Here is a 54,825-nt window from a genome sequence, read left to right as displayed (position 1 = left end):
AATTACCAACATCGTTTTAGAAATCAAAATTTGTTTTTTCCCATGTAAAAATTGTCTTTTTAACACTTTTTTAAATATTCTTTGTCATAATTTTTGAACTAAGGGTGGACTAACAAAAAAAGAAGTGGTGGAATTTGTTGGAATGGTTAGTTGAGAAAGTTTTAAAAAGTAGATACTATTCGTGTATTGACAAAGAAATCACCTCATACTCATACACCATTTTATATTTGTTATACTAAGCATATAGCTTTTCTAGGTGCTCATATGACAAACCAAAAAAATCAATGATTTTTAACCTTGAAAAAATATTTGTATTTTGTGGTTTTTAAGGTGAAATAAAACAAATCAACTTGAGCTTCTTTACAGGAATGTTATATAGACTACTTAAACAAAGTAAGAATTCTAAGTCAAATAAACAACATTTGAGGTACAGTGCCCACACCAGCGGATTTACTTATCCGAAATTATAAATTAAAAGTTACACTGTGGTGTATGCGTACTATTTTTTTTTTTCTTCTAAAAAACTAATAAAACTAGTTGGCTTTTGTAACCAAACATAGTTGGAATAACGAGAATAAATAGTGTTTTAGCCAAGACTAACCTTGGGCAAACGAACTTCAGTGATAAATCAACGATTTTTACACTAAAAAAAAATATTTTTTGAGGTGAATAGAAGGTAATGCTTCTATAATTTTAAAACTCAGGCAAAAATAAAAATTGGGCTATTCTAAGTTAACGTTAGACAAACGAACCACAGTTCAAAACCAACAATTTTAACACTGAATAAAAAAAATAATTTTTTTCATGAATTTTTAGGTGAACCAAAATAATTCTGTTATAATTTTAGAACTAAGCGTGGACTAACAAAAACAAAATCATGGGCTATCTTAGGCAGGGCAGGTTCGATCATCAATACAAAATATTGAAATTTCATGTAGCACTACTTTCAAAAAAAATTTAAAAAAAATTCCCAAGTTTCTTCTTCACTTTAACCGGACGTGACTTAAGAGGCCTCCGGACAAAATTTTGAGAAAAATGAGAAATTTGGAAAATTTCTGCACAGTTTGTGAGGTCCACAGAACACTTATTGGAAAAAACTAATTTTCTAATGAAAGATTGACTTTAATCTAAAATATGGTTTAGCCACATTTGTATTTTTTTAATTTTGTTCATACCTTATTTTAATATTTCAGTAACAGTTTTTGTAAAATAGTCCAAAACAACTTTTTTCTTGCATAGTTTGTGAGAAACTGAAGTGGAAAATACATATGATATACATATATGTCAATTTAAAGGTAATGAATAAAAGCGAATTTTTCACTTTTGGCCCTATTTTTGAATAATCATTTCATGAAAAACATCAAAATTGCTCATTTTCAAATGCATTTTTCCATAAATGACAAAATACCTTCTTTAATTGTTCTAACAAAAAAAAATCAATCAAAATGCTACGTATTATTGCAAAATAAAACAACTTATAAAATTCTATTTTTTTATCAACAATTCGTTACTTATTGTTAACAACTGTCTTTAGTTCATCGATTTGCCACCAGGGTTTTTTTTTCGAAGAAACCTCAATGTTTCTATACAATACCAACGAAATTGAGGTTTTTCTTTAACAGTTAAAAAAAAAATGAAATAATTTTTTCGTGCACTACTTTTAGTAACCCAAAGCAAATCAAAATTTTTAAAATTTTGTGTCAACTTATTTCGTTTTACAGAATTTTTAAATAAAACACTTCAATACAAAACATTGAAAATTAAGCCGCGTCGGGTTAACGTAATGTTAGGACTTGAAACTTGTAGATTTTTTGACGTGATAACGTCTTATAAAAAAATTGGTATTTCAAAATGGTTTTTGACCGAATAACGGGAAAAACAAGTTTTTTTGTTCCAAGTTTTTTTTTACCTTTTTTAGCCGTTTTTTATTTGTATCTTTTTTCTTTAACAGATAAATAAATGAAATTTATATTGTAGATACATAATAGACAGGACTATATCTGTGCAATCTATTTTGTAGTCACAATTTTGAGATAACGGTAAAATAAAGTTTTATTATTCAACAGGTTCTATCTTTTGATCTAAAGCAAATACAAATTTGATTTAACTTTATTGAGCATCCTGATGATGTAACCTTTCATTTGGTATATCACACATAACTGTACATTCACTACAAGCTACACAATGTTAAATTAAAAAACTTGCGAAATACCTCAAAACACCTGTGGAGATCTGTTGATCATGAACAGCCACCAGTGTGGGAAGTACCGTAATCTCAGTTTGGAATTTCGACATGGTTGGCTTTAAAAAATTCTAACTTTTTTTCTAGGCATCGCAGAAATAAGATTGACACGTCATATGAAAGGTGAAATTATAAGCTTTTACATGATATAAAATTTTATATAGGTTGTCTGAAAAAAATTGATTCAATAGCGTGACAACATAAAATTATATGTTTTTTTTTTGCTTTTTTTGATGAAAATTGATCGAGTTCAAAAAATTCTAGCTCTTTTTGGAGACACCTTTTTTTACTTATTTATTAATTTAACTAAATATGAACTAAATTACTCAAGTAATGCTTTATTGAGAAAAGGTGCATTACATAATTTAGAATAAAAGTTTGAAAGTCTTAAACGTTTACCGTTTTTATAACTCACAAAAACAGATTCCCTAGCAGTCAACCTTATGGGAAAAATTATTTATTTCACCGCCCAAGAAATTCCATATCACAAACGGCCTTGAGGTTTTAATAATTGCAGGCTATCTATTATAATAGATCATATGAATTCATGACAAACGAATTCTCAACTGTTAGTATACCTATTATTATGAAAGCCTTCTAACAATCTTTTCAAAGACATGACACGCAGGTGTGCTCCAGATTTCATGTGAACTCTGAGAATTATTTTACTACCGATGGTGTGCTGATATGAATTTCCATTTTATTCAAACTTCACTACTTACTGCCTCTGACATTACATAGAGAACATGAATAAATCCATCAATAGTTTCTTCATAGATGGAATGGTGAAAAGGTCAACAAATACTGTATGTAGGAGCCTCAACATCAGAGGCTTTCAGCACCCTCAGTAGCATCTTCATGGTGAACAATTTGTGTGATTTATTCACGCATTGTTGGCGATGTCTTTCAGTAGTTTTTGTTAAAAATGGACTACAGACGTTGGACAACGAAAAATTAAAATGTAGCTATACGAAAAGTCATCGCGGATCATGAGATTAAGTGAGTAGGTAGATGGTGTGGAAACTATTTTATATAAAGTTTTTTTTTTGTGACTTTTGTTCAATACAAAAAAACTTTGGTCTTCGTGTTGAGATTAACCCAAATGTTAAAAAAAAAAACCTCTAAACCAGCCAACCAACACAACAGTAGCAAGCCTCTTTGAATGACATGGACATTAATTTGCTTGTACAGAAGTGTGCCTTTTGGACATGCAATATGGCCTTAAGGTCAGAGCACATGATTTTTTGATTTTATTTACGCGACTACTAAACAACGACGAAGACGACGCGATGCGATGTGTTTCTTCTTGTGAAGCGAGATACAGAAGCGATGTTCATACTGATTGCATCTTTATTATGTGGCTATCAATCTTGTTGGAGGCATGTTGTGTGTTTTGTGTAGGTACATCTAGTCATGTGGATCGATTTGTATGAGACTGGTTTTTTCAACCTTTGACTTTGAAGTTCAAATACCTATTGTTTTGTGTTTTTTTTTTTTATATACAAAAATTCAGATTTATCGAAAAGTATGGTTGAATTTTGCTTATCATCCGGTTAAAAATAAATGAAAATTCTTATTCAACCATCCGAATATATAATATCTTACTAGATAGGTCCTGTATAGATCAGTTCAAGTCTTTTTGAAAAAAAGTTATTTGCAGAATTTATATATAGTTTTAATTTCGATTATTTTTTTACATAACCTCAAAAATGTGAAGAAAAATGCCAAAAAGCAAAAAAAAAAAATACGGTCCGAATTTATATGATAAGAAATTTGGTAAAATTTGTACAGGGATAAGCAGTTCATGTGTTAAATTTCGACTGACCACCTTAATGGTTCAAATGCTTCAGCGGGTCTAATTTTTTTTTTTTTTTTTTGTTTTTAGAAAAATGAGAGAATTTTCTTAACCCACATGTCTCCACATGTGAACCATCAAAAGTTCAAAAATGGCTTAAATTCCTAATTTTTGTTTTTGTGATTTTATACTTCTTAAAATGTCCTTAAACAATTGCAAAAATTCTGTAACTCCGGCTGAATTGCGCCCCGAAACGGCTAACCATGTTTAGAAAAAAGGTTACACATACACCACAGTGTCCGTTTGATCTGCTTTTGTTATAACTCAAATAAATACTGGGATCTGATCTGTATCATGGTGAAAATAAAACACGGCTTATATAAACAAAAATTTTAATTATTAAAACTTTGGTTTTTTGAATATATACAATTTTTGTTTCAATTGTTTTTAAGTGGTCTGCCTTTGGCATTAAAACACCGTTTTCTTTTTATTCCCTATCCCTCCTCGCTTCCGGCCATCTTTTACCGTTTCAATCTATATAGTGGACAAAATTTAAGAATCGAAATGAAAAAATTTCTAATTTTCATGGAATATCAAATAGTAGAGTGGTTTTTATAAGATCTAAGACAAAACATTTTTCAAAGTGATGTTCATTGCGCAATCTTTATGATTACTAAAAATTTTTTGAAACTGACTTAACTTAATTGTCATATGGACAGGGTGAATTTCTGAGGTAGTTCTAACTTCAAAGTCGAAAAACTTATATAGGGGAAGTGGGGGCAAGACCGCCTATGGGGACAAGACGGGTTTCGTACTATGTTGTATGAAAAAAAGTAAAATTGGCAGCACTTGCAATATAAAATAGGTGCCCTTTGGTACGATCGATCACGTCTGTAAGTTTTAGCAATTTCGGTTAAGATCCCGAAGAGTTACGGTAAATTTTGTGATTTTTCATCAAATTGTTATCATTCATGTGAGAAGTCAGTTATATTCTTGACACTGAAATAATTACAATTTTTAACTTTTCCTTTTTTTATAATAGAAAGTGAATATTAAAAAGTATTTTCTGCGAAAGAAGGAGTCATAAAGATAAATAAAAAAAAAAAAATAATACAGATCATCAAATATGATATGACTGGGGCAAAACCGCCCATGGGCGAAATTGGAAGCTCTGGTAGCTTAAACGAAGTGAAAAAGAAGTTCACCGTTAAATCTTCCAAAAAGCTAAGCAACAGGCTGCAAACAATACTGTAATTGATGATTCTGATGAAGAGGACTTTGCAGATTGTATTTATACCTTCTATCTGCAACTGTTTTCTAGATCCAATCCAAAGTATTGTTGGATTAAGTGCAAAATGCGTACCAAATGGTACCAAAAAGCTTGTGCTGGAGTGAGAACTAATGAAAATATAGCATAAATGTGTTATTATTACAAATAGGCTGCATTTAAAACAATAGAAACGGTCTTTCTACCAACAAAATTTGATAGGGCGGTTTTACACCCATGTGGGGGCAAGACGGTTTTTTGTTTGATATTTTTTCAAAACGTACTATCTTTTGCTCAGTATTTTTTTTATTTTTTTTTTTAAATCACGAGAGTTTCTTGAAAAAAACATTAAATTTAATGAATAAAAACGTTATTCTATTTAAAAGATGTTTTTTATTGGTTTTTAAGACTGTCAAACACTAAGTGGGCCATCTTGCCCCCACTTCCCCTAATCATCGACCAAAAATTTTGCGTCTTAGAAAGGGTACAACAGCATCTAACTGATGAGCCCAACTGTTGTACCGGGACGAAATTCATTTTGGACTACAGGTAATTAAATAATGTTCAATTATTATTTTTCGAAAATATTTATCATTAAAAGCCTTTTCTCAATATTTTTAAATTTATTGATTTATCAAAAAAATATGAATATTACAAAAAATTGACAAAGTACTGTAAGTAATTAAACTCAAATAGGCAGCAAATTTTGCTAGAAGATGATTTTACAAAATTCTGCCCTTTTTTAATTTTTGGCAGAATTTTAAAAAGCAGAATTTAGAAAAGCAGAATTTTTAAAGCAGAATTTTTACAAAAGAATTTTGACCCCGGCAGAATTTTGACCCCAACCCTTATTTTGGACCTGGTTTTGGAGCTCCCAAAATCAGTGTCAAAACTCTATAATTTCTCTCAGCCTAAAAATGACCTTATTTGTATAAATCAACAACTTCTCTTAAAAATTAATTTTCTGTAAAAAGTAGGCTAAGTTTTAGTCACCTTCTGACAGAAATAACAACATTTTATTAAAATGTTGTTTTATTTACAAAATAAAACTTATTTTGCAACATTAACGCCATTTCTGTTTTAAGTCTGACTATAATAATCCAAATGATTAAATGATTTAATGAAGTTACCGTTTCCTTTAACATAGCTACACTAGTTGTTACACTTACTTTTACATGGAGTTATCAAGATGTATCATAATGATATCACGTGTATTAAGTCTCAAATAATATTGTTAACAAATACAAATAATTTAATTTTTTTTTCATCATGAAAATAGATAGAAATATAGTTTTTACCTTCATTTCCTTTTTCTTCGGCCTCACTAACTTACTAACATAACTATAGACCTTGTTCCCTCATCTAAACCATTATAACAACTATAATGTAAATTACTTATGTGCCGTTTATTTTTCAATTCAAGTCCATAATTTTTGTTTCAATTTCTTTTATTTTTCTTCCGCGTCTCTTTTGTATCTATTACCACTGCGTCATGGTCTAGACTTTATACAAAAAACTTGACAACAAAAGTTTTTTTCCACATCTCGGAAAACTTTGTTTACTATGAAGTCTCCCATTCCAATTAGCTCCCACTTTATTACAATACTGCCTTAACAAAAAATTATGAATCTCCTTCAATTTCATTGATTAAATCAAAATCAGTTTGAAAATAGACAAAAGATGAAGACGAGTAAACAAAGGAAATACCTTTGTCCAATCAAACAAGTTGCAAGTACTATCTATTTGCTGTGTTTCAATAACTCATTTCGATCTGGATTTGGATCTTCTTCTCTATAACCACTCTTACTTGCCTTTGGCTACTTGTACATAATTTCAATTTGATATCAATGCAAAAAGAGGAGAGGATTGTTTATCAATGGGCCAAGACATTTGCATTGTGGTTACATGAATAAGGTTTGATAAAATAATTATCATTACTTTTCTTACACAAGTTAAACAATAAGGGATTTGTCATTCGGTAAAGAATACTCTGCATAACAGATGCCTTCTGAGGAAACTCTATTAGAACTGTGTTTATGCTATAAGACGCAAAATAAAATTAATCAATTTTAGAAACTTTGGCAATAAGATAATGGGTTTTCTTCTGATTGATTTTAAATGAAATTCAAGGAGTGAACGACAGACGTAGGTAGTTGAGGTATCTGGTTTTGGTATTGTCCTGATTTACTTAAGAAAACGTAATGTTTTAATACCCATTTAGAATAAGATACAATTAGAATTTCGCGGGGTTTGGATGGAAGGAATAATATTTTGGATTGAAGTAAACATCTGGTGTTGATGACTCAAATTCAACCCATTCAACTCTTAAAAAATTATTATTATTCTTAAGAACTATGAATCCCGATCATATACCTAAAGTCATTAATTTAAATTAAAGGACGATTTCTAAAAAAAGTGGTTGTCTATATATGAAAAGCTTACAAAAAAAAATTATAACATTAAAAAGCTTAATATTTCTTCTAAGGAATAAATATTCATTTAAGTTTATACGTTACGTAAAAAGAATAAAAATTATTTATTGAAAACAATCACTTTTCATCAAAAACACCAGAAAACTCAAACTGCATTTTTCTTCCATCGCCCTTATGTCCATTTTTTTATATAACAACCTTGAATAAATTTTATATCATCTGAAAGCTTATTTTTTCAGCTTATGCCTTAATCATATCTGTACGACATCTACAAAATAGTTAAATTTTTTTTAAAGCCAACAATGTCGAAATTTCAAACTGAGACAAACTGGTGGTTGCTCGCATCGGCAACAGATCGTCTCAGGTATTTTGTGGTAATTTTGAAATTTTTCAATTTAAGATTGTGTAGCTTTTAGTACATGTACCGTTATGTGTGGTACATTAAATGAAAAGTTATATTATTTATACGCGAAATAAAGTTAAATAAAATTTGTATATGCTCTAGGTCAAAAGATAAAACGTTTTTAAAAAAACATTATGTTACCGTTATCTAAAGTTTGTTTTTCATATACATGATTGAAATTAATATATTTTTATACAGGGTGTCCTGGAATGAGATAAGAAAATTGTGAGGGATGATTATTGTGTACATTCTTAGAAAAAAAAAATTGTTCTACATTAACTCTCTATCTATAAAGTTGATACTCTTTAGCGATGATTCAAGAAAACGCCTACTTTGGTATGCCTTTACTCATGTTAATGTTAATAATTCCGTTAATACTTAAGATAAAAACATTTTTTAAATGCAGGTACAAAGAATAGCATTTCTTCTAAAAATCAAGACATTAATGAAGTTGTTATCATAAGTATTAAAGGAGTTATTAACATTAACATGAGTAAAGGCATATCAAAGTAAACGTTTTCTTAAATCATCGCTAAAGGATATCAACTTTGTAGATAGAGAGTTACTGTAGAACAATTTTTTTCTTAGAATACACCCAAGAATCATCCCTCAAAACCTTCTTATCTCATTCCGGGACATCCTGTATAGTCTTACCTATAAGACTTTATCACGTCAAAAAAAAAAAAAAAAACAATAATAAAATTTCATAAATACGGAAATAATAAAATGGCAATTAAGTTTTAGTTTTTTTCACCTCGCAATGCAAGAATTTATATTCCAACTAAAAAACCTCCAATTAGAGTGTCTTTAATTGCTCTTGTATCATGTCGATGGAATATTTTATAAAGTGATCTCAAGCAAGATTATTTTTTGTGATAAAATCAGAGCTCACAGTAATAACCGATATCTCCTGAAAGCTGATTAAAAATGTCCGTCTCTTTCTTGAAATTTTTCCAAGTACTGCTGACAGTGATGCATGTTCGATATCACAAACCCACTTTTTTTTGGTTTGCATCGAATTATTAATCATTGATTGTTTCATATTTTTGTCGTCTTGCTGTCTAGCGAGTGTCAGTCAGTCAATTTTTGCGCTTACGCAACCATCATCATTGTAGACAATTTTATATCAAAACAAAACGCACAACGCATTAACATTCATGTTATAGACAAGACAGGATAAAGCTGCTACCCCGGACGGTATTCATCACTTTCCAAGTTCCTTGTCCATTCGATATATGAAGAAATAAACATCAATAAATTGCAACCGATTGACTGTTTGTTACTAAAAGCTATGAAATATGAAAGTTGACACACAGCAGCTGTCACTGGGATTTTTAAGTCGTCCGATATCAATGAATAATTACTCACAATCACAACTCGTAGACTAAACAGCAAATAATGTATCCCTTTGCAAACAGGTGGTTAGCTTTTATTGGAAGCAGAGGAAATTCCAATTCGATGACCAAAAATGTCTTACGACATAATACCTACTCAAAGTGAAATAATTAGACAAATATACCATCTTACCGCTTCTGGAATGCCCATTAGAAGATTTTAAACTTTGGAATGTTATATTACAAATTTTGTAAGAAAAACCAATTTCTTTAGAGACAAGCAAATTGGCAAATCTTCAAAGTCTCAAATCAGTCGATCTCTCGCATCACTCTATAACGTCAATTTGTGACTTAAACGACTGGTTGTTTTGTCCAAATCAGGAATATGAATCTCAAGACATTATGGGTATTGGGAGCGAATTATGATCTCGATGCAATAATTTCGGACTTCAATTGGGCATATCATCGTTGTCTGGCAAATCGAATTGTGAAGTTGCATTCTTGCAAGTTGTATTTTTGCTACAAATTTGGAATTTTAATTGGGAAACTCTCTGTTTCTAAGTGAGTTATAGCATTGTGTCGGTAAAATTGTCAGTAGAGACACAGACTTTTTTAGTGTCAGGGTTGTATTATTTGGTGTAGGCAGGTACACAATTAATGGTTTTAGTTAGACCTTTTTGATATAATTTAAAAGCCCAAGAGAATACGTTAGATGGCAATAGTGGTAATTCAGACAACTTGGTGGATGGTTTCGCAAAGTCAGCATCTGCTAGGTATGTACATATTAGGGTGGGTCAAAAAAACAAAAAATTCCTTGGAATCAAAGTGATTACTTTAACCGTTTAGAAGATATTCGTATCCAAACCAATGCTCACTGATTTCAATAGTTTTTTTATGACCCGTATGCATTGCGATTTGGATACGAATATCTTCTAAATGGTTAAAGCAACCAATTTGATTCCAAGGAATTTTTTGTAGAACGTTTAAGCCCCTACAAGAATATATCTTGCTAATTTGAAAATAATGAAGTTTCAGTGAATTGGAAATTTTTTAAAAATATAAAATGTTTTTATAATTTTTTTTAACTTTGACCTCGAATATCTTTAGAATGGTTAGATTAATGAAAAAAGTTAATAAGACCTTTTTTGTGGAACAATTAATTTCCAATAAGAATATGTCTTGCGCGTTTGATTATTATAATTTTTCAATTTGTTACAAAATTAAGAACAAAAAACGAATTTTTAAAGATTTTCTCGATTTTTGGACCTCAAATATCTACTCAACGGTTAGATTAGCAAAAAAAGTGTATAAGGCTTTTTTTGTAGAGCGTTCAATTTCCTACAAGAATATGAAAAGAAATTTGCTAAAAAGTCAATTAATAAAAAATTTTTTTTTTAGTAGAAGCTTGATGTAAAAATGGAAAATTGCAAAGCGGAGGACCTTCCCATTAATATAAAGAGCTCATATTTGGTGTGTATATTATAGAGGGGTCTAGCAATCGATTTTTCGGAGTACCAAATCAAAAAAAAGAATTTCGATTTTTTTGGCCCACCCTAATACATATACAAGATTAGTGGTGAAAATTAAATCAAAAGTTGAACGTACTTAATGACTACAATAATAGAAAGCTTCTTATAAAATAAGTTTTACAAAATTTGAAAGAGCAACCCTTTATTGCACCAAGATTTTGTTCGATTCCATGAAAATGTAGGGAGTAGAGTTGTGAAAATCATTTTTTTAATGCATTTACTTTCCATTACAGATTATAAAAAAAAATATGTATGGAAAGTAAAATTTGTATTGCAAAAAAAAAAAATATTTTACTTAAAAATAAAAATGTTATTGCAAATTAAAAATTTTCTGCATTGAAAAAAAAAAAAAAATCAATACTAAATGTGTAGTTATGTTTTATGTGACCAATTTTTTAAATAAAATATAAATCTACAAAATGTGTGTATTAAATATTTTTGCATTACATATGTATAGCTTCAATATTTTTGTTGAAATAGCTATAAAATATTAAAAAAAAAAATATTAAATGCTGTTAAAAAACAACACTTTGTTCTTTTTGTACTTAGAATTAAATTTTGTTTATTCAAAAAAAAAAAAAAAACTAAGTAGCTTTGAATTTTCTTAGTAGCTTTGAATTTCGTTTTCAAATAAATTTCTACTCTTTTCCATATCGTTCAACTGAAAACACGTGTTTCTTTTATTTCAATTGATTTTATTATATCCATGTAATTACAACAGGTTATGGGCACAGTCCATGCTTAATATTTATTGGTTGTATAAAAGAATTCAAGTTAACGATTTTTGCATTAATTGGATATTGGAAATTAAAAAAATAATTTCAAAATGTCCCAGAACGTTCTCCCGTCCATTGAGAAACTTAAAGGCCGTGAAAATTGGGATTCCTGGAAGTTTGCGGTTAAGACGTACCTCGAACTGGAAGACCTTTGGGATTGCATTGAATATGAAGCTAATGTAGTACCGGATGCCAAAAAAGTGACGAAAGCCCGAGCAAAAATAATCTTATTGATTGAGCCGATCAATTTTGTACATGTGCAGTCTGCGAAAACTGCGAAAGAAGCATGGAACAATCTAGAACGAGCTTTTGAAGATTCTGGGCTAACGCGTCGAGTTGGACTTTTAAGAACTTTGATAAATACACGCTTGGAGGAGAGTGATTCCGTTGAGGCATACGTCACGAAGATAGTTAACACTGCCCACAAGCTGAGATCTGTAGGTATGGATGTTAGTGATGAATGGGTAGGCACTTTGCTGCTTGCTGGGTTATCTGACGAGTATCGCCCGATGATAATGGGGCTCGAAAGCTCAGGAACACCTATCACTGCAGATTCTATCAAGACAAAACTGCTCCAAGATGTGAAAGATGATCAAGCTGGATCTGCTGTGTTCTTTGGTAAGCGAAAACCGACAAAGAAATCGCGTGGTCCAAGATGCTATGAATGCAGAGATTTCGGCCATATTTCTAAGAACTGTCCAAAGAAAAACACAAAGAGCAATGAATTCAAATCCAAGACGCATGGATTATACACTGCCTTTACAACAAATGCTGGCAACGATGACTGGTATATTGATTCAGGTGCCTCCGCTCATATGTCTATGAAGCGTGACTGTCTCACGAGTCTGAATCAACCTGTTAAAAGCGAAATAGTCTGCGCCAACAATTCTCGTCTGTCTGTGAAGGGTATTGGTGATATGAAGTTGCAAGTAGCTGTTCAGAAGGATGTCAAAGATGTTTCCATCAACAATGTTCTGTACATTCCTGACTTGTGCGTCAATCTACTATCAGTCAGCCAAATAGTCAAGAAAGGGAACTCCGTTTACTTCGATTCAAAAGGTTGTCAAATTTTCAGCAACGATAAGCAATTGATTGCTACAGCCTCGCATGTTGGTGATATGTTTAAGCTGAATCGACCGAATGTAGACGTGAGTATGGTGGCGAACGTCAATGTCCAGAAATCCAAGGCAGAGGACAGCAACTTGTGGCATCGTCGCATGGGTCATCTTAATTTCGAAAGCCTGTTGAAATTAAGAGATTGTGTTAATGGATTTGATTTGAAGAAAACCAGTAAAGAGATCTGTGAAATTTGCGTTAAAGGCAAGCAAACCAGAATGCCATTCAAGGATAAAGGGACTCGAGCGACAGAAGTGCTTGAGATAATTCATGGTGATCTCTGTGGTCCTATTGACGTCGTTTCTCGTGGTGGTGCCCGGTATATAATGGTTCTTGTGGATGATTATAGCAGAAAAGTGTTTGTCTATTTCTTGAAAGCAAAGTCTGAAGCTTTTGAACGATTTGTCGAATTCAAGAATTTGACCGAAAGACAACTCAACAAGAAAATGAAGATCCTACGAACCGACAACGGCACTGAATTTTGTAACAGATCCTTTGACAAGTTGCTGAAGCAAAATGGAATTCGACATCAAACGACTACACCATATACGCCACAACAGAATGGTTTGGCAGAGAGAACCAATCGAACGCTTATCGAGAGAGCACGCTGCATGTTGTTTGACGCTGGACTTGACAAGAAATTTTGGGCGGAAGCTGTATCTACTGCTGTGTATGTCATCAACAGGTCACCCTGTCAATCAACATCTGGTTTGACTCCGGAACACACGTTTTCTGGAAAAGTTCCTGATCTGAGTCGCCTTCGTGTTTTTGGGTGCAAGGCAATGGTACACATCCCAAAGCATTGTCGCAAAAAGTTCGATCCGAAGTCAAAATGTTGCGTATTCTTGGGCTACTGCGAAGATACTAAAGGCTATCGTTTATATCAACCCGATAAAAATGAAATTATCATTAGTCGAGATGTGATATTTTTCGAAAATTGTCGACTGGACAAAAAGGTAATCGATGCAAATAATACTAATTATTTCTATATATTCCCAGATGAATCGAATTCAGTGGGGAATGTTCTTGAATTAGATGGAAATATTGGTGAAATCGATGTGAATGTTGGCGCCCTAGATGTTGCCGCTGGCGAATTAGTTGTTGATGATGGTATATTAGCTGTTGATGTTGGTGAAATAGATGCGAACGAAACTCATCTCGAAAATAACACTACCGTTGAAAATAACAACAGCGTCGAACAAACCATAGTAATCTCAAGTACCAATTCAGATGCCTGCGATACAACAACTGAAACATTTTACTCTGAAGAAGAAGAAATCGATGAAAGTTCAGGGAGTGATGTCAGTTACGTTCCATCGATACCAATTTCCGAAGTCAGTGTTGCTGAACCAAGACGCTCTCAACGTACACCAAAGCCTGTCCGAATGGATAATTTTGCTTGTCAAGCTAAGTCAACTGAGCTTTACGATCCATTAACAGTTCAAGAGGCGTTGAACCGAAGCGATGCGAAGTTTTGGAAAGCAGCCATGAAAGAAGAATATGATTCATTGATTGAAAATCAGACTTGGGTGTTGACCGACATTCCGCCCAAGAAGAGGCCAATCGATTGCAAGTGGGTTTTCAAAACCAAGAAGGACGCCACAGGAAAGATTTCCCGATTCAAAGCTCGACTTGTTATAAAAGGTTGTGCTCAAAAACATGGAATCGATTACGAGGAATCTTACTCCCCTGTAGTGCGATATACGTCCATCCGATTTTTACTTGCAATAGCCGCGAAATATAACCTGGATATCGATCAAATGGACGCAGTGAGTGCATTTCTGCAAGGCGAACTGAGCGAAGAGATTTTTATGTTGCAACCAGAGGGATTTTGTGACAATAGTTCAAAGGTATGCAAGCTTAAAAAATCCTTGTATGGTCTCAAGCAAGCTAGTCGCATCTGGAACAACAAATTGGATGCAGCACTACTAAAGTTCGGTCTGTCAAAATCGAAAGTTGATCCATGCGTATATTACAAAATATCTGGAGATAAAATGCTATACGTAGGAGTTTACGTAGATGATCTCCTAATTTTATCAAATGACGAAAAGCAAAAGTTGGAACTAAAGAACAACTTAAAGTCAAATTTCAAAATGAAGGACATCGGTGAAGCACGATTCGTTTTGGGCATTCAAATCAAGAGAGATCGCAAGAAAGGAATGATTTCATTAGACCAAGAACTATACATAAATGAAATTCTTAGTCGTTTCAATATGACGGATTGTAATCCAGTGAAGACGCCCTTAGATCCTAATCAAAAACTGACGAAAGAGATGTGTCCTCAAAGTGAAACTGAACGCGAAGAAATGACGGATGTGCCTTACCAACAAGCTGTTGGTAGTATATTGTTTGCGGCTCAAGTTTCACGTCCCGATATCAGCTTTGCTGTGAGTACGGTCAGCCGATACACTCAAAATCCTGGAAAACCACACTGGACAGCAATTAAACATATTCTACGGTACCTTAAGGGAACAGCCGATATGAAACTTGTTTATACCAGTGGTGATAACAATGTATCTGCTTTTTGCGATGCTGACTGGGCAAGTGATACTGATGAAAGACGTTCTGTTACCGGCTATACTTTCCTGCTTAACAATGGTGCTATTTCATGGAATTCGAAGAAACAACCAACGGTTGCTATCTCAACCACTGAAGCAGAATATATGGCGCTAGCAGCAGCAGCTCAAGAAGCAACTTGGTTGAAAATGTTGCAGAGAGAGCTCATTCCAAACTCACCAGACTCGACAACTATCCGATGTGACAATCAAAGTGCTATAAATTTGGCTCTTACCAGTTCTTATCATGGCAGAACCAAACACATTGATGTCAAACACCATTTTATAAGAGAAAAAATCGATGAAGGCAAAATAATTTTAAAAAACGTTAGTACCAAAGATATGGCAGCTGATGTGATGACCAAGGCTCTACCAGCCCCAAAACACAACGCTTGTGTTACTGCACTCGGATTACGCTTTGGCAAAATCTAATTCAGTGGGGATGTTAAAAAACAACACTTTGTTCTTTTTGTACTTAGAATTAAATTTTGTTTATTCAAAAAAAAAAAAAAAACTAAGTAGCTTTGAATTTTCTTAGTAGCTTTGAATTTCGTTTTCAAATAAATTTCTACTCTTTTCCATATCGTTCAACTGAAAACACGTGTTTCTTTTATTTCAATTGATTTTATTATATCCATGTAATTACAACAAACAAATGCAAACATTTTGAATTGACTTTTATTTCCAAGGAACATAAAATATATACATATCTATTTGCAATCAATATTTTGTTTTTTTTTTTTGCAATTTTATATGTTTGCAATAAATATTTTTTAATTTCAAATGCGTTTTTTTTATTTATACAACCCTTTTCACTAGAGGTGAGATTGAAATTTTTTTCCTAGGACCAAATTGAAAATTTCTTGCCAACGACCAAAATGAAACAGGTTGTTTTCACAAAAATGGCTCTAACGACAATGATTGAAAAAAAAAAAATAAGTGAACTGTGACATGTTTTTATAAAAATGTTTAAGTAACTTTAAAATTTGTTTTTTTATTGGAAAATCAATTTTTTTAACTTTATATTTAAAAAAAATTGTATATGTATCTTTTTCTTAAGACCTAGGTCTCGAAACTGGTTTTGGGTTGGAGATATGAGCTTGTAATGAACACGCGCATTCATTTAGGTACAAAAAGTAATTTTTTTTTTTGGTTGATATTTTCGGAAAAAAATCAAGGTTAACCCCTTGCCGAAAAAAATGCATTTTAAAATATTTCCCCCAAATCCATCAAGTGAGACATCAAAAGAAAGATCTCTTTAAACCCTATTAATAAATGAAAACTAAAAAATTCTTTGAGTTCTTGTTTCAGAGTTATTTGAATCCAAAGATTTTTAAAAAATTACAAAAAAATGTTAGTTTTTAACCCTCTGTAGGCACACCTCTTTTTTTCGAATTTGGTTTATACTTTTTCATGTCGCTAGAACTTTTTTCGGTCTCACTATTTTATAGAACAACAAATTACGCAAAAATATAAAATAATGTACATATTTAAGGAAAAAATAAAAACAAACTCAAAAATTATTTTTTTTTATTTATAACTTTAATTTTTAAGTGGGTTTTCATTAATTTTATATTTCACATTAATTTAAAACCCAATTCAGATGGTACGAATCCCTCACTGGTGCTAAAAAATTATCAAATTCATATACTTGATAAAATCGGAATAATTTACAACTTCCTTCATATCCCAGGATCTTACGTCTAATTTGTAAGGTTCTATACAACAAAAAGGACTTGCTTTACTATACTAATCCTATTTATATTCCATATTAAATGCATCTTAAAGTCTTTTAACTACATAGGTATCTTTATAACATAAGTCTGAAAATATTTCCCTCAATTGATGGTCACATGCAAGAAATGTGTCACGAATCCAACTTCATAATAATATTTATAATTTTTGTATTCTAAAAATATCCTATTAGCCTAATGGCAAAATTGTATGCCTGCATATCCAACGTGGTTTGTTAAATGTTTTCCACAAAAAAATTAAGAAAAGAAAAAAACACATCAAAATATTTTGGTCATATAAAACGTTCCGGCAAAAAATTTACCACCTCGTCTTGTTATGGTGAATAACAAATAAATAAATTAATTAAATTTTGTGTCTACCTGTCTTCAGGCGTCATAAAGATCTGCATAATCAAAAATCCAAAAATCAATACGCACATCAGCATCATCATCAGAATATACGACGTATAACATGTATTTGTGTTGGTGTTGATACAAAATTGCCTATATAATATTTTTGAAGGTATGTATGAGCTGGAGTGATGAAATTGCTGATTGTTTTAATTAATTGAAATGTTAAATATCAATTGGCATTGTATTTGCTTTGGATATTTGTCATGCAACAATGAGATTTTATACCTCTGTAAGATGATGGGGTTTCTGTTTGTACATAAATCGGATATAGATTTCAAATGGGTTTATGGTTTCTTTATCAGAAATCCCTTTACAATCTGTTAGAGGTATTATGAGATTTGTCTTTCAAATTCTACCTCATTAAATTGTCATTATAATGACAATACAACAATAACTCAAATTGTAACAGATGAATTTGCATGAAAAGTTTTATTTGTTCTACGGAAAAGGATTATTTTCAAGGAATTTGAAGATAAAACTCATCTTTAAAGAAAGTAGGTTTTAGGTCTTTAATTTAATTTATTAATTAATCCAAAGTTATGGCCCGGAATATTTTTATTTTTTAACTCAATATCAATAAGGATTTCAAGAGTAAGATGGTTGTTTGAAAATATTGATAAATGGCGCCGTTATAATGGTCGCCACGGAGGGCATACACACGAAACGGGTGGTCCTTGTCCCATCTGGTACTTGGTTATGGTAGGTGCATCTAAACAAACAAACAAACAAAAAAAAAAAAACAAAACCAAGTTATTTTTAAGTAGTGTGACGTTTTCTTTTTGGACCTTAAGTAAAATTATGTTATTTTGTTATTTTGTTTCATTTTATACCAACATTTTTTAAGCAAAAACATTAATAGAAACAAAACTAATCCAGCTATCAAAAAGACCATAGTGGGTCAATCTTCCTTTCGAAAAATTACCGTAACTTGCCCAATTTAGAATGTTTCGATACGCAATAGGTCTTAATTTGTTCATTTTGCAATTAAGGGATAGTTAAAAATAAATTTAAAAAGAAATGAACAAAAAATAAAGTTTTAGGGTCGCCAGACCTGACAAAAATATTTCATCCTTTCAAAAAGTACCTACTGCAGTTTTTATGTATTTTAATTAAAATTTAGAAAAATTAAAGAGAATGTGTTAAGTACAGGGCTGTAAAAATATCAATTAAAAAAAATCATTTAAAATTAAAAAAAAAATATTTAGGTATTGCAAATAAAAAAAATTTGGATCAAAAAAATATTTATTGCTACTGAAAAATATTTTGCATTCAAAAAAATGTTATTGCAAATAAAAATTTGTCTGCATTGAAAAAAAAAATCATGTCTGCAATTCACACGTGGTAGAAGTGAAACCTTAAAAAATCATTTTTCTTGCAAAAAAAAAAAAAAAAAAAAATAGAAAAAATCTACCTATTTTTATTCTATCACCTTCAAATCCATGTTTTTTATAAGACAACCTATATAAATTTTATATCATATATCATCATGAAAGCTTATTGTCTAAGCTCAAAATAAATATATATATATCGATCAAGTCTATGAGACATCTACAAAAAGAGCTAGAATTTTTTAAACTCGATGAAATTTCGTCAAAAAAAACAAAAAAAAAAACATTTATTTTTATGTTCTCATGCTATTAATTCAATTTTTTTGTTTGACAACCTATACAAAATTTTATACCATATGAAAGCTTATTGTTTCACCTTGTATAATGATGTATAAATCTTATTTCAAAGATGTCTACAAGAGAAGTTAGAATTTTTTAAAGTCAACCATGTCGAATTTCCAGACTGAAATTACGGTACTTCCCACACTGGTGTCTGTTCGGGGGGCAACAGATCTCCACCGGTGTTTTGAGGTATGTTTCAATTTTTTCAATTTAAGATTGTGCAACTTGTAGAGCACGTACCGTTATGTGTGATATATCAAATAAAAGGTTATGTTATCAGCATGCGTATTAAAGTTAAATCAAATTTGTATGTGCACTAGATCAAAAGATAAAACGTGTGTTGGAAAAGAACATCTTTTTATCGTTATCTCCGAATTTTGAATATGAAATTAATTGAAATTTTGTACAATTATAATTTATTTAATTACCTATCTACAGAACAATTTTCATTCATCCATCTATTAAAAAAAAAAAGTTATAAAAGTTATATATATAAAGTTATAAGTCGTGTAGCGCTTTCGTTTCATCTTGTTTCAAATCACTACGATACTAAAGAAGTTTTCACTTAAAAAAAAATCAATGCAAAATTTGTGCTTTGAATATTTTTTTTTATCTTCGTCAAATTTCTTCAAATTTTGACTATTTTTCCATTAGGTTCAATATTATAGTTAAAATATTTAATGTATGGTGAAAAAGCCAAAATCGTAAGAAACATTTGACATTGATTTTTTTTTCAGTGCAGAAAATTCTTTATTTGCAATAACATTTTTTTAATAAAAGATATTTTTTTGCAACAAATAATTTTTTTAATGCAAATAATTTTTTTAATGCAATTTTTTTTTTACTTGCAATAAATATTTTTTAAATATTAAAAATATTGATTTTTTACACCCAAAGCAAAGCGGATAGAATCATATTATTCACTACCACTGTTACACTCTTAAAATTGGTATTAGCTGCCTTTCCACTTTCCCATTTAATGTAACGTAATACGTCTTGAAACTTGTATCTCGCAAATATTTGATTAATAAATGCGTCATTGTCATTTCGATATATGACAAGATTTGATTTCAATCAATAAAAAAATCTTAACATTTCGAAATTCATATCGATTTAGTTATTTGATGTAGAGGCAAGCCCAAAGAGGTGAAAAGTTTGAGGTAGGTTTTGGTTTAAGCAAATAATATCAACACACGAGTGTAAATATGGGTAAAGTTTGGTTTTGTGGTAGAAACTTAAACCACAATTTCATTTGCATTTTGCAAATGTACCGGACTCTGTCTACCGCAAAACACACAACAATTGAATACCCGTGCTTGCAGCTTGTTTGCGGGGACTATGTCATTTGAGGAAGCATCAAAAGTTTATAATCGCACTTCATTGTACCTAAGAGAATTTTGTGGTTTTTCTTTTATTTGAAAGTGCAAATGGTCAGATATGATTTGACCACAAGACTAAAGCCAAAAGGCGTTTAAATAAGAAAATCGGTTTCATTTAATCTCGAAAAATCGAGACTATCTTTTTTTTTATTTTCTTGAAAGTCAAAGCGTTACGCAATATAATTGAGTTATGAAACAGAAAAATGACAATCGTATAACTTTAGTCTTTATTAAGTAACTGAAGGTATTTTATTAATTATAAGGAAATAAATAGCTTTAAGAAATTAAGCATTTTTTTTTTTGTTTATTAGTAAAAAATGTCAAGAAAGTGATGGTAGCACCTAAATATTTACTCTTGCTGAATACTTTTTGAATGCGTTAAATAAAGTTGAATTAAATACCAGATTCCACATCCATTTACGAAGATTTTATTTTTGATGTCATGCTTGTCAAATGGTTATTTAAAAAAGACAGCACAATGATGTGTTGTCATTTAAGTGCAGCATTTAGGGGTCGAAGTCAGAGCACATTTCAAGATCAAGTCATTTTCAATGTGTGCATTGAAATGTTTGAAATAAATTTTAATGTAATTTTTTATTTTCCAAATAAAAAAAAAAAATTACAAATACATATTTTTTAAAAATTTGCAAGAAAACACTTTAAAAAAATCAATCAATTCAATTCAAATAAAATGCATTTTTAAAAATTTCCTCATCTCAAATTACAAATACCTTTGATGTGTATTTGCAATTTTTTTTTTTGACTAGGTAAAGTCCTATAAATTGATGAACCCCGGCTGCATACAGGAAAAAATGCTAAAAGTTAACACTCAGAACGGATTTCTAAAAATTCAATCATTAAATAGGGTAAATAGGGGTAAAATGACATGTAAAAAAATGGTTTAATGGTTAGTTTTTTTAAATGGACAGTTTTTTAAAATAACGTTTTTTTTTCCGATGACTATTTCAAACCTTTTAAAAGGGATAGTAACTCTCAATATTGTATTTTGGGCTATTTTTTAGTGGAAACCATATGATTTTAGGGTCGCTGAAACCGAAACCGAAGTCCTTTTTGCCACATCACGTCGGATTTTCAAGATAACCTCAAAAAATGTTATAGCCTAAAAAAATTTTTGTTTTGATCTAGAAGTGCGACAGTGCTATATATATGTTTTTCGGGTCGCTTAAACCAGATTAAAAGTCTATTTTGCCCTATCACGTCAGGTTTTCGAGATAACATCAAAAAAGAAACGAACATCTTTTTTGAGGTTATCTGGAAAACCTGACGTGCTAGGGCAAAATAGACTTTGAATCTGGTTTCAGCGACCCGAAAAACATATTATGAACATAGTCGCACTCCCAGATCAAAAAAAAAAAAAATTTTTGTGGCTGTAACATTTTTCGAGGTTACAGGAGCAAGGGCTTCAAGAGAACAACATACTAAAATTTCAGACAATTTTACCGAGGGACACTTCCCATACAAAATGTGCGGGGTTCAGTGATAATAAATTCAATATTTCAATTCATAAAAATATACAATTTTTCATAAATGTCTTCTTATGAAGACAATTATCGCCCGTAAACCAGGCATCCATTTTTGTCTAATATTTTGGATTTCGGAAGCAGATATCTTCGGACCAAAGTCTCGAAAAAAGTTTTGAAATGAAGATATGAGTCTATAGAGATCAGAGCTTTACATTTATGTAAAAAAAACTACATGTCCATTTTTTTTTTTCAAATTTTTGACAAAAATTCAAGATTAACCCCTTGCCGAAAAAAAATTAATTTAAAAAAATTTCCCATAAATCCATGAAGTGAGACATCAAAATAAAGTTCTCTTAATGCTCTATTAATAACTGAAAAACAAAAGTTCCTTTCAAGTCTGGTTGCTGAGTTATCGGAATTGAAAGATTGTTTTTCTTCAGATATCCACATTGTTAAAAAATTTTATGAAAAAGAACCACCCTAATGTATCAATACGTATATAATATTATTTACTTCCCGGCTTCATACATATTTACATATTTCTTATAAATAGAAATAAATATAAATTAGAAAACAAATAAATTTAATAATGTTCACTGTGGCGTATACGTATTTTTTTTTTTTAATTTTTTAAGTGCATTCTTAACATGCAAATTTAACGATTTTTGAAACATATTGAGGAAATCTGCGGTAGGCGAAAGCTTATTTTTGTCCAATTCTGTATGTTATAATTAATGAAGCACATATTTTCCACAAAATAAAATTGCTCTAAATGCTTACACCCTTTATTTGGTGCTTAAGTGAAGCAAGTTGCGTAAAAAACCTGCTGCATAGTTTTATAGTTGTTATTATATTTTTTTATTTGTAACTCTAGGCCACTTGACCATTAAAGCTTTGTGCGTATCTCCCAGATGGCTGTCCAATATTCCCAATTTTGTACACTTAATCAACATTCAGATCACATTCACATTCAAAAAGCAAAAAAAAATCCATATATTTTTTTTGTTGTCTTTCACATCAAAAGCTGAAAACTAAAACCTAAACATGCGGTGTCGCAAAATTGCTGCAGCCCCATCATAGTTCGTGCCATAGTCGTTGTTTGTTTTTGTTTTGATGATGGTCAAAAGAAAAAAAGAGGAAAAAATTGCTTATAAGTTCGTAGCTTCACTGTTGTTATTCACAATTTGCCATCGGGCTCTTCTAGCTATCGGCTCTCGTTTGTGCTTCTCGATTATTATACAACAACACAAAGTATAGAGATACTCTTGGTAGATAGATCCTTTTGTTTTGGTTTTATTATTTTTTTTTTTCTTTTGAACTCAAATAAAACAAACTAACTATGTAACAGGCGTTGATATAATACTGTAGAATAGAAAACTACGCTTTAGAAATTGATACTCACGATATAGAGAGTCCTGTAAGAATTCCACGAAGGACTATTTACGTTTCATTCAACTGTATACTGCGCCATATCAAAAGAGGACAGCGTTTTGTATTCATTTCCTTTTTTCCGATTCCTATTGTGGCCTAGTTTTCTGTTATTATTATTTTTTTTTTATGAAAGTTTAATTATCCTTGGGCTTTGGGATTTCCAAAGCATGCGACAAAAACTCCAAATGTAAACATACATTCAACACGAAATGATTAAAAAAATTAATTAGTTTGCCACAATAGTTCAATATTATTGTGCTGGTTGGCATATTTTAACTTTGTCCTAGAATCAAAAGTATATTTGAGCCTTTTGTAAAAGTATTTAACAGTGATTTGTTGACACTTCATCGGCTTTTTAATTCTTAGAAACTAGCTTTTGTTGGATTGAATAATTTCGTTCTTTTTTATATCAACCTGATTCAGAAAAATTTTAAGGAAATGAAATTTTTAATTTTTCTCAAATAAACCGATTTGTGAGGCTTAACAATACATCAAACAGGTTAAACAAATGTTTAAAAAAATTCAATCATACATCGATTTTGCTATGATGGATTACAATGAGCCCTTTTCATTGATATCAAAAAAAAGTTCATTGAAATGCTCAAATAAATATTTTCAATTTTGTGTGACTTTTGAACTCAAATAAACTTTTATGAAAATCACAAACAAAAAACATAGCAATTGATGCATTTGGTCGGCTTTATTGCATTCAAATTCTTTTTCATTGCAAATATTTCAAAAGAATAAAGGATTATACACTTCTTTTATATCAGAAAGTTTTTATGTTATTTTGCTTTTGATTAAAACGTTTAAAATTTAACAGATTTTGGCTTCTTTTTGACAAACTGTGGTTTGTCAACCTTTTAGGGATTAAAGAGACAAAGATTATTATGATTTTATTTTATTTTTGTTAAAGGACAAAATAGAAAATAAATTTTAAGTTCATTTACTTATCTTCGATTTTTTTTTTTTAATATTGAAAAGACTTTTCAATGGTAAATATGTATGACTTAAGGTGTGTTTCAGTTCAAAGATCAACGAAACTTAACCAAAAGATTGTTTTGATTTATGCGGTTTTGTGGTTTATAACAGTTGACAATGGGAAGACTTAACCAGATGTATTTGATAAAGTTGAAGTACTTTGAACATTTACAAGGTACGAGGAGATACTTAGGAAACAAAATGATATGCTTGGTCAGTGTAAGGCCCATTTTACACATAACCGAGAACCGGATAAACGGCCCGGATAGCCGGTTTCTAGGGTACACGTTCTTATAGGCGCCTTCACACCAACAAACCGAAACCGATACCGGCTACATGGTTCGGCTGCCGGAATGGAACCAACTGCGCTTACTACAATCACAGACAGGAGAAATATATATTTCCCTTGTCTTTGCTTCAACTTAGCTGCCGTTCTGGTTTTCTTCTCATGTGTTGTAGTCAAGAAAGGGGTTGTTTTGTTTTTTTTATATTGTGATATGTGATGACAGTTCGTATTGTGAGGTAAGATAGGGGTTGTTTTACTTTTCTGTTTAGGTATATCAAGATCAAGTCGAAGTGAAACCTACAAGGAAAATTCTTGTTTCATCCCTTGTTCTGCAGCTGCAGCCGACCGGCTGCCGGGTGTGTGTGAAACCATACTCATTTTTTGACAAAACCGTGTATCCGGGCCGGATAGCCGGTCTCGGTTGTGTGTGAAATAGGCCTAACATGTAAAAGATAGGTAGGTATATGAAATTACCCTGAATACTAAATGCCAAAACTATTATGTCGTTTTCTATTGACGAATCTCAGAATGAGATTTGTGAATTTGACAGCTGAAAGGGGGGTGAAGAGGGGAAATAGTGGAAAAATCTCAGATTTCATGATCTATTTGCGTCTTGAGATTCAAAAAAATGACAAAAAAATGAATCTGAGATTCAAGAATCTGATTCTGGATTTTTATCAAGATTCACGCATACAAACACACGCACTTTCACACACACTCCTCTGTTTGTCATTTGTCTGAACATTTGTTGTTGTTTTATTTTTTTTATACGCACAGATTTCGCACACAATTACAAAACTAGATTTCATATTCTATTTGCAGTGGAAAATCTGAGAATTTTACACATAAATCTCAAAAGTCAATAGAAAACGACATTAATTTCGTTATTAATCGAGGGGAAGCTGAAAAATGTCCAACACTTTATTCCCTGTAGTAATGAAAAAAAAAAAACAAAAAAAGATATTTAACTGTTTTTTGGTCTTAGCTTTAACCTGAATTGAGGTGTGAGGATAATGAAAATATGGAATTAGTACTGGCCAAACAAACAAAAATTTATTTAGTACCTAACGATTTTTATATAATAATACACAAATAAAAAAAATTGCTTTAAATATAAATTTATTGCAAATGAAATAAAATATTTTCATTAAAAAAATTCCTTATTGCAACTGAGAAATATTTGCATCGAAAAAAAAAAAATAATTTTTGCAACTAAAAATATTTTGCATATTTGCATGAAAAAACTTGTATTGAAAATAAAATTTTTATTGCAACCAAAAATATTTTGAATTAAAAAATTTTTTTTTTTTTTCAAAATATGTATAAAAAAATATCTGCAATGCAAAATGTGTGCACTAAATTGTAAGAAATTCGACTAGTATTAAAAAAAAACGTTTGCATTGAATTTGTGAATTTTCAATTTTTTGTTGCAATAGCTAAATATTTTTTTTAATGCAAATATTTGTTTAATGTAATTTTAAGCAAATGAAGGGTCCAAGGGAAAAACAGCATTAGTCCATTCCAACTCATTTCGAGAAAAACGCATTTCAAAATTTTGTTCTCCATACAACTTAGTACTAAAAGCACAAGTTTTATTTTTTTTTTATAAAAGTAAGTAAGATAGTGCTCAGTAAATACTACAAGACCTCATCATTAGTTTATTTTTGACAAAAAGTGGACATGTGCCGTTCTTTCTCTGGACCATTCAAATGCATACAAAATAAGAAGATTTTTTACAACCCTATGACATAATTCACGTAGACATAAAATGCATTTTTTTTTAACATTTTATGATCAATATTGGTTTTTAATTGTTTTTTAGTGTTAAATATGATGTTCTGTCTGAGTCTGAATGAACGATCAATAGAGCTCTATAAGATTTTTTAATAAATATTTTCGAAGTTTTTTGTTTTATGACTTCTTTTGATCGGATATTAATACATAAATAAATTTGATGCTATTTTAATCTTATCTTTGATTATCACTGCCCAACACACAAAAATATTCCAGACCGTTGTTTTTCATTTCATACTAAATTTAGGGCGCTGATTAAAAAAAAAAAACATTAGTTTTTTTCTAGCAGCTCTAGTTTTTAAATTATTCATATTAGTTTGTTAATTTTTTTTATTAACAAAATTTGTTTTTGTATTTTTTTTTACATACTGAACCGAAATACTTTACATTCGAAATAAATTTTCCAGCTAAACTTAAAAAAAAAAACGCTTGTAATAATAATATAAAAAAAAAAAAAAAAATAGTATGAAATTACCCCTAAAATGTGAAAAATTAAAATATTAAAAAAAAATAGAGCTCCTAGAAAGCAATCAGTGTGATTTTTAGGATAAGTGAACTCAAATGCATTAGATTCGACAAAAAAGTTAAAGCATAAGTTTAAAATTAGTACGAAATTACCTACCTCCAAAATGTGGAAAACTTAAATATTTCAAAAATTGCACTCCTAGAAATAAATAAATGTGATATTTAGGTTAACTGATCCTAAATACAATAAGTTTAATATAAATTTTTCAAGAAAATTTGAATAAACGCTCAAAATAAGGAAAACTTAAAAATTAGTATGAATAGCTACTCCTAAAATATAAAAAATATTCAATATTTCAAAAAGAAAGAAACCAATATGATTTTTGATCTAACTGAACCCAAATCTATAAAATTTGATATAAATCTTTCTGGAAAATTTTAAAAAGTTGAAAATTGTTGTCCAGTGTTAACATCGTTTTAAATAAAATTTTCTCGAAACTAACTTTCTTTGTTTTTTTTTTTAAAGAAAACTCGCAAACTTTATGTACATCAATCAATCATCACACTTCAGTGAAAAGGTTTTATTTTTGTTTTTTTCATTTTTAAACACCCAAATCAAAATTTTAAGAATCTTATAAAATATTGCCACATGTCTTCAACAATTTTCGTCTTAAAATTGTAATCCCCAATACTTGGTTGGTTTGACTTCTTCCAATTTACCCAAATCCAATATCCAAATTGATCCGTTTTTCTTCGTTTCCATAGCTTTCACAAAATTAACAGCACATACTTCAGCATCTTGATTCTTTGCTGAACAAAATTCATCTGTCAATTTATTGGAGTATGAAAAAGTATCATTTCCATGGAAGGTATCCCATAATCCGGTTACAGTGATACCAGGGCAAATGGTCATAATGGCAACACCTGTTCTATTGAAGTAGTGTTCATCCTGAAATTTGATGAATTATAAGAATTTTTCAAAAACCAATTTGGAATATGGAACTTACTGAAATGGAACGACTGAATCCCATAACACCATGTTTGGAGGCAGTGTAAATTGCCAAACACCCACATGGTTCCAAGCCTAAAACTGAAGCAATGTTGACAATCATTCCCCCACGGCCTCCATTTCCCATATCCATATGAGGAATCATAAGCATAGTTGTATGAATCAAACCAAGCTGAAATCAGTTTGAATAAAAAAGAATAGGAAGTCTTGAAGAAATGAGCTTCTTACCAAGTTAACACCCATTGTCATTTCAGGTTTTTTGTCATTGATCATGCCACTTCCATTGACAAGGACATCAACAACCTTCATCGTTTCAATGACATCATTGACGACCTTTTCAATCTGATCCTTGTTGCACAGATCCAATTGCATGAACATAATCTTAGTGCTGGGATTCAGTGTCATGAGTTCTTTCATATAAGCAGCATTCTCCTTGACATCAAGGATAGTCAAGATCTGTAATTTCATATTCAGCAAAATAACTCATAGGAAAGTGGTTTTTTTCGTTAACTTACCGCAACTTTTTTCTTAACAAGCAACTTGCATGTAGCAAAACCAATTCCTCCAAAACCACCAACGTAGACGACGTTTTTGCCTTGGAAATCCATTTTGTTCACAGTATTTTTTTTTTCTTTTCTATCAAAACTACCTTGTTTTAGTTTTGAACTTGACTCACTGCTTTGTGATGATCAACTAAAGACCTTGCTCTAAAGAACTGCAGCTAGAAAGCTCGCATTAGAATAGTTTTTTCTTAATAATGTGTGCAATTTTTGTTAAGTTAATTTTATTAATAGCACTTAGAGAATACGGAGATGAGTATAGAGCGTAGTTTCTCGTTGAGATGCAATCAACGATATCAAAACAACATTTGAATTTGCATTCAACAAAGGTAAGGCACTGCATTTTGCTGAAGCAAGCGCCAAGATTCAATACTTTTTTTTACTTAGTTTTTTTTTTTTTTTTTATTTAAATTTTATTGTAAACAAAGTATACACAAGAGGCAGTAAATTTTGTAGTAATCTTTTAGACAGATTTTTCTTAATTAAAATGCAAAATGTAGCAATTTCAGAAAGAATGTGCGTAGGTATACTATCTCCAGTCTAGAAAAATAGTTCAGCAGCTCGTGCAGCGTCTTGAATAAGGAGCTTTTTTTTTTTTGGCTTTTTAGTTTATAATTTGTTTTTGCATTTTAGAGTGATAAAATATAAAATATTATAAATGAAATCATTAAATCAATAATCTTATAAAGAAATGTGCATTATTTCAAGATATGTACATTAGGGTGTTCGTTATTTAAGGGTTTTTTGAGAATTAAGTTCCTAAGTTTAAAAACTATTTCAAAATAATACTAAAAATCCCCTATTTTTTGCAGATTTTTATTTTGACGCTAGATGGCACCCCACAAGGTTTAATAGGTACCTATAAATGTTAACTTATGAGGGCATTTTTACTTGCGATATAAGTACTATAGGGCAAGTTTAGGATTCGAAAAAAAAAATCTAACTCGAGATAACAATTTTACATGACATTACCATGATGGAAGATGGAGAATACCAAAAGAGTGAGTCCGCCAATTCTGTCTGTCTGTCTGTCTGTCTGTCTGTATATACTTCGAGCTACAGCCTAAACGAGTGAAGTGATTTTCTTCAAACTTGGTAGTTTGCAGGTTTGGGTGATTCCCTAGAGGGGAAATTGAAATTTTTTTATGACAAAAACTAAAAACCAAAACAAATAGAAAAGTTTTTTTTTTTTTCAAAAACTGCTCTAACGATTTATGTAGATAAAAATGTATGTGTGTAATATTACACATAAGAGCCAACTTTTGAAATAAAAAAAAATATTTCCTGTACCGTGTTATTAACACATTTTTGGATTTAAAAAAAAATTAATTTTTTTTTTTTTTTTGAAAAATCAATTTTTTGAAAACGGGTTAGTGAAAAATTTTGATATTTCATTGTTATGTGTAAATTTATTACTTCAAATGTTAGAAAATTTTGATTATAAAAAATAATTTTTTTTTTTTAAACGGTTCTAACGATTTTCGAATTTTTTTTCCTAAAAATTCTTTTCTATGCAAGAAATCAAATGGCATACTTGGTTTTTTGTAAAAGATCATAAAAACAGATTTTTATTTTCACTACTTATGAAATTTCCTAAAAATATAAGATTTTCCCTAATTTTGTTCAATAAAAAGCTTTAACATTAGAGTAACTTTTACCATAAAAAGCAAGGCCGTGCGACCCCAGGCGTGCATTTTATTTCTTACGTACTTTGACCTCAAAAACTCGGAAATCACTTTAAAAAAAATTACGATGGATAGGTTTTCGAGATATAATTTTTCAAAGTTTCTTGTGGTTTTTTTTTTCAGCATACTTAAGCCTGAATTACATAGAAACACAAAGTGAAAAAAATACAAATAAGTTTCTAATTTTTAAAATAATTAAAATTTTTAAATGTCACATCAATAAAATTGTTTTTGTTATTTTCTACTTTTATTTGCTTTTTATACTTTTTTTGACTTTGTGTTTCAATGGAGTCCTAGCTTTAGTATTCGGGCTATATCTTGAGTATTAAACAACTAATCTGAACCGAAAAACCGGTTCCTAAAAGCCGATCAAATAAGCAACAAACACTGGAATAACTTTTTTGGGTCACTCCAAAAGTTTAAGTGCATGGTATCAAAACACTTAAAAAAAATCGACTTTTTAGACGATTTTTTTTGCAAAAAAAAAAGATTTTCTTAGGTACTGATATAAAAAATCTAAATCTTGTGAATCCTCATAGTTTTATGTGTAGTACACTTTCTGGCAAAGATAACAAGATAATTTTCTTCAAAATCTATGGATAAGTTATAATGATACTAGCTGACCCGGCGGACTTCGTTCCGCCATTTTTTGTATTTATTTTTAATTTTCGACTCTATAATTAGTTAACATTTTAAATGAAAAAGGGAATCAAAACTTGAAAAGTTCGTAAAATGAGTTTAAAAATATTAAAAATCAAGCAAAGCAAAAAAAAAATTAATTTTTATAAGCTCCAGATCAAAAGATTTAACGTGTTGAAAAATAGAGTTTTATTTTACCGTTATTTCAAATTTGTCATTACAAAATTAATTGAAACTTTGTAAAAATATAGTCTTGCCCATTATCTATCTACATTGTAAATTTCATTTACTTATCTATTGAAAAAAAAGACAAAAATAAAAAACTGTTAAAAACGGCCAAAAAACTTGGGACAAAAAAAAAATTGTTTTTCAAGTTATTCGGTCAAAAATCGATTTAAAAATTTAAAAGTTTGTACATGCATGGGCATGATTAAAACCTATATTTCCTATAAATTTAAGATTTTTTGCAGACTTTTAAAAATTCAAAAAAAAAAAATAAAAGACTACTCAAAAATGTTTTTAAAAACTAGGTTGTTTTTCAAAAATTTTTATTTCAAAATACAGGGCCTATGAAAAAAATCCGTTTTAGACCCCTAATTTTTTTTTAAATATCTTTCTCATGGTGTAACTCAAATTTCTGTGCAAAATTTTGCGTACCTGTAATTAGTCTTTTGTCGAAGGTCTATGACTGCAAAAAAACCTTCACAACTTGGTTTTGAAATTTTTTTTGAATTTTTTCAATACCTTTTTTAACTATTGAATAAATTTGTCTATCATTTAAAAAAAAAGTCAACTCTTTACAACTTACCGTTTAGAAAATAGCCTCTTTTTTCAATGTCTTGTTACCCCTATTTACCCTATAAAATCTTAAATTTTTGTTTGCCTTGAACCTTCTCCTCTTATGCCTCTTTGATTTAAAAAAAAAATTAAGAAAATAAGTCAGTCGGTGTGGCCGGTTAGCGAACGTACACAAAACCAAACTTTAATATATATGTATAATAGATGATAATTTTTGTAACGATAAATATTTTCGACTTTTTTTTGTTATTTTTTGTATGTTTCGTCTAAACTTGAAAATGAAGCCGAATATGAAAATTTGTATTAAGTAATTTTTTGTAGATAATTAAATTTCCTATCAATATGTATTCTTTAAAAAAAATTTAAAATTAAAATATTGTAAAAAACTATTGAAAAACTATTCGAAAAAGAGAAAAACATGACATTTTTGGTGTTTTTACTAAATAGTTTATTTTTATAATGGTCACAAAAATTTAATACGGCTAAAATTGGATAATATATGGACTTTCAAAATCTACTATTTTTGGTCTCTTTGAGGGATTTTTCATTATTTATATATTATATTTTTCTTATTATTACAATAGCTTCTCCATCAAATCAAAGAAAAAGGATGCTAAAGAACCGAAAAAAAACCCATTTTTTTTTTGTTTTCAAAGTTGTACTAAAGTTTATTTACAATAAAATCATCACTATATCCTAATGTTTTACTAAACTAGCCTTCTCATATTCTTAACCCTACTTTACCACACATTGTAATTAACAGGAAGTCCGGCCTGATAACCAAATGGTAATGAAGCTGGCAGGAAATGTGGTCCTACTGGTGCGGCGTGTAAATGTGGTGCTGGAACTGGGCCAGCCAAGAGTCCGGGTGCAGCAAGTGCAACTGGGGCTGGAGCTGCAACAACAGCTGGTGCAGGTGCTGGTGCAGCAAATACTGCTGGAGGATGAACTGGAGCAGGAGCAAGCAATGGATGAGCTACAGCATGGTTAATGTGATGGGCGTTGTAAGAAGATGCATAAGGTGCTACAAAAGCTTGGTGACCTATTAAACCAGCTTGGGTGGCCGTAAAAATAGCTGCGAGGACAATAAGGATCTAAAAACAAGTGAAAGTCAATAATAGCACGTCAAGCTGAATAATGTCTTATCTCTTACCATATTGTGAGATGCCATCTTGAAAAAAAAATTTTGTTGTACGTTCCGAAAAAACTGTTGTTTGAAAGAAGGTTAACAAGGTTTTGATGTCATTTTAATCAAGACACAACCCTTTTATATGAAAAAAACCAATATCGGATGCAACATCCGTTGTTCAAAGAATACCAATTGTCTTACATGTTCATTCATTAATCCAAAATATCAATATTACGAGGGCATAAACGCAGTATACGAAGCATGAAGAATTAAGTAAGCAAATTATAAATCGAAGACAATAAATAGTAGCCATATGCCTCAACGCGTGAGGTGGCGGCTATTTTGAAATTTGATATCGAATTGAGAGCTCAGATAGACAATTTGGCACGCAAATTGAATTCAAATCACACGCATTTGAGGGAAGTAGGTAAATCAATACACATCACAATCTACAATCACAGACGCCAGAGAGCTACATTACCTATATCAAAGCTCTAAAACGTACCTACTTGATGGTTAATTATCTTGTTAATTTGTTAACGCGTCATATCGTCGTAGTCTTTTTTGATTATATTTTGTTCATGGAAGTTACGCATATTTGTCACGTGTATGGGTTACTTAGGATATTATATGATTGGAAATGAAATAAGCCTAAGGAAAAAAACGAGGCTCTGATATGGCTACTTTTTTACATGTTGCAGCAAAGTAGGTAGGGGAGATGGTGTATTTTCGCCATTGGCGGTTCAATTACAATATTTTAATTCGAATTATATAATTTTTGACACCATCATGCGTCGTTTAAGGCAAATTTGTATGAATAAATTCAAGTGATTGGGTGGCATGTTGGGTAAAATGTTGTGGGTAGATAAATATGAAGACTCTCGTTGTCACGAAACGTGTGCGTTACAATTGATGGGTGGAATTATTAAATATTCATTATGACACGCAAATTTTTTTTGAATTACGTATTGTTTTGATTGTGATTTTCGATTTGAGACAGATTCAACGTGAGGAAAACACTGGATGTTTCTATTTTGTAGGATGTAATAAGCCTGAAGGAATTATATTGTGTGTTCAGACTTAAGATATAATATTGCTGTGGTATTTTTTATAAATACGAAATAAGGAACGGAAAAATTCTTTGTGGATTATAATAGATAAAAATGTAAGTAATCTGTAAGTTAGACGGAAAACTGGATTTGTGTTACTTTAATTTTAAAAGTTTTTTTTTTCTTAATTTAATGGGAAGGGAATCCCTAAGAAATAAAATGCACGATTGGGACGCACGAACTTGCTTTAGGGTTAAAGTTGCTAAAATGTTTAAGACTTTTTATAAAGATATTTTTTTCAATTGTAGTTAGGTATATAAAAACTAAAAATAAAATTTGTTTTTCAAAGGATTATAACAGCATCTGAAATAAAATTAAAAATTAGAAAAAAAAATTTTAAAATCGTTAGAACCGTTTTTAAAAAAACTTATTTTTTTATAAATAAATTTTTGGAAAAAAAGTTGTAAAATAAAATTGATATGCCATTTTGTAGAAGTCACTTATCAGCATCTTAAATCAAAATTTCAAAAAAACTCAATATTCCGTTTTCGAAAATTTACAAAATTTTCTTAAACATCCAAAAATTAGTTTTTTTTTTAATTTTAATTTCAACTCATATTACAATTGCATTATGTAAATGCTTCTGTAAAAACAAATTCGTTGAAATTGAATAAATAGTTTGGCAGAATATCAGATTTGAAAAAAAAAAAAACGGTTCTATGGCTCGCATCCAACGATACGTATCAAAATCGCAATGCATACGAGTCATAAGAAAACTACTGAAATCAGTGAGCATTGGTTTGGATACTTCTAAACGGTTAAAGCAATCAATTTCATTGCAAAGAATTTTTTATGGAACGTTTTAGATTCTACAAGAATATAACTTGCTAATTTTTTTTTTTTTTTTTTTCATTTTATTTATTAAATTAGAAAATTTTGAAAAGTAAAAAATGTTTTTATAATTTTTTTTAACTTTGACCTCGAATATCTTTAGAATGGTTAGATTAATAAAAAAAGTTATCAAGACGTTTTTTGTGGAACAATATTTTTCCTACAAGAATATGCCTTGCGCGTTTGTTTATTATAATTTTTCAAGTTATTACAAAATTAAGAACAAAAAACGAATTTTTAAAGATTTTCTCGATTTTTGGACCTCAAATATCTATTAAACGGTTAGATTAGCAAAAAAAGTGCACAAGGCTTTTTTTGTAGAGCGTTCAATTTCAATATGTAAAAAATCTATTTAAAAAAAATGATTTTTTTTTAGTAAAAGCTTGATGTAAAAATGGAAAATTGCGAAGCGGAGGACCTTCCCATTAATATTAAGAGCTCATATTTGGTGTGTATATTCTAGAGGTGTCTAGCAATCGATTTTTCGGAGTACCAAATCAAAAAATAGAATTTCGATTTTTTTGACCCACCCTAGTATATATAGTACCTATATCGCAAGTAAAAAATTATTTGATAGTGTGAAATGGAACCAACAATAACTACAGGAACGTAACCGTAACCGAAAAAGAGCTTAGTAGCCAACGTGCAGAGTCAACAGAAATAGTCGAAAAGTGAAACCTCCAAAGACCACATAATATTCCTTTTAAACATTAAAGGCCATTCATTACCACATGAACGAACGGACCCGGGTGACTTCCAAGATATTCATTATACCAGAATGCTGCTGAGTCTCACGTATTAGCTCTTATTTTATTTTAGAATTTTCAAGCTTTTTTCATATATCAAAATTAATGAAAGAATAGACATAATCTTTAAAATGGCTTTAAGTTAAGCCATTTTTTATTTTGTCGTATTGGTATTAATCGAAAAAAAACAAAGTTTCTAAGAATTTGAATAAAATTGATTTTTCAAAAATGAATTTTTTTAAAACCCAAAACTTTGGATCTATATTTTTTTTAATTTTTTTTTAATATTTGTTAACTTTTTTTCAGTTTAAACAATTTTCTTGTAAAAATTTTCGTAGAAATTTGTTTTGTTGTTTAGGAGAATGTCTAAAATCAAGCTGAGCTGAAATTTGAAGACTTTTTTTTGGAACTTGTACTAGTTTATTCTTTTTCTGTTTTTTTTTTTATTTTTCTCAGGAGTTTCAAAAAATTTGTACTATTACGGTGTTTTTTTTTTCCGAAATTCCAACATTAATTAGTTCAAAATAGCCATAATTTTTGAAGATTTTTATTTTAACTACCCCATTTGAATTTACCTATAAAAATCAAAGCAAATGTTTAACATGAAAAATCCACGTTTAATCCGGGAGAAAAAAGAAGTCAGATAAAAATCTTTAAACAAAATAGAAAAATTGTTTCTCAACATTTCCAACGGCTATCCAAATGCATATCCCGGATAAGAACCACCCTAATGTACATGTGTACGGAATACTGATCTAGAATCAGCGGAGAGCAGATTTATGTTTACTGTTAAAGTTTAACTATACCAGAGGTTATGCCATCAAATCCAGTTGCAATTTATAACCTATATAGATGTTTTTACATGGATGCCTACTTCCTTAACCAACGAATTCACAAATCTTAAAAAAAAGAGTGTGTGTACACATGTACACGCGACTGAAGTTATACTTCTCACTCAGTATATTAAATGAATATTTACGTTATTGTTTTTGTTTTTTGTGGCAACTTGCCACATGCAACTTGCCACATGCAACTTGCTACACGCAACTTGCCATATGCAACTTGCCACATGCAACTTGCCACATGCAACTTGCCACATGCAACTTGCAACATGCAACTTGCCACATTTGTATACTGAATGCCATATGGCTCGTGCCACTTGCCACATGCATTTTGCGACATGAAACATGCCACTTGCCACGTGTTGTGTGTTTTTACTTGCTCTATAGGGCAAGTATTGGTTTCGTGTCAAAAAAAAATTTCGAGATTTTAATCAAAACTAACATTACGATAGTCGAGAAGTCCAAAAAAGTGGGTTTCGTCATGACGTCCGTCGGTCTGTGCGTCCGTGCGTCCGTGCGTCCATCTGTACAAGTAGCTGCAGCCTAAACGGCTCGACAGATTTTCGTGAAATTTGGTACAGATCGTTTTTTCATAATTTAGAAGGTTGGTTTTTTTTTGTTTTTTAATATCTCACCTAGAACGTATACCTCCCACACAAACTTTTCGAGGTATTTCAATTTTCTCGAAAACGGCTCTAACGATTTTGATTAAATTTAAAACACGTAATGCTATACATAGTTTTAACATAACTGCGTTTTTAGTTTTCCTCAAAAAATACGGATAGTGGAAATATGGTCTTTACATTTTTTTAAATCGCGGATGTCGGCTCTTCCCGTACATCATTATGGAGTTATTGCAATTTTCTCAAAAATGGCTCTTATGATTTTGATTAAATTTTGCATACTTAATATTCAAAGTAATTGCAGTAAAACTGCGTTTTTATTTTTTCTCAAAAAAGTCAAGTCAAATAAAAAAAAAAATTTTCTTAACTAACATTTGGCCTCCATGCCGGCTCTTCCAGTACATCAAGCAAATTTCTTAAAAAATTATATAGAGGCAGCTCTTATAATCTACAAGTAAGCTAACATAAAAGTGCTTTGAACTGCAAGAGCAAGTACGTGCGGCCCCAGTCGTGCATTTTATTTTTACCGTACTGCGGCGTACTGCATTTTTAAATACTAAAGTACTACCAACTCTAAAGGTTAAACGACAGCCCTGCTGCCCAATTGTCTCGGAGATGGTGATCGCGTCATAATCCCTTTGACATTCTTGTCAAAAAAGAAATTTTCATACCCACCGTCCCATAAGAAGTATAACTTCAAAAATTTTCTGAAAAGTGCATTTCTTCTAAGCTTTCAAACGCGGCTGCAAATTATAGGTCTCAATTTCGGACTCTTTCCTAATCTTAGCTCTTGGAAACTAATTATTGACCAAACAAAGCATCATAACCTTTAAACTTATAAATTTTCAAGTCCTAAACCATTACCGAAGCTTTAAAGATTTCAAAGATATTATACATATATAACGTCGTTATTAAATTCTTTTTTTCCTTCTCAAAACCATCTAATAAAATAATCCCTATACACTCTTATTGTTTTAACCTTTCCAGGCAATGTATGTACATTTATAATCACTTGAACGCGTGTAAATAAAAATAAACAATCATTTAAATCCTTTCCGCGCGAGTAAGGATAAACAGCCTATCACCAATTCACGAGTAAAAGCTTAAGGCTAATTTCCCTATTCTGACAAAAATTGTATATACAAAAAAAAAAGTACAATCATTGGAATGACTAATTGAAATCGTGTGTTAAAAATCGATTTTATTTTCATTTGTTGACAAATGTAAAAAAAAAAAGAGTGTGTGTACACATGTACACGCGACTGAAGTTATACTTCTCATTCAGTATATGTAAATGAATTTCATTTGATATTTTTAATTTCTATTATGAAGTAATTAATCCACACTTAGTTTTTTTTACATTTTTATCAAGTGAACAATAAATTAATTCTTTCATCATCCTTGCGTCCATGTAGTTTTCAATTTATTCTGTGAAATTTACTCATGTTGTGCGGTTCAGAACGTACGGTTTAACGAAAGTAAATGAATTGCGCATAAAATGTACGATATGGTAATTTTTTGAGAATTGTGTGTGCTTCAGCACTAGTAGTAGCAATATGGAACTTGCAGGGTTGCTACAAAGCTCAAAAGTTAGCTGAGCTCAGCTCACAGCTCAGCTCAAATTTTGAGCTAGCTCACTTTTGAGGTATGTACCATAGCTCACCTCATTTGAGCTGAGCTGAAAGTGAGCTTAGCTGATGGTTGAGCTGAGCTATTGGGTGAGCTAAGGTAAAGTGAGCTGAGCTGAGCTGTGATGGGTGAGGGGATATATTGATTTTTATTTGGAAAGTATAATGAAATATGAAGATATTTTAAACTTTTATAAACACCATAGCTTAAGATGTTTGGTTCTAGTTATTAATGGAATTATTTTAACACATGATCTTTTTTCTTGGTTTTTTTAATAGTAAATACAGGGTGTCCCAAAAGTAATGGATCAAACGAAATGTGCTGATAGGCCTACTTAAGGGCGCTCAGAATTTGGTAACTTGTTCATCCCAAATCCTTACAGTTTTCGATTTATTGCAATTCTTGTGAAATTTTGAAAAATCCCTACTTTGCAACAGTATTTTGCTTCTTGCGCCCACTATTGATTTTTGTTTTTTTAACTTCTTTTACAAAAACATTGCCAAATAATTAGGAACAATTTATTAACCAAAATATTTTTTATTCCATACGCCATTTCGCTGCAAATTAACTAACAGTTTCAAGTTTTATAAAAAATCAATTTCTAACTTTTATTTGAGAGCAACACCGCAAAAAAAATTTGCACGGTGTGTGGATGGTTTATTATTTTAAAAAGTTGCCCTGTTATTGTCGTTTTCAAAAAAGTATAAAAGTTTCCGAAGTTGCAGTTAGATCGCAAAATATTACAATTTGAATTCAACAAAACAGGGTTTTTCAGAACAAAAATACAAACAAAAATAGAGGCTTTTGTTCAAAGAAAAATAAACAAATAACAGTTCGAGAAAATTTGTTTATTTTTGGTTGTTTTTTGTTCTGAAAAACCCTGTTTTGTTGAATTCAAATTGTAATATTTTGCGATCTAACTGCAACTTCGGAAACTTTTATACTTTTTTGAAAACGACAATAACAGGGCAACTTTTTAAAATAATAAACCATCCACACACCGTGCAAATTTTTTTTGCGGTGTTGCTCTCAAATAAAAGTTAGAAATTGATTTTTTATAAAACTTGAAACTGTTAGTTAATTTGCAGCGAAATGGCGTATGGAATAAAAAATATTTTGGTTAATAAATTGTTCCTAATTATTTGGCAATGTTTTTGTAAAAGAAGTTAAAAAAACAAAAATCAATAGTGGGCGCAAGTAGCAAAATACTGTTGCAAAGTAGGGATTTTTCAAAATTTCACAAGAATTGCAATAAATCGAAAACCGTAAGGATTTGGGATGAACAAGTTACCAAATTCTGAGCGCCCTTAAGTAGGCCTATCAGCATATTTTGTTTGATCCATTACTTTTGGGACACCCTGTATATGTCTATTTTTTTACTAAAATATTTCTTTTTTTATTATACAAAAAAATTCCGGTACAATCCGGTTTTTCGACTTTTTTCAAAATTCCGAGAAAATCGCGTTTGAAAGTTGGGGTAAATTTTTTTTTTCGAAAAATCCCCGAATCTTTGAACGCTCCTGGAAGCTAAACCGCTTGAGAGCAATTTTTGGGAGTGATGCCAAATGATAGCTTGTGTCATGGGCCTACGTTTTGCACATTATCAGATTTTTAAAAAATCGCCTTCCATGTTAAACCACCACATCATGCCTTTTTTTTCAGAATCGTGCCTAATTTTTTTTTAAATTTTAAGTTCTCCCGGTTTGAGAACGCGTGGACCTACAGGGATGAGAGTTGTACCCAAATGTAGGTTAGAGTCCCCGCTACCTTTTGGCATCAAAAATTTTATTTTCATTTTCTTCAAAATTCCGCGATATAGGCGTTGGAAGTTGGGGGCGCGAAAAAACTTCTGGGAGCTGAACGCTTTGATCTAGAGACAGGGGAGTGGTGCCATATGAAAGCTTATATTCTCAGCTACCCGATAGTGGTATAATCCGGTTTTTCGATTTTTTGCAAAATTCCGAGAAAATCGCCTTTGAAAGTTGGGGTAAATTTTTTTTTCGAAAAATCCCCGAATCTTTGAACGCTCCTAGAAGCTAAACCGCTTGAGAGCAATTTTTGGGAGTGATGCCAAATGATAGCTTGTGTCATGGGCCTACGCTTTGCACATTATCAGATTTTTAAAAAATCGCCTTCCATGTTAAACCGCCACATCATGCCTATTTATTCAGAATCGTGCCTACTTTTTTTTTACTTTTAAGTTCTCCCGGTTTGAGAACGCGTGGACCTACATTGATGAGAGTTGTACCCAAATGTAGGTTAGAGTCCCCGCTACCTTTTGGCATCAAAAATTTTTTTTTTCATTTTCTTCAAAATTTCGAGATATAGGCGTTGGAAGTTGGGGCGCTCACTTTCAGCTCAGCTCACTTTCAGCTCAGCTCAAATGAGCTGAGCTATGGTACCTAGCTCAAAAGTGAGCTAGCTCAAATTTGAGCTGAGCTGTGAGCTGAGCTGAAATGTGAGCTTTTTGCAACCCTGGCAACTTGCCACATGGAAATTACCACATGCAACTTGTCACATGCAACTTCCCACATGCAACTTGCCACACGCAACTTGCCACATGCAACTTACCACATGCAACTTGACACATACAACTTGCCACACGCAACTTGCCACATGCAGCTTGCCACATGCAACTTGCCACAAGCAACTTGCCACATACAACTTGCCACATGCAACTTGCCACATGAAACATGTAACTTGCAACGTGTTGTGTGTTTTATGTTTGCCGTACTGCGGCGTACTGCATTTTTAAATACTAAAGTACTGCCTACTCTAAAGGTGAAACGACAGCCCTGCTACCCAGGGTGATCGCGTCATAATCCCTTTGACATTCTTGTCAAAAAGTAAATTTTCATACTCACCCTCCCATAAGAAGTATAACTTCAAAAAAAACACCTTAAAGTATTAAGCTTATCAATCATTTTGGCAGACTATTAACTTTCACTTGTTAAATTGTAGCAAAAAAGTAAAAACGTATACAAAATTGAAAAAGTAAAAGTAAGTAATTATACAAAATTCTATTTTTAGATTTTATTTTTATTTTCGTTTTCTTTTTCGATTATCTTCTGATACACGTGCTGCCGCCCAAAAGATTCTTTAATTAAAAATAATTAAAATTGTAATTTTATGTATGAATCAGTTTGTTTTTATTTTTTTGTTATTTAGAATCAACTATCAACAAATTTTGGTAGATTAAAAATTCTATAAGCATTAAAGAAAAAACAAGAGAAGTTAATTATTCCCATTTTAATAAATAGAAAAAAAAAATCAATCCAATTAAATCCAGATTGAGTGGCAAATACACTAACATATCAGCCCATTTTGACCTCCACCTCCAGAGACATATTTTTATAGAAACATTAAACAGAATTCTATGCCTTTTACCACCCATTCGAAAAATACTCGTACGCATATGAAATAAAATTCTAATTCTCATAAATTAAAAAGATTATCATAATATTTGTTGCGTTGATATTTTATGTGAATAATTAATGACCAATTCGAGATTGATAAGCTGCAATTTTATAATTTTTTTTTATGATTATGCATGGTAATGCAGTTTGTTGTTTCAGATACAATATTTCATGCGACTCATAAATCAACTAATTGAAATAAAAATAAAATTACTGTAGTTTTTTACTAAGTTCATTTAAGGAATTGTTTTTTATTTTCATGAAACGCATAGATTTCCGTTTGACATCAGCAAAAAACAAACAAAAAAAAAATATTTGTATTTAAAATAAATTTATGATAACCTCGTATTTGAACCTTAAAATATTCTATATAGAGTAAATAAAATATTTTTGTTTAAATGCATCAGTTCCTTGTTTCTATCGTGGATGACTTTTGACAAGGTCAAGTTCAAAGTAATATGCATTTTCAGTTATAAATAGGAAAGACAGCTGAATTTAGTTGATGGTTGGTTTAATGAATTTGATTGGTAAATATTGCCGATTATAACAGTTTTATAACCTACAAAATTTAACTTATAACCTTAGGGTTATATGATTTTCTAGGAAATGTTATTGAAAAATAATTTCTAAAAACGAGTGTGGTTCAAAGGTTCTATAGTTTTTTGATTTTTATTATATTGAGTTCAGACTACACTGAAAAAAAAAAAAAAATATTAGTACCTATATAGTGACCCAATAATAAGGTTTTTTGCAGGATTATACCAAAAATTTGATTTTCGATTTGTGGATATTGTATAAATTGATGAAGAAGTTGTTTCTTTTTTACACTTATGAAATATGACAAAACTTATCATTTATTTCGACAAATTTTAACACCACAGGAACGTAATAACCCGATTATTTTAAGTGGTTTCAGAACTTCAATGTTTCTATATACAATGGCAACTTCAATAATTAAAAATTTTTTTTTGGACCAAAACTATCTAACTAACTATAACGTAAATAGAAAAGTTACTTTTTTTGTGCTATTACATATAAGAGCCAACTTAAAAAGTAAAAAAAATATTTTTTGTACCGTTAACGGTATCTGCTATAGAACTGTTCTTTTATTTATGATTTTCTCGTAAACGATATAGCCGATTTAAAACATTATACAAAATTTTTAAAAAATATTTCCAATTTTTTTTTTGTGATAAATCAAATTTTTGATGAATTATATCGAAATTTCGTTTTTATGTGTCGAATAATAAAAAAAAATCATATTTTAAAAAATATTAATACATACAAATTTGGATGATATTTGCACCATCACACACAAAAATTTTTATCAGGATTTTTAGAGCTCAAAGTTTGAGGGTGTTTGAAACTACTGGGTTACATTACCAAAACATTGATACCTATAATACGCTTTTTTTGCACTAGAAGGATGTTATTATTATTTTTTTTTTTTTTTCATTTTATAAACTAGAACTTTGGTGTCTTATCTCAAAATTGAGTTAAGTATAGGTATAGACAAAAAACAATAAGCTATTTTCTGGACAAACTTTCCTAAATACTTCTTAAAGTAAAGTGAAGTGAAGCTTTTCTGACAAACTAAAGATTTTGAGATAGAACACTTTGCTTCTTAGGCGAAGATATGTTAAAAGTCACATGTCCATTTGGAAAGTAAACTGGAGTGAGTAGAACAATTTGTTTCAAATTTGTAAGAGGTTTGAATTAAAAAAAAGCACGTATACACCACAGTGACCATCTGTATTAAACCGCAAATCAATTAATTACAAACACACAGTATAGTTTAAAATAATGAAACTGGCATGTCTAAGCTATGTTCTTGATTCGAAAAAGTAGTGCTATGACATGCTTATTGCATGCCAAGCAAAAAAAAAATTTAGCAACTTTTTATTTTAAACTATTGGTCATATTTTTGTATTAAATACCCATGTTTACGAAAGATGGTTAAACTATTTTTTATATTCTTCATCATCAGCAAAACTAAGTAATACCTTAGTAAAAAGAAAAAAAAAATTCAATAAAATTCTTAAAATGCATTATTTTTTTCGCGAAAATGGTGCAAGATAATTTTAAAACTAATAAAATTCACGAACTTGCTCTTAGAGTTCAAGTTGCTTAAATTTTTAAGACTTTTTATATAGAAATTTGGAAAATGTAGGTACCTACTATATGGGTACAGAAAAAAAAGTAAAAAAAAATAAAATTCGTTTTTTAAAAAAATAATATAAAAAAAAAACTAATTTTTTGGAAAATAAGTTTTAAAATAAAATTGGTATGCCATTTTGTAAAAATCACTCATCAACATCTAAACACAAAATTTCAAAAAAATTAAATGTCCCGTTTTCGAAAATTCGATTTTGCAAACAAAAATTTTCAAATTTTTTTTAAAAAATCCAAAAATTATTTTTTTCAAAATTTTGTTTTTGGTTTATATTTAAATTATATAAATGCTTCTTCACGAAAAATTTCGTTGAAATCGAATAAACAGTTTAGGAGATAATCGGATTTGAAAAAAAAAACGGTCTATGGCAGATACCGTTAATAATGATTTAAAAAAAAAAAAATTTTTCATTAGAAGATAGACCTTGTCTTAAAACTTACATATGAATTTTTTGAGCAATTTCAACATTACTAAAATCGGTACATGACAAGTACCGTTATTTTTTGTCCAAAAAAATTAATTTCAAAAAACCCTCTGTAGAGTCGTCAAATACATACTTTTATTTCAAATACCACTTAACTGCCAAATTTTGTCAAAAAACAAAATTAATAATCTAAACCCAGTTACATACAAATCCTGTTTGGACTATTTAATTGGAGCTTGATTACATGATTTATACTCTAAGGAAATTTCAGTTAAAAAAAAAAAAACTCAAAATTACCACAAACGGGCAAAACCAGAGAAATTGTTTTTTTAAAACTTTTATTCAAATGTAATCTGAATCTCATATAACTCTTGATACTTTTTTTGTAATAAAAATATTAGTCTTTCAGAATGAAAATCTGCTTTTATAATAATCAATAAATAAACCAAAAATCACAGCTATCAAAATTGATGCATGCTCTTTTCTTTGTTTAAATTTATCAAACCTATTTCCTAAAAAAGGCAAATCAGTTATAAATCTAATCTTTTGATATTTTTTTGCCAGCCATTAAGATATAAACGATTTAATTACTTTTAATTAACTTGCTTATCGGCAACCCTACCTCTCTCATTATTATAATTTGCCTAACAGTATGCAATAAAAAGGTGAAATGAATGCCGCCACCACTGTATTACCTAGTGCTTGGTGATATTGCATATTGATATGATGTCTAATTTTCAAAATTAATCACCACAAAACCAAATAGCACTGTCACATGTGTGCAGATTTCCACTCCTCCTGTTTACCCAAAAAAAAATTCTAATAAATTTCTTTAATTTCATTTAATGATAACGATGCTCTTTCTTATCAATATATATTTTTTTTTTTTTTTTTGTTTACGAACTATATCATTTTGTTGTTGTCAAATTCCAAAATAGAAGTCTTCAAGCTTAGACTTGGTGCGACCAAACAATCAGTAGTTAGTCACATCTCATTGAATTAACTTTGAAACCAAAAAATCAAATCAAGGCCATGGAAATGCAAGGTAAAAATGTTGTCTACGTTGGTGGATTTGGAGGAATTGGTTTTGCCACATGCAAACTTTTAGTTCAAAAGAAAGTTGCAGTAAGTCCTTTTTTGTGAATTTGTGTACTTTTTTTTGAGTTTTAAATATTTTCTTTTTTAATTTATAGAAATTGTTTGTTATCGATCTTGTCCAAAATGAATCTTTAATGAGTGAATTGAAAGCTTTGAGCTCTGTCACTGGAACTCAAGTTTTCTTCGAACAATTAGACCTCTGCAAAAAGGAGCAGATTCCTGAAGTTTTGAAGAAAATTATTGCCCAAATTCAATACATTGATATTTTGGTTAATGGAAGTGGAATGATCAATGACCACAAACCCGAACAAACCATGGGTGTTAACTTGGTAAGATGAAAAAAGACCAATTTTGTATTAGATTGGATTTTTGTATGTGTCTCTTCTTCTTATAGATGGGATTGATTTACACTACCATGGCAGCTATTCCATACATGGACAAGTCAAATGGTGGACGTGGTGGCATGATTGTCAACATTGCTTCAGTTTTGGGATTGGAACCATGTTCGTGTTTGGCAATTTACACTGCCTCCAAACATGGAGTCATGGGATTCAGTCGTTCTATTGCCGTAAGTTCTAAGAATTTATCAACAAAGCATTTAAAAAACATAAATTTCTTCTTAAAAAGGACGAATTCTATTATGAAAAAACTGGCATTGCTGTAATGACAATTTGTCCTGGCATCACCATGACTGGATTGTGGCATGAATTCGATGGAAATGACACTTTCCCATACTCCACTGAATTGAGTAAGAAATTCTTTTCGGCTGAACATCAAAGTGCCGATGAGTGTGCTGTCAATTTTATTAAGGCTATGGAAACTGGCAAGAATGCTTCTATATGGATTTTGGATTTGGGCAAATTAGAAGAAGTTAAGCCAAAGACTTACTGGACTACTACCCACAAAAATTAAATAATGTTATTGTAACTGATTTGCAATACCTATTTAAATTTGATAATAAATTTCATTATTTTAAAAAATCTTAACTTTACTTAAAAACAAGGCAAAAAATGTTTTTTTAAGATATTGGTTGTATAGTAGGGTGTGTCAAAATGCTAAAGTATGGAATTTCCAAATGTAATAGCTTTTAAAAGTTACATTACTTGTCAAAAATAAATGCTCCGTTTACAATTTTCATTTTAATTAATATCTTTGGCTCGCTCAAAATATAGGAAGAAATCAAAGAAATTTGAATTTTTAGAGATTTTTGAAAAAAAAATTTTTTTTTAATTTCGACGTTTTAATATAAAAACAAATATATTAAATATATATCTTTGTAAGAAAAAACTTTTAAGCTTATATGTTGGAATTGAACAATAAGTAAAGAAGCTGCGAAAAAATATGCGAAGGAAAAAATAAATTTTTTTTCATATAAAATCGTTTTTTCCTAACAACTTAAACCGATTTGAGCGAACCATAGACGAACGATATTATGAATTTTTTATACATATTATATTAAACCTTAGACTTTAATAAAACTTTTGACCACTATCACATTGCAAAATTAGAGTACTTTTTTTCGGCCATACAAAAATGACACACCCTATTGTATAGATGGTATACAAAATTGTTGGAAAATTCTGTGAAAGTTTAAGTTTAATCCAAGCAAACTCCTTTTTCGACTAAAAGCCCAAGAAGCACATAAAAGATATTATATTTAGTTTTTTAACAGAAATTCAAAGAATATTTAGACAAGTGGGATATTTGTATTCTTTTTTCAAAAATTAAGTGTTGCAACTTTTTGAACTACCTATCTATTTTTCTTACATAATATTTCCTTGCATTTAATCTTGTTTTAATTGAATCCCTTAATTTGTATCTCAAATGACTGGCTAGATTTCGTTCCAATAGAATGATAAAAAATCTAGGCAATTTTGAAAATCGTTTGAAGAATGAAGATATGTTACTGCAAAAAAGAGCGGAAAAGAAGTTAAGTATTTGTGTGAAAATCAAGCTCTTCTTACATTGATAAATCTTACGGTTTTTGAGAAATTAAAGTGTGAATTTTAATAAATAGGCCAAAATTGTAAACAATGATAAAACAAAAATTATTTTTTGAAAAAGATAAAAATAAAAATCCAAAAACTCGGTTATTTGAATTTTTCACATAAATTTTGAGGTTATGTGAAAAAAACTTTCCATACAAAAGTTGTAGATCTTTTTATTACCTACAACTTTGCCATACAAGGACTTGTAGTTTTGCCAAAAATCGAGATATACTATTTTTTACCATTAAAAACTCAACCCACCCACTTCCCGAAGTCGGCTCGCCCGTTATTTATTTTTCCTTTCATTTTTATCATATTCACCTCCTTTTCCAATGGGTTTCATCCTACTATGATTTTGTTTTACTTTTTTGAAGGCTTAGGCACTGGTCTATTACGGATGTACAAAATAACAAAAACAAATTTATTGATGTGACATTTAAAAATTAAAATTATTTTAAAAATTAGAAACTTTTTTGTACTATTTTAACTTTGTGTTTCTATGTAGTTCAGACATAAGGACTGAAGGTTTCTTATTACTTTTTTTAATATTTTTAATTTTATTATTTATTTAATATTTTCTTTAAGATGCATCAAACTTTTTTTGTGGAAAATGTTAAAAAATTGCATTTATATTTTAAATTATTTTTCTAAAAATTGTTTTATATACAAGAATTTGAACGATACTCCTTTTTGAGGTCAAAATCATTTAAGACATTGTTTTGGAAATTCTTATGAAAAATTTGGCTCCATTTGACATTTTATAAAAACTGCAATTTTTCAGCATAGACAGTACAGTTGAAGCACCCAGTACAAGGAGATAACTCCAATTTTTGACGTAAATTACTTTTTTTTTTAATTATCCTACAGTGACTTTAAAGCCGTTAATTTCGTTTTGCTTTTCGTTTTTCAGTACTTAAAATTTGAGAGTTTTCACTCATTTGTCACTTACTTTTTATTGTCCTGTGCATTATTCTTGACTCCAAGAGCAGTATTGAAGGTTTTTTTTCACTTTTAATTCATTTATTTCTTGCTTTAAAAATTATTTTCTATTTATTTTTCTTGATTTTAAATTAATTTTGAATTTTTTTATTTTGACTTTGACAGAATACTTGATGATATTTTTTCGTTAGCATTTTCGTTGTCGGCTTTGGAGACTTGAAAATTTTTCATTCCGCATCAGCAGCGTACTAGGCTTAAGTTCGAAAAACGGAATTTGTTTTGGAGTGATCTTACACCGTAAAAAGTATTAAACTAAATTTAAATCAATAATTTTGGGTTAAAAAATTGGTCTTTTAAAAGATATTAAGTGTGGTAATAGTTATTTGGTAAATCAATAATGTCTAAAAAAAGAACAGATTCCATTGCGGCGTTAGGGTATGAAAATTTACTTTTTGAAAAGAAATTTCAAAGGGATTAGCAAGTAGCACCATCTAGAGCTCATAATTGTAAAACAATTTTATTATGTTATGAACCTACTAAGTGGATTTCTTTGTGTGAGAAGTATAACTTCAATCGCGTGTAAATGTATAGCGTAACGGGTACAATGGTTGGCACCCCTAAGCATTTTTTCACTTTGAATTGCGAATTACTCTCGCATTTAAAGAGTTAGGAATATGTTTTATATGTCAAATTAAAGTTTAAAGAATTTGTGACTTGAATTTTTTTAGAAGAAAATTTTTAAAAAATAAAGACTATTTTTAAAATATTAAAATAGGAAAAGCTACCCAAAAGGTACTATTGTTGGCACAATCAAAATTGAAAGAAATGCAAGTGTTTTTTATGATAGTTTTTATCAAAGTTTAGTTAAAAACAGTTTAATATAACAATGTAACAAAAAATCTTCATTTAACGTAATTAAAAAAAAAGTAAATAAAATGTACGACTGGGTCGTATGTACTGCCTCTTGCATTTCAAGTTACATACCTTTATCTTAGATAGTTTTTGGAAGTGAAATCTTTTTTTACGTTTAAATTTAACTAAAAATTATGTCATTTTCGCAAAAAAGAGAAACGTCATATTTCTGCTTTACAATTTTTTGTTAGAATTTTTTTAGAACATTGCATACGCTAAATTTAATTGAAATCGTTGAAGCCGTTTTCGAGAAAATTGCAATATCTCGAAAAAATTATAAAGGAGATATCCGTTAAGAACGACATATTAAAATAAAATAAAAACGGGTCTTGGAAATCACGTACAAATCGTCTGTAACAAGTTTTTGGTAAATCTATCAATCCTTTTGAGCTCTTTTTTCCCCATTTTTCAAACATAAACTTATAACGGATACACGGTATAATTATTGGCAGTCTTAAAGGTACAATTATTGGCAGTGCCAACGATTGGTGTCCCAAAGCACGCATTATTGGCACCTCACTGCCAATAATAAAACCACTACTTTATATGGGACCGATTATTGACACCCCTTTTTAGTTAATTTAAACATATTTTTTTTATTAAAAACAATAAAAAACATTTAATTTATTATATTGTTAAGCTAACAAAAATAAATCTTTATCCAAAAACTCAAAAAATATTCAAAAACGGACAATTACCAAATTCAGTGTCCTTAGCGGGAACACTGTATTTTTTGAACTTTTTTCATGAACTTAAAAGGGCTTTACTTTTTTACTAATTAAAAGCAACTGAGAATAAAATAAGCCTAAATAAATATGCAGAATTGTAAGGAATTGTTACAGTTTATTAAAAAAAACATGATTTTTGTGCCTGGGCATAGTAGTTTTTGTGAAATGCTTAATTGCATTAAAGCTGAAACACAATCACGCTTTGCCGTCGATTTTGACAACTGCAAAAAGTTCAACTATAGGAAATCTGTGTATCCTCACACAATGACGCTTTTCTTACGTACGCTTTTTTTGACAAACGTAAGGAAACGTAAGAAAGCGAGCAAAAGTTCAACCAGACTGAACTTTTGCTAGCTTTCTGACATTTAACAGACATAGTTACAGTCACCCACATTATTATTGCGCCAAATGTGAATAAAAAAAATAAATTATTGCAAAACTATGTGTGTTTTTTAATTTTTCTATATAGATTTTGCACAAAAAAACGAAATCGAGATATTTTAAATCAAAACAATTTACGTATTAAAAACAAAAAAAATTTAATGATGTTTTAGACTGAGTTTTATTGTTAAAAACAAAATATTTTGATTTCTATGCATTTTTGAAACACATTAATATCCTTTTTCATTTTTCCACAATTAAATCAAGATAAAGACTTGGCCCAATAATTTTGTGAGTGACTGTGTTTTTTTTTATTTGACAGCAGATTTTATGTTGCAATCAGCTGTTCAAAGTCAAAGTCACAGAAGCGCGCTTTGAGGATTTCTCAACGTAACGCAACGAAGCGACGCCCTAAAGCGTGATTGTGTTTCAGCTTTTAAGGGTGCCAATAATTGGTACAAAAATCGGGGGTGCCAACTATTGTACCCCTTACACTACACACAAATTGTTTTTTTTTTTTTTTTTTTTTTTGAAAAATGTTTGAAAACTTTTAATTTGAAAAAAGAACTCTTGTTTTACAAGAAATTTAAACCAGTTCAAAAATGTGTTTGTTATTTTAAAAACATTTTTTCTTACAGCCATATTATTGACTAGTTTCAAAAAATGTTTTAGTAAATGTTAGAAGTTGCGAATTTTCCCAAACTTTAACATTCTTATTATCTAACTTTTTCTGCAAAATCTTCTATAAATATAATATAAGAAAGTAATTTATTACTAATTCAAATATAATATTATTGATATATAAAAATATTATTACTTTCCTTTTTTTATTGTCTACATAAAAACCCGCATAATTTTAAAAGTGTGTTCTGATTATCTGATAACAATCGGACCGCACAAAATGTTTATATGAAAAACGCGACATCAATAAACAATAAACACACTTCTTCGAATAATTTATTTTCTGATAACCTCATTCATAAAAAACAAATATTAATAGCTCATTCATAAAAACAATTGAAATGTTTAGTTTTTTTTTTTATTATTAACTAACAAACAAAATTAAGCTGACAATGAATTTTAATTATATGTAGGTATTCCTAATTTAGAAAGGGTGCTTACAATAATTGTAAATGTGTCATCCAAACTAAAATTATGACTCATAAACTGTATTCTTTAATTTTGACAGTGGTTTGGTTTAAGTTAAAATTAAAAATTATCAATCGGAGTTACTACTCATTCTTTAGTATTCCAAAATTCATAGCATGTTTCTTAAATATTTTCACGGCAGCAATACTTCAATAACCGAGATAGAATTGACCTTTCATTGCAGTTAAAATTCCGCCTCACCTTTTTCACTTATTTAAAGTTGTACCAAAATTTGGCCTTGTAAATTTATTTTAATTAAAGATAAATTGTTGCATGACAGGAAATTCAGTTCCGTTTTGATTTTATTTTCTTATCTATCTATATCTTACATTGTCTTGAGACCAACATGCATCGTATAGTAACCCTCACATGAATGTATTTACCATTTGGTTAATTGAGTTTAGGAAATCTGGTTAAGTCTTTCATTTATAATCAAGATTGTGTTTTATTTTGTCTCTCTTCTTTGAACTCCATTCTGCTCTAGTTGCATATAAGCAATGGAAGTTAACTAACCCCCTTTAAATGGTTAATTGATAAAAACCTTATTATTTTAGGAGAAACATGTTGAGTGTGGACAAGTTTACTTTTAATCTTCATTAAATGGTGTTTTTTTTTTTGTTTTTTTGGTATTGATTTCCTAAGGAATATTTGTAAAAAAAATTGCCAAAGGCACAACATTGTATTTGAAGTTGGCTTATTGCAATAACATGCATTTTTGCAACATTGTTAAAGAATTTATGAGTTGGAGCTGATGCCAATTGCATTTGAAATAATTGAAATAATACATTAAATGAAATAGTTTAGAGTTGAGAAATTCCTTTAAAGGGTGGATAAGATTGTATTGCTTAAAGCATTCTAAACTTAGATTTAAACTAATTGGATTTAAAAATGAGTAGTCGAAAAATTATGTAAAATTAATCAATTAAAACAAATGTTCACTAAGTTTGCGATTGCTTGAAATGGCGCCCAACGTAGCTGAAAAAATTAGTCAATTGAATGAATTTTTGGAGTGAACTTGAAAATTACCAACTTTTGGTTAATTTGTGAACGCAAATCAAATTATCCCAGAAAGAACTTTAGCCTCATTTTTTTAAGAATTGACAAAACATTTTTATTAATTGATTCACCTCGTGATATACTTAAAAAAAAAATACAAATTAAGTAATTTGTTACGCTTTTTGATGAAATAGAATAAACTAACCACTAAATTCCGGCTATCTTACCGTCACGTGCTATGTCACATACATATTTTCGCGCCAAAATTCGAATGCAAACTGAATATCAATTAGTTCTTTTTTTTAAGCCTTTCATTTCAAGGTTATTTTGGTTGTTCTTGTAGTTAGTTGTATCTAATTCTACATTCTTTTTTTTCGCACTCTCCAGATGTAGGTATTTCCGATTGAAACATTGATAATAAATGCGTACCAACTTGTGACAGCGATTTTATTTATATTTCTTTGCTTCGGTGTGAATGTGTGATGCCATTAAGGATTAGTATTGGTATTGTAAAATGACCATAGTTATATTAAAACAAAAATTATCTGGTCTTTCAAATGCCTTTAAAGTGTGCATAACTAAAAAAGATACATTATATGTATTTGATAAACACGCATATTTTTTGTTTTCTTAAATTTTGATTGATTTTTTAAATTTAATTGAAGATTTTTGTGAACAGAAACAATTTTTTTTCAAAAATTTTTCTTAAATTTCATAAATTAATTGATGCCAAAAGATTGTCTAGGAAATTCAAGGAAAAAAAAATATATGGGAGTGAGGGACAATCTTCCATAGTTAAAGCGATAGATGCAATTTTCTTATTAATTGACTTCAAACACAAAAAAAAATATTTGAACACAACGGCAACACCTACAATATTCAAATATACATTTTTTAAAAGCTAGAAGCTTAGTCATATATGTAAAATTAAAATTAAGTTAATTAAATGAACGGCTTTTGAAAGAATGGTAATTGAACTCAGATTTTTAAAAAAAAAAAATTATTGAAAAAATTTTAACATATTTTTTAAACTTGGTCGTAATATAAAATGCATTTATTTTCAAATTTTTTTTGGCCGCATTTATTATGATTTCAAATTATAAAAGGAAATGTCAATATGTATTACGGTTTATGAAAAAAATTAAAAAGTATTTCATTTTCGAAGAACTTTTTTTAATAAAAGTTTTGAAAAAAAATGTAACTTATTTTTTTTTTTAAAGTTCAACATCTAAACATAAAATTATTTTTTATTCATTTAATAAACCTTACTGTTGAAAGTTAAATAGCAGTAAAGTTCCTATTTACCACAGTCTTTGAGAAAATTAATTATTTCAATGCAAAAATTCAGTTTTAATAAAAAAAAAAACCATTGAAATTGAAGTAATTTTTCATTTTTTTTTCAAAAGTGTGAATATTTTACCTTTTTTGCTTCGAAATTCAACTGATAATATTTATGGCCAAAAATTTTTTTTAAATAAATTCATATTTTATTAGAAAAAGTTTGGAAAAAAGTCATTTTAAATTTTTCTAATAACATTTTTTTTGAATTCTGAGTTTGAGGACCATTTTTTCAAAAAGTCTTGATTAAATTTAGTGGATTTAAATTTAAGAGATAAGAATGAGCTTCTGGCTTTTTAAAAATGTATTTTAAAATATTGTAGGTATTGCCGTTGTTTTCAAAATATTTTTTTTGTGTTTGAGGACAGAATGTTAGAAAATTGCATTTATCGCTTAAACAATGGAAGATTGTCCCTTGCTGCCTTTTATATATTTTCCTTAAATTACCTAGAGAATCTTTTGCTATCATTTGTTTTATGAAATTTAAGCAAAAAAAATGGTTTTGTTAAAAAAAAAATTAATTTTAATTTAAAAAAACAATACGGCAACACCGGCAATTTTTAATCTGTAGACTTTAAAGTATTTTTAATTACCTAC

The 54,825-nt window shown here is 29.9% G+C and overlaps 3 protein-coding genes across 3 annotated transcripts; 1 reads left to right on the top strand and 2 right to left on the bottom strand.

Annotated features, from left to right (window-relative positions):
• Positions 1 to 27,744: 27,744 nt before the first annotated feature.
• On the bottom strand, positions 27,745 to 28,846 carry LOC129912324 (alcohol dehydrogenase-like). Its single transcript, XM_055990537.1, has 4 exons — positions 28,611 to 28,846; positions 28,324 to 28,551; positions 28,094 to 28,267; positions 27,745 to 28,035 (listed from the first exon to the last, which is right to left on the bottom strand). The coding sequence occupies exons 1-4, from the start codon at positions 28,701 to 28,703 to the stop codon at positions 27,757 to 27,759; spliced, it is 774 nt and encodes a 257-aa protein (XP_055846512.1). The 5' UTR covers positions 28,704 to 28,846; the 3' UTR covers positions 27,745 to 27,756.
• Positions 28,847 to 32,479: 3,633 nt separating this feature from the next.
• LOC129909333 (nematocyst expressed protein 3-like) lies at positions 32,480 to 32,948 on the bottom strand. Its single transcript, XM_055986420.1, has 2 exons — positions 32,931 to 32,948; positions 32,480 to 32,871 (listed from the first exon to the last, which is right to left on the bottom strand). The coding sequence occupies exons 1-2, from the start codon at positions 32,946 to 32,948 to the stop codon at positions 32,518 to 32,520; spliced, it is 372 nt and encodes a 123-aa protein (XP_055842395.1). The 3' UTR covers positions 32,480 to 32,517.
• A 12,710-nt stretch (positions 32,949 to 45,658) lies between these two features.
• LOC129912321 (alcohol dehydrogenase 1-like) lies at positions 45,659 to 46,777 on the top strand. The gene is made up of 4 exons (XM_055990534.1): positions 45,659 to 45,824; positions 45,893 to 46,126; positions 46,192 to 46,365; positions 46,425 to 46,777. The coding sequence occupies exons 1-4, from the start codon at positions 45,732 to 45,734 to the stop codon at positions 46,707 to 46,709; spliced, it is 786 nt and encodes a 261-aa protein (XP_055846509.1). The 5' UTR covers positions 45,659 to 45,731; the 3' UTR covers positions 46,710 to 46,777.
• The last annotated feature ends 8,048 nt before the right edge of the window (positions 46,778 to 54,825 follow it).

The sequence above is a fragment of the Episyrphus balteatus genome, chromosome 2 (genome assembly GCF_945859705.1).
Source record: "Episyrphus balteatus chromosome 2, idEpiBalt1.1, whole genome shotgun sequence".
Lineage (NCBI taxonomy): Eukaryota > Metazoa > Arthropoda > Insecta > Diptera > Syrphidae > Episyrphus > Episyrphus balteatus.
The sequence above is the reverse complement of the archived record's forward strand: the minus strand, read 5'-3'. Positions and strand labels throughout refer to the sequence as shown.

Bases quoted from the DNA above. Each gene is read 5' to 3' on its own strand.
- LOC129912321 (XM_055990534.1), top strand. From the start codon at position 45,732: ATGGAAATGCAAGGTAAAAATGTTGTCTACGTTGGTGGATTTGGAGGA. The intron at 45,825-45,892 runs GTAAGTCCTTTT...TTTAATTTATAG, and splicing joins TAGTTCAAAAGAAAGTTGCA to AAATTGTTTGTTATCGATCT. The intron at 46,127-46,191 runs GTAAGATGAAAA...TTCTTCTTATAG, and splicing joins AAACCATGGGTGTTAACTTG to ATGGGATTGATTTACACTAC.
- LOC129912324 (XM_055990537.1), bottom strand. From the start codon at position 28,703: ATGGATTTCCAAGGCAAAAACGTCGTCTACGTTGGTGGTTTTGGAGGA. The intron at 28,552-28,610 runs GTAAGTTAACGA...ATGAAATTACAG, and splicing joins TTGTTAAGAAAAAAGTTGCG to ATCTTGACTATCCTTGATGT. The intron at 28,036-28,093 runs GTAAGTTCCATA...ATCAAATTTCAG, and splicing joins GATTCAGTCGTTCCATTTCA to GATGAACACTACTTCAATAG.